This window comes from Photinus pyralis, unplaced genomic scaffold (assembly GCF_008802855.1).
Source record: "Photinus pyralis isolate 1611_PpyrPB1 unplaced genomic scaffold, Ppyr1.3 Ppyr1.4_LG1, whole genome shotgun sequence".
Classification (NCBI taxonomy): domain Eukaryota; kingdom Metazoa; phylum Arthropoda; class Insecta; order Coleoptera; family Lampyridae; genus Photinus; species Photinus pyralis.
Genome location: NW_022170249.1, coordinates 66122650 through 66192854, shown reverse-complemented (window position 1 = coordinate 66192854; position 70205 = coordinate 66122650). Strand labels below are relative to the sequence as shown.

General features: G+C 35.1%; 9 protein-coding genes and 1 long non-coding RNA gene across 15 annotated transcripts; 5 read left to right on the top strand and 5 right to left on the bottom strand.

The window, feature by feature from the left end:
* Positions 1-348: 348 nt before the first annotated feature.
* On the top strand, positions 349-809 carry LOC116166106 (general odorant-binding protein 99a-like). Its single transcript, XM_031480950.1, has 2 exons — positions 349-402; positions 456-809. The coding sequence occupies exons 1-2, from the start codon at positions 349-351 to the stop codon at positions 807-809; spliced, it is 408 nt and encodes a 135-aa protein (XP_031336810.1).
* Positions 810-2356: 1547 nt separating this feature from the next.
* LOC116159020 lies at positions 2357-3054 on the bottom strand. The gene is made up of 2 exons (XM_031471913.1): positions 2905-3054; positions 2357-2852 (listed from the first exon to the last, which is right to left on the bottom strand). The coding sequence occupies exons 1-2, from the start codon at positions 2965-2967 to the stop codon at positions 2508-2510; spliced, it is 408 nt and encodes a 135-aa protein (XP_031327773.1). The 5' UTR covers positions 2968-3054; the 3' UTR covers positions 2357-2507.
* A 1901-nt stretch (positions 3055-4955) lies between these two features.
* On the top strand, positions 4956-7989 carry LOC116159831 (ATP-dependent RNA helicase DDX24). The gene is made up of 9 exons (XM_031472914.1): positions 4956-5204; positions 5260-5554; positions 5601-5807; positions 5858-6011; positions 6057-6355; positions 6881-7103; positions 7151-7380; positions 7430-7604; positions 7650-7989. The coding sequence occupies exons 1-9, from the start codon at positions 5070-5072 to the stop codon at positions 7921-7923; spliced, it is 1992 nt and encodes a 663-aa protein (XP_031328774.1). The 5' UTR covers positions 4956-5069; the 3' UTR covers positions 7924-7989.
* A 93-nt stretch (positions 7990-8082) lies between these two features.
* LOC116159830 lies at positions 8083-13185 on the top strand. 2 transcript variants are annotated; one of them, XM_031472913.1, is made up of 4 exons: positions 8083-9143; positions 9204-9431; positions 9486-10205; positions 11558-13185. In XM_031472913.1, exons 2-4 carry the CDS (start codon positions 9245-9247, stop codon positions 13102-13104), a joined length of 2454 nt encoding a protein of 817 aa, XP_031328773.1. In that variant the 5' UTR covers positions 8083-9143; positions 9204-9244; the 3' UTR covers positions 13105-13185. The 2 variants fall into 2 exon arrangements, with proteins under 2 accessions (XP_031328773.1, XP_031328771.1); XM_031472911.1 differs by having other exon boundaries at positions 9204-10205.
* A 52-nt stretch (positions 13186-13237) lies between these two features.
* LOC116159834 (ADP-ribosylation factor-like protein 16) lies at positions 13238-14164 on the bottom strand. The gene is made up of 2 exons (XM_031472920.1): positions 13856-14164; positions 13238-13800 (listed from the first exon to the last, which is right to left on the bottom strand). Exons 1-2 carry the CDS (start codon positions 14162-14164, stop codon positions 13618-13620), a joined length of 492 nt encoding a protein of 163 aa, XP_031328780.1. The 3' UTR covers positions 13238-13617.
* Positions 14165-16951: 2787 nt separating this feature from the next.
* LOC116159837 lies at positions 16952-19154 on the top strand. Its single transcript, XR_004143068.1, has 3 exons — positions 16952-18643; positions 18699-18783; positions 18831-19154. It is a non-coding gene; the product is annotated as an uncharacterized LOC116159837 (long non-coding RNA).
* LOC116159833 (partitioning defective 6 homolog beta) lies at positions 18953-24388 on the bottom strand. The gene is made up of 4 exons (XM_031472919.1): positions 24355-24388; positions 24138-24283; positions 23765-23990; positions 18953-20189 (listed from the first exon to the last, which is right to left on the bottom strand). Exons 2-4 carry the CDS (start codon positions 24204-24206, stop codon positions 19543-19545), a joined length of 942 nt encoding a protein of 313 aa, XP_031328779.1. The 5' UTR covers positions 24207-24283; positions 24355-24388; the 3' UTR covers positions 18953-19542.
* A 260-nt stretch (positions 24389-24648) lies between these two features.
* LOC116159836 (coiled-coil-helix-coiled-coil-helix domain-containing protein 7) lies at positions 24649-27162 on the top strand. Its single transcript, XM_031472921.1, has 2 exons — positions 24649-24842; positions 27005-27162. Exons 1-2 carry the CDS (start codon positions 24705-24707, stop codon positions 27110-27112), a joined length of 246 nt encoding a protein of 81 aa, XP_031328781.1. The 5' UTR covers positions 24649-24704; the 3' UTR covers positions 27113-27162.
* Positions 27091-30086, bottom strand: LOC116159832 (ethanolaminephosphotransferase 1-like). Of its 4 annotated transcripts, XM_031472916.1 has the most exons (8): positions 29982-30069; positions 29875-29933; positions 29392-29460; positions 29153-29345; positions 28809-29104; positions 28318-28626; positions 28087-28269; positions 27091-28040 (listed from the first exon to the last, which is right to left on the bottom strand). In XM_031472916.1, exons 2-8 carry the CDS (start codon positions 29926-29928, stop codon positions 27978-27980), a joined length of 1167 nt encoding a protein of 388 aa, XP_031328776.1. In that variant the 5' UTR covers positions 29929-29933; positions 29982-30069; the 3' UTR covers positions 27091-27977. The 4 variants fall into 4 exon arrangements, with proteins under 4 accessions (XP_031328776.1, XP_031328777.1, XP_031328775.1 ...); XM_031472917.1 differs by lacking the exon at positions 29875-29933 and having other exon boundaries at positions 29982-30086; XM_031472915.1 differs by having other exon boundaries at positions 29875-30063.
* A 7334-nt stretch (positions 30087-37420) lies between these two features.
* On the bottom strand, positions 37421-63385 carry LOC116160413 (transcription factor AP-2-epsilon-like). Of its 2 annotated transcripts, none has more exons than XM_031473606.1 (4): positions 63042-63385; positions 46293-46604; positions 38745-38952; positions 37421-38374 (listed from the first exon to the last, which is right to left on the bottom strand). In XM_031473606.1, the coding sequence occupies exons 1-4, from the start codon at positions 63288-63290 to the stop codon at positions 37641-37643; spliced, it is 1503 nt and encodes a 500-aa protein (XP_031329466.1). In that variant the 5' UTR covers positions 63291-63385; the 3' UTR covers positions 37421-37640. The 2 variants fall into 2 exon arrangements, with proteins under 2 accessions (XP_031329466.1, XP_031329467.1); XM_031473607.1 differs by having other exon boundaries at positions 38757-38952.
* Between the last annotated feature and the right edge of the window lie 6820 nt (positions 63386-70205).

The window sequence follows — 70205 nt, the reverse complement described above, 5'->3', positions numbered from 1 at the left end:
CCAAGGATTAGGTAGGTACTAATTGTCTTGTAATTATTCCTTTAAGTCTAATACTTTGTATACAGAACGTACATATATATAAAGAGTGAATAGTGTAAGCAAAACACGTTTTTCTGGATAAGGACGAAATGAGAATAACTTCCAACCCGTTATAACGTGTTAACTGTTCATTGACATCGAGTTTGGGCGTAGATTCAAAGGAATGCAAAATATATCGCGAAATTTTGTACTGGTTTGCCTTAATGGTTTTATATAGGTACAGATGACTGTGACGCGTCTGCATCGGCGGATATAAAACAACGTTAGAAACTTGGAAAGTTGAGACCTCTTGACACCGTCGCTCTGAATATGAAGCTGCTTCTTGTCGTATGTGTTTGTGTTTGTTTTGCACATTCTTTAAAGGTAAGAACAGTGTAATTAACTTATCGATTAGAATGTGCAAGATTTTTGTTTAGCTTAAGCAAGAAACAATAGATAAATGGACCGAGATGAGTCACCCACATGTAGAAAATTGTGTCGAAAAATCAGGTGTGGACAAAGCTCTTGCCGACAGCGTCTACACAAACTTGGATTATCCTGATGACCAACAGTTTAAATGTTACATGGATTGCATGGCAAAGAAATTTGGAGTACTTGACTCTAATAATAAATTTGATCAAGAGAAAATTAGCGACAGTACTGCTCCTCTGGATCGGAAGATAGTCGACGACTGTGTTAAAAAAGCAGAACAATCATTAAATACTTGTGAGGTTGGATACGTATTTGGAACTTGTATTATTTTGTCTGTAGCCGAACAACAAAATTTATAACTGATGTTGCTTATCAAAAAATGTCAGTTCTTGCTGTAAAGTGTAGTCTAACAATAAAATGTGTTAATTCTGTTTACTTATAACTTTCGAAATTTCTTTTCAGTTGCTAAAGAAGCATAAGAAAAAGATCACAGGAAAATGAGAATAAAAATACATTCAGACCTGCCACAGTATTAGGGTGGGTACTAATTTTATGCAAAAAATTCAAACGATATTGGTCAATGGCGCAATGCAGTCTGCAAATTACCGCGTATTTAAAATCGCGTTTATTACATTGTTTGTGCCCTTATGTGCTCATCGAAATGAGCGATTTTCTTGATTGTATCCCACTAGACCAAGTTTCTCGGCATTTTCAGATACCTATGATAGTTTTTATTATGGATATAAGTAAGTTTGCAGAGGAGCTCTGCAAACTAATCGAATCAGTCCAAAATTTACGTAACAGTTTCTTTCTATGAGGATTTTTAACAAATTTAGAATGAGATATTTGGTACATACCTACTGATTTAATAATTACCTACCTAATTAAATAAAAATTGCTTGAGAAGAGATTTTTACAATCAGCGATAAATTTTAGCGCTCGAAGGTTTAACCGGCTTGTATAGCCATGACTGTTCATTGAACCCTGTTTCTGCATTCTGTAAACACCAGCCAGGATGAATCTATAGGGATGCAAATAAACGATAGTAACCTGGATAGCCTTCAAATTTCTTCATCTTCACGCGGGTATATATAAGTATAAACATACGTGCATACAACGTTGATGGTCAGTCGACTGCAAAAATGAAGATCTTCATTCTTCTTTCGCTATGCACTTGTGCACTCTCTTTAAAGGTCGGTATGTACGTAATAAATTAAATTAAATTATTGTACCTAATTTTATTGCAGCTTAACAAAGATACGATTGAACAATGGACGGCGATGTGTCGCCCTTACGAAGAGAAATGTATTAAGCAGAGCGGAGTGCAGAAGGAGCTTGCCGATAGTAAATATACAAATTTGGATTATCCCGGGCGATGACCCGGCATTTAAGTGTTATATGGATTGCTTGGTTCGTGCGTTAGGATTCATCGACTCCAATAATAAGTGTGCCAGGGACACGATCATGAAGACGGCGAAAGGGGTCCATTCGGATTTGCTTGACGCTTGTATTGAAAAAGCAGAAAAATCTTCTCAGCCCTGTGAGGCTGGCTACATATTGGCACATTGTGGTATATCGGGTACAGCCAAATTGCAAAATTCTTAAAAATCATGTTGCTATAGCAACGGCTGGGTTCGTTTAAATATAAGTCCTCGGATTACTGTCTGTGGTTTGTCAGAACTATGGCAATAAAGTATATAGAGCACGCCTCGTTTCATTTTTTCCCAATCGATATGCATAAAAAATAACATAGGTACGAGTATACGCGGTAGGTCCCGTAATGAACTTCTTACAGAAAATTGTCAAAGTTCATTTCAAAAATGCGTGTAAACTTGGTACCTAAACTGCTTTTGCGGTTCAAAAGTCACTCGAGGGCCAGTTCAACGGGTCAAATAACTTTTCAGCATTTAATCTGAGAATTATGTATTTTCCAAGGATCAAATAGGTATTAATGTTTTGAAAAACATGTTAGGTATGTATTGTAAACTTATGAACGAGGTATCGTATAGTATTTAACAATAAACGCGAGGAGAGTGTTTCATGCGAGCACGATTGAATTATAGCTTCGCTAGCTTTTGAGCAATACAAATTGCAAAATCGTGCGATCTCTTACAAAGTTCTGGTTCGGATTCACTGCTTTTCATGCACGACTCGGCCATCTCATCCGTTATGGCAACACCTTTCTTCACAATCACCTCCTTTTTAAATTTCCCATCCTTATCCATAACCTCCACGTTCATGAACATGCATTTTGCAAAGCACATCACCTTTGGGTCTTTCGAAACAACTCCCGTTTTCATAATTACTTCAATGTATAAAGGATCGGCGCCTGTCTCCTTTTGACATTTCTCCTTGTACGGCTCCATCTCCTTCTGGTAAGCTTGGAAAATTTTCTCCTCCATCTAGAACTCAAATATGCAAACAGGCGATAAGTATATACATATCTACACTTACGTCAGCAGATGCCGCACATGCCAGGGAGATCGCACACACACAGAAGTAGATTAATGTCTTCATTTTGGATACTGTGAACAAACACCGAAGTAGGTATCCTCTTATATATGCTATAAGGTCATTGATGATTAACACTATCGGCTTGTCTGTGTAACAATTACTTTTTAATGAAGAGAATCTTAGGAACCTAATTTTCCACTTGTAGTTAAGGATTCCAGTACTTAATGATGTTTTTATCAATTACAAGTATAAATTAATTTTATAAAAATGTACTCTATCATGTTTTCCAAATTTGGTAATCAGTTTCAAAGATATCAATGGTTGCAGCTTAGGATCATTATTATCGACATCACTAAAGCCAAAATGTCATCGGCGATCCAGATAGGTAACGCTAAGCTAATAGGTAATACCCACATTGCCCATTTTCATTATAATACATGATTCCGGTCTTTAGTTTTCAAAATATACCAAATTGCAGGTACACTTTTGTTCATTCTTGATTACAGCTTTGAATATTTACAGTTACGAATAAGTAAACATAATTAGCCCTTTAAGTACTCATAAATAAACATGTAAAGGCTGCCAATTCCTTTCCACGAGACGTTTCATTAGAATAATATGAGGGTAAAACCTGTTTTTACCCCCCCCCCCCCCGTATGCATAATTTGAGACACATTGGTTGCCGTATGTAAAAGTTACGCAAGTTTTACATCCAAAAACAGCTTTTCGGGAAACAATTTATGGGGGAGCCCGCGCTTAAGATAACAAAAGTTACAGGTCGCCTGTCACACCTTCAAGGTATAGCATACCTATTTCAAAAAATTCCAGGCCTCTAGGACAATTCTCCTAAAAGTAGTTAAAAACCGCAGGAGTGGGTCCGGATGGACGGACAGACGGACGAACAAAACGCAAACAATAGCACATTTTTTATTTCTTAAAAAATGCGCTAAAAATCGGAACGACAGCGTCTTGATGTGTCCATAAGTATATTATATGGGCCCAAACACTGGGACATGCTTCGAGGGCGGGAGAGACAAAAGGAACCTTTTTTTGTTCGTATCCCAAAAACAATTGAAAACTTGAAACAATTGTTAACTTTTAATATCTTCTATCTTGAGTACCTATATCTTCTCAGTTATTTTTATGTAGTAGTTATGCCAATCGTCTACTTGTCTTGTCAACTTGTCTAAAGCCTGTTATTACCTTTAAGAACATTTAGATGGGCCTTTTATATACAATACTTTTTGCGTACCTTTTACAGCATAGAGAGCTTTGAAAGGGACACAGAGTAGGTACTATACGACCGACAGTGCGTGTAAAGCTTTAGAAAGGGTCTAGAATATGAAAATTTAAAAGACAGAAAAGAATTCTAAAAAACGTTTGAAATGGTTACGAGGACCTGGTGTATGCGTGACATCTGGAGGTAATAGAATATGTGACTGGAAGACTTTGAAAGCCTTCAATTTTCTATAAAACGTTTAGAATTACGTTCTAGTTTACATCTCACTTACTTTACATACTTTGTCTCTTGTAAGGCCAAATGAAGCCCGGAAATGTAAGTATAAGTTCTTTACGACACGACGTGAAAAATTCTTGGAAAGGATGTAAAAAGCCCAAGGTTTCTCTAGGAAATCTCTTACGAGGGTCTGAAAGGCCGGTAGAATACTTTCGAATGGTGATAAAGCTCTGGAAAGCCCCAAGAAAGTCTAAAATTACTAGCTTTAGCCATTGTTTATGAATAAACAATGCTTTAGCCTTCATAGACTGGAAAAACGTTTAAAAGGCGGCGTAAAGGAATTCAATTGAGAGCGGGCTGATTTCAATCTTACAATAATTTAAAAAGTGTTCCCAAAAAATGTATTTTATGATTTTTAGGTGAAATCTTCTGCAAGAAACTGGAATAGCCTCCCTACAACATACTACCATTGAATTTATAACTATCTATAAATTCAATGATACTACAACCATTGTAGTCTACAACTCAATTGTTAAGGTTAATGGATTGCGGCTCTTACATATATCACCGTTGAATGGTTGAATGCTACCATTCAAAATGCGAGCAAGAACGAACATAACCCTAAAATTGAAACTTAACCTTTTTTCCTTACTTTTTTGCAACTTCTTCGGACTTTCGGAGTTTTGTATTGTATATCCATTCAGGTAAAATGGCAAAAGAAGTTAAAGGTGTTAAATGGAAGGCATTAGAATTTGAAGGTTCAATTTTGGACAAAGACTTAGATGGTTTAATAGGAATTGAAGAATGTATCAATTACAACTTGAGTAGCATATCAAAGAAGCAGGTCCTTTATTTGTAGGAGAATAACCAAAACCAACCCTTAATTATATTCCTTTCAGGTACGTAAAAGGAAGGTAGATTCTAAGCCATCGGAAGCTACACGAAAAAAAACCAAAACGACAAAACAGTTACAGAAGAAACGTTCCACTGACAGTTTTGTATTATCAAAAAATGGATCAACAAGCGATGTTACTGTGTTTAATAGTGATTCTGGTCAATCCACAGCAACCGATAATTTGATGCTAGCGTGGAATAGTTTTGGCTTACCCAATTCTATTTTGCAAGCTATCTCTGAACTCGGATTTTATAAACCTACAACAATCCAAGAATTAACCTTACCATCAGCAATTTTGGGTAAACATTCATGTGAAAAACTGTATAGTTGATAACATTTTAACAGGGCGTAGAGATATCTTGGGGGCTGCTGAAACTGGCAGTGGAAAAACGTTGGCGTTTGGACTACCAATTTTAACTGGCATTTTAAAAACGAAGCAGTTACACTGTGATCAAGTCGACTCTAAGCCCTTGTACTCATTAATTTTAACACCAACAAGAGAATTGGCCGTTCAAATTAAAAATCATTTAACAGCAGCTGCTAAGTACACAGGTGGGATCCCTCACTTTTGAGTATTTCATGTTGACTGTATTAATCTGTAGGAATTCAGGTTGCCGTAATATTAGGCGGAATGGCTGCAGTAAAACAAGAACGTATCTTAAGTAAGCACCCTGAAATTGTAGTGGCAACACCCGGTCGATTATGGGAGTTGATTCAGGAGGGAAATTCGCATCTCTCAAACATAGAGAATATTAGGTGCGTTTCTTACATTGCCATGGCACTCTAATTGAGTATCTTTAGGTTTCTAGCGATTGACGAAACCGACAGAATGTTAGAGAAAGGTCATTTTAAAGAGTTGCACGATTTATTGGAGAGATTAAACTTGGACGCATCGAAGTGTAAAGAAAGGCAAAACTTTGTCTTTTCTGCCACACTTACACTTACCCACGAATTACCAAAACACTTGGCTATAAAGAAAAAGATGAAGTCCATGAAAGGGAAGAAAATCTTGGAAATGACACCTAAACAAAAATTGCAAAAGGTTATTGATGTGTTGGGCATTACAAATCCGAAAGTTGTGGATATTACGCAAAAGACTGGTAAGTTTGACCTTGTAAAGAATAGAATCGTGAGACGATCATAGACTGAAAAGTATACATTTGGATTATTTAGTAGGTTGGTAGCATAAAAATTCATATTTAGGAATTGTACCAGACTTTTTTTTTATTGCCTTTATTTTATAGTGGGCGGAGTTTTAGAAATTTGCTACTCTTCCCACTCAACCCACTATACAATCACAAACAAAACAGCCATGCCTTACCTGAGATTCGAACCCACGACCCTTGTAGCCAAAGTTAGAGCTACTAACGTAAGCTCATCTGAGGACTTTAATCAGAATTCAAAAAATTGTCTCAAAGAAATGGTCCTTTCCACACTAGAAATTGAAAAAATTTAATGTTTAGTCTATTTTCAAAAATTGGCTAATAGCTATAAATGCTTTATTGCGATGTGTAACATCTACCTCTTAAATTTGCTGATTCCACTTGAAGATTGTCTCACTATTCAACTCCTTGCAGTACTGTTTAGAGAGGTCAGGATCGATCTACATTGTAAGTAATTTTCAGGAACAGCCGAATCGCTGTCAGAATCAAGAATCACATGCTCAATAGACGAAAAAGACTACTACCTGTACTATTTCTTGCAACGACATCCAGGTCGCACATTGATATTTTGTAATTCGATAGGTTGTGTAAAGCGATTAACAACCCTCTTAGGTTTGCTAGACTGTCATGCCTTGGCACTCCACGCATCTATGCAACAACGACAAAGATTAAAGAACCTGGAACGGTACTATTAATTCCCCCACATTATCACTTACTTACGTACTCTTGTAGTTTCCGAGATAACGAAAATGCCATTTTAATTGCAACAGACGTGGCTTCCAGAGGATTGGACATTCCGTGTGTCGAACACGTCCTGCATTACCAAACTCCACGAACAAGTGAAAGTTACATTCACCGTTCAGGTCGTACTGCTCGAGCTTCTCGGGAAGGTCTTACAGTTTTACTGGTGGAACCAAGTGAGCTCAAGAACTACTTAAAATTATGTCGAAATTTGGGGCGATGTAAGTATATTCGAGGTGTTATTCTGGAAGCTACTCACGTCTATTTTAGCCGAAGATCTTCCATCATTTCCTGTGCAAGCCGATTTCTTCAATGCGGTCAAGCAGAGAGTAAATTTAGCTCGTGAGTTGGACAAGGTAGAATTGTCAGTGCGAAAAACCCAATCCGAAAGTGGTTGGCTTCAGAAAGCGGCAGAAGAGATGGATATTATAATTGATGATAACATGTTAGTACTGTTACCTTAATTCTCGTCTCAAATGTGTTTTTTCAGCTCAATGAAATTTGATTCGCACGATACCCAAAAACATAAAAAACTTGCTCAATTAAAACGCAAACAGTTGTCTCAGTTGTTGGCAAAGCCGATCTTCCCAAAAGGTTTTAGTGGTAAATTTCCAATTACTACAGATATACAAGGTAATGCCGTTAACATTATGTCACATACTACTGAGAATGCTATTGACGTTCTGAAAAATTCAACAAATAATACAACTAGGACCGTCCGGAAAAAGGCAAAGTGGTTGTTTCGCTCTAAAGTAAAGAAATAAAATTTTATCATTCATTGTCCTATCTATACGTTTGTTGCTTTAAATAAAAACAAAAAAAAATATTGGTGTTGGCACTATTCGTACATTAGACTAGACATTCACATACAATTAAAATCAATCCGGATATCTGTGCTGCCGGGCTTTCTCAAATGTGAGCTCTGGAGTATTTATGTCTCTCATCTTGCTTATCTACAATGATGAGCATCAAAATTAAAACTGCTAAACATGTTACTCTTACACCTCATAGAGTAATACTCAATTACATCCCAAATCAAAGTGACCAAGGTAGGAAGAGCATAAAACCCTTAGACCATATAGTACATGGATTGCTATTAGCCCTATGCTTTTTATATAAAAAAAAGGAAAACTAAGAAAATCGCGCAGCGTACATTCAGCCCCCAGTCGCCGATACTAAAAAGGCACAAACTGTGAGCATAAAAGCACATTCGAAGTATTATGCGATATCATCTTTCGGTATGATAAAGTTTAATTTTTTGAAGAGTTATGCGTTCACGTATCCCCTATTTGAATGTGGGAAATGTTTCTAAAACTGAAAAGGCACAAACCGTGACCATGTCCATAAATGCACAATAGAAGCACTCTACACAAAAAACAGGAACAGGTAGACTGATTGTCAAGGTTGAAACTAAAATACCATTCCCTATAAATAAAATATCGCAGTTTAAAGATTTTCGGGATCTGTTTGGTGATAACAATAATTTAAAGGAGAGGCACACACAGATTACGCCTGCACATGGCTGTAGGTACATACTTGAAGATATACATACATCATACAATATACAAATCCATTGTTCTAGAATCTAATATTGCGCCCGTAATACATTTAATACTTATACATAGTACATACTATTGCTATTGAGTTAAAAACATTCACTCTCACAGAATCCGCGGCAAAATTTGTTTGGCATTTATGGAAACGCTGTCTACAGTGTAGTAATGCGAAATGCGAATAAAGTTGACATATTTTCTACAAAATGCACTTTCGCGAGAACGAATTCGCAGATAAAAATTGCGATATGGCATCTATGCAAACTAGGGTTAAAGGGGTACTTTAGACACGGACGCATGTTGAATTCAAATGTTTGATGGTTAACCGACAAACTTTTTTCTGGGCCACTTTATCTTAAAGAAAAACGCCTTTTCAGCCCCAGTGAACAATTTTTGTTTGTTTGGAAAGTCACGAGTTCGTTGGTGTTTGCGTGAGTAGCTAATTATAATTTAATATTTTTCTTTTAACTCCCCTGCTTTTTATCCATCAGATAGTGCCATACTTGTCCTGTCCTGTGAAAAATGAATAAAAATGTCAAAGTATACACAAGACTTCAGTGACGAAACAGTATTAACAACACCAAAACCTCGGGCATCTTCCACAATTCAAAGGGAGTACCATATAAGAAATCCGAGATTACAAAAAATTCCACCGTTAACATTCAGTCCCAATACACCAGACGAAGTAAGAACATCCGCTGTTTCTTCAACTTCATTAGGTATCTTAAATGTAGACGATATTCGATTAAATTCTCTTATTAGTACTTCCGAAGTGACGAGCATTACACAAGTACGACAAAGATCCTCAATCAATACCTCAAAAGATTTATGTTTACCATCTCGCTATTTGAAACCTTCGGAGATATATATCAATTCTACGTGCGAAGTAACTTCTGACAGTACAGTTAACGAGAGTGACTTGATAGATAGGCCCAAGTTATCTTTCAAACCTGACGATGTTTCTACACCTCGCTCTTCGGGTGCTTTTACAAAGGTATCCATAACGAAACAAAGCACGTCGAGGAGTATAGCCGAGTTATCACATCGAGTTCGAAATTCGGATCTCAGTCTCGCCGAACTCTGCAACCAGTATTGTAGACTTTCTGATTTTAACAAAGATGTCGAATTCAACGAAGAATCCTTTGTTCCCGGTGAGTTAGCCGCTGACAAGTTTGCGGAATATGAGAATTTATGGAGGAAGGAGTTAAGTGTGCTGGGCGGTGCTAAAATTCGTGGGGATTCAATCTTGTCGCAATTCAGTGTTCAAGACCAATTGACCGTTCCGGAGTTCTTTCCTAAGGGGTCTGAGTCGCTGGATGAATCGCTTTTCAAGAGGAGCCCGGAGAAAAAAGCGATGCCAGTTCGTCTTCTTCAAACAACTTTAGAGGATACCAAATTGGAGACTGAAAGTGTGAAGTCTTCGTTTGGAGTAACGGAATTGGAAGATAATTTCTCTGCACAGGATGATACAGCAAAAATTATTGATTTGATAGGTAAGAATTGGAGAGTTTGGTTATATTCATTTCTACAAATTTTTCAGTAAATGAGAAAAATTGCTATTACTGTTACTGTGACATGCAGTCCACAGTAAAGATTCGGTTTTTTTTGCTCCACTTGTAATGATTTAGTAATAGTAATAATAATGTGGGCATTATTTAGTATTATTATGAAGGGACCTATTTAGGGTGGCTTTTTATCCGTCCACAAAATGGCACCACCGCATCAGTCTGTTAGCTTGTTTTGCCAGCTCATCCACCTTTAGTCTAAGATCCCACATAGGGTCAACCTTCGCCCATCTGTTTACAGAGTGAAATACATTCAATCTTAATATATAAACAAACACATTGTAAATGGTTGGCATCTTGTACTTGATGTTGTCTGCATATTATTTAGATAGTTGCCCTGGGTCAAATTTTGGCAGTTGTCCTAGAGTGCAAGATTTTGGCAGTTCTTGGACCCGCATTATCGGTGAGGTTCCAACCAACGATACCTGAAATACACATTACATGGACAATTTCAAGGTCATTGGTTTTATGCTAGAGGGTTATTAACTGTTTAAGTGTCATTGACCACTTTCAATGCAGAGCCAGATCCTTCTGTTAAACTGACCTGTTTCCATCGAATTTGTTTTCAGTTCAGCGATCTGGCTCCCCATTCACAGAGGTCAATGACAATAAGGATCTCATTCCTCATCCAATTTCTGTCAATTGCCTGATTACATTTCTTTATGTTATAGCGGATGGTAAATTCATATGTACTTTAATAGGTTTGAATGAGTAGTCCCTCTTTAACAGTAAGACTGGATCACTTTAATGGCAAGGATAGATAATGTAAATAAATGACTGTCCATTTTAGTTGGGATTCTTAATAAGAATGGGACGCTTTGCACGAAATAAAATGAAGTTCAGAACAGAAAACAATATTGTTTCCGTGGAAACGATGGGAGAACCTAAGCTTGCTATTTTTGACATCTAAATTAAATTCATAATTTTCAGAAGTTTTATGTACATTGATTTATATGGCTTTTTCTATAAAATAAAGTTTTGTATTATACACGACAGTAAACGGAAACTAACCATCTCCTGAAAGCTAATTCACTTGGTGGTTGAAACATTTTATGAAATTTCTTATTCTTTCTTCAGCACAAAACTGTCATCTTGACTTTAACTTGCGCTTACCATTGAGTTTGCCACTTTGATTCTTTGCACACGGTCAAAAATCCTAATGCCAACAAAATGTTTAAAATGTATCCAAACCACAAACATTTCTTATTCGATATAACCGCTTTTGTAATTGGCTCATGTCATTTATTCGAGTATTATCAGTTTACTTATTGTGTTTTTAGCAAAAATGCCCGAAAAGAGAGAGTCTAGAAGCACCCGACCAAGGAAAGAAAACGTGCGCCCGCAAAGACTTGAACCTTCACATTTCTTAGAAATTTCCAAAAATACCTTAAAAGTAATTGAACCTTTGAAGGATTCCGAAAACCTGAGTCAAGAACTGACCTATTATGATAATACAGTTTCAGTCGGCCACGCCGGTACAAGCTCAGTACGTACAGCTAGCAGTTTAGACAGTCTGCCCGGAGGAAAGCTTCCAATCGAGACAAATAGAATCGAATTGGTTTGGGGATGTGTACGTGTTGGGAAGAGGAAAATTCAAAATTTCATTTTGCGTAATAGATCTCAAAACAAATTGCGATTGCAGATGACTAGCTCGAACAGCTGCTTTCGGATTTTAAGCGACCATTCAGAGTTGGACTCTGTCTCGGAATTATCAGTATTCATGCACCCATCTGAATCGCGATCTTTTAGAGTAGTATTTATCCCTACGTCAATCGGCGCAACTGTAGGGCAGCTTAGATTTAGTCCCGCAACCAAAAAACTCGAAATGCAGTACCAAAAGAAGCAAGTACTGCATTTGTATGCGTACGGAGGCTTTACTAGCGTCGAAATACAGGACGTTCTTAAAGATACCAACATGAAAATGTGGTTATCATTGGGAAAACTGGATAATGTTTCGCAGTTGCACAAGAAATTCAATATAAAAAACGTAGGAAATGTTTCCGCATTTGCGCTTCTCAGATTCACAACAAAAGCACTATACCAATCGTCGAAGCTGCTCATCCATCCAACCGAAATAGTGCTGCATCCAAAAGAAACGGCAACAGTAAATTTAACCTACTCGCCGACGAAAGAAGATGTAAAAAGCTTATTTGAAACAAATAATCAAGTAATGGAAATCGGTAGTATACAAATGGTGACGGGCGCGGAAATTCTCAGAGGTAGAATTCGGCGGTTGTGTAACAAGCTCAAAGTAGAATACGGTAAAATCGAAAATCCGCTAATGGAACGGCTGAGTAAGAAGTTTCCCGACGAAAAAATGCCGAGCGATTTAAATCAATTCAAAGAGAGCGTGGGGTGCGTAAAAGAACTAATGCAGAATTTCGATCTTAACGAAATTACGGTTACATTAGAGAGAGATGATGAGAGAACTTTGGTAGGACAAATCGGCGGAATGGATGAAAGTTCCATGTTTCACAGTCTTTGCGAACATATGAACACGGAAGTCAATGGTAAATTACTGACGTCTGCGTGTGTTGTCGAACCGAGTAGCATAATATTGACACCACCTACAAAAACAACAGATGCTGTTCTTCTCATCAGCCACTCGAGCAGAAGCCTACAGTTTGAGACGAAAATAGAACCGGCGGGTATATTGGAGATCTTTCCAGGAGAAGGATTACTTGCTCCGGGCGAAACTAATTTCCTACAAATTACGTGTGATATCAAAAGACTGCAACAACAAAAGTATTTTAAGCTGTTTGTCTATGTTGATGATGATGTATCTGAGGTAGATATTAAAGTGTTCGTGTTAACAAGAGCTAAGTAGACTTGGCACTATACTTATGTTTGCTTATATTGTTTTGATATTATACTTTCTATTTTTTTATTTATTAAATGCATCGCAGAACTCGCTATTTTTATAAGACGATAATGTTTTTAATTTTACAAAATAGAGCATCTTCAATATTGTTTCTTAGGGTATATTCCTTCTGGTTTACTTCTTTTATCAAAACGGTTCTCTCGAGAACAATTTCTTGACATTTTCTGCTTTTTTCAAAGTATTCCCGCTTTCAACTATGCTGCCAAATCTGTTCCATTTCTTAGTCACAGCATTGTTTGAAGTTTTGAATGAATGCACCAAAAGATAGAAGATTTAAATACCTTCCTTCCATTTCCTTCATACATGCTAGCAATATCGATGCATTTAAGACTATTGGAAAGATGCTTCATATTCATTCACGCCAACATCTTCAATTATTAAAGTATTCCAGTAGTAATTTCTTTTAATTGATCTGGGATTTAATTGATACTAACCTAACCTAACCTAAATAGAAATAAGTTAAAACATTTTCATTAACCATTCGTAGATTTCATTACACCCAACTCCACTAATTGCACTAGCCTCGACAATCTGAATATTTTGTTGAACTTCATGTTGTAATTTAGAAACTTGCAGCATAAGTAAAGCCTCATTACGCATCTGTCTATAACTAACATCCATTTTGGATAGTACTAGTAGAAACTAAAATCAAGTAAACGTGCATCTCTTCTCCACCACAAACATTTAAGTGTCTTACTTTGGCATCTTTCAACAAAGGGTTTGCGAGCACTTCATAAAATAACACACCAGCGGCAGAAATTTGACATAAATTCGAAGCGTCCACAACGTACATAACTTTCAAGACCCCGTTGAAATATTGCTTCCAAAGTGGAGCAATCGTTCCGCCTAATTCTCGGATGGTCATAGTAAAATTTTGTCGTTTAATTGTACATATGTTTGTTCCTACAGTTGGAACTGACGATGATGTGCAGTCTACATTTTCGGAATGCTGTAACTTCTTTAGCAACAAAGTTTTTCCAGAGCCAACAGGGCCCAAACACAACATTTTGTCTGTTGCTAAGAGACGTTTATTATTGATTTAATTTGTAAGGAAATGAACCGAGGTAAATGTTTTCAATTCCCTTAAAAAGAATAAGAATACAAAATACACTAGGGGTTGGGTGTAAAAATATGCGCAGAATGAGGGCAAATCCGCCCTATATGTATCTATTCTCCCTGACAGTATAGTAAACTGGGAGTTTTACAAAAATGTCCATATTTCCGCCACTCCAACTCGGAACATACTACAAAAAATGTGAAGAATTTTATTTTCTTTAACTTTTATTTGAACCCTTTTTTCATAAGATCAACTGCTGCGGAGTTATTTTTTAAAAACCGAAACTTTTTTGTTTGTTAATCCGTTGCATATACTTTTGCACTTTTTGAAGTAAACAAATGCCCCATGTTGGGACACCAGAGTCACAGAAGAATGTAAAATATTATTATAATTGAAACGAAATACAATAGTAACATTATACAAACACAACTGTCATCGCCACTTATTAAACAAAAGCATGCCATTTCCTAAGCCGCTTCGACTGCCTGCGCGTCCGATTAATTGCAATGGTGAAGACGTCTGTTACGGTACACAATTCTTTTTAGATTATGTGTTCAATTCTCCTCTGCTAACGGCCGGATCTTGGAACTGTTTGAAATTATGGATTCTACAGGTCACGTTCTATAAGAAAATATTTTTTCCCGGTCGATCCCAGACAATTTTTTCTTAGGGCCAAAAAAAAAGGCAGTGTATAACCTGCCTTTTTTAACAAAATCGACTACACCAAAATTTCTCGGGAAAAAACTTTTTCTTATTAATTTTGGTGCGTAGAATCCAAAACGATTCGTACTTTTTCGATTAGACGTCTCAATCTCAAGTTATGGGCCAAAACCAATTTCGACAAAAAATTCAAAGGGTTGTAATACACCCTCTAACATGCCTTTTAGAGCCCTTAAGAGTCTTTAACAGCTTTAAATAATCTTTAAGGGTATTTAATACCTGAAACTTGAAGGGCTTTTAGAATCCTTTAAAAGTGGATTTTAGTCTTTAAGGGCCTTACAAACAGTTTCTAAGAACTTGTAATGCCTCTGCAATATATGTTAAAAATATACCAGATATTTTCTTTTTTTTATTTACCAAATCAAACCATATTTATTATATAACAAAAATAGGGGTTTGCATTTTAAGATGTACGAAGCTAAAACTAGAAAATCCAAAAAAAATTGTAATAGTATGCATGGTAACGGATATGCGTCAATTTTGAATGTCGTAATGTGGTAATTTTGGTTATTCATTTACGAAGTAAATAAATTGATTTAATAGTTACGGGCAGTGTAATAAGATTCGTGATATAAAAGTGTATGATTTAGACTAAAATGTTTGATGGTAACGAGTGTTTTTAACGCCATAATTTCTTTGTGTTGAGACTTGACATATGTCAATAATTTTAATAATTTATTTTCTGCTTAAATTTCAATTTGGAGTGAAGTGAAATATATTTTTGGACTGCTGGAGACATATACTTTGAGATTGTGTTGTGAAATTTAAACCTTGAGTGGTTTGGAACGCCACCAGGTGTTTGAAGGAAAGAAAAGAAATTTGCGTGCTAATTAAGATAAGAATTTAAATTTACGTAAAAAAATATGAATCCTAAAGACAAAACCAAAGACTTGGACTATGTGAACGGTGCAAGTGACAGTGACAATGACAATTGTGTTGAGGACATGGAAGTACAAATATCATCATGTAGTGAGGTTGAAATTTTAAATGATAAATTAAATAGAAAAAGGAAAGTTAATAGAGATAGTGGTGATGAAAATAAAGAAACGAAAAAAGAAAGAAAGGAAAGAAAGCGTAGGGAGTTATGGAAGAATTAAATAAGCATATCATGGATTTAACTTTTAATACTAATACAAAAATTAATAAAACAGAGTCTAAAAATTTGATAGAAAAAATGAACGAACTTAAAACATTAGTTAACACAGTCTTACAGAAATTATCTTATTTAGAGGGAGTAGTTCAAACACATGATAACAATAATAAAGTTTATGAGGATGTAATGTTTAAACAAATTGAAGAAATTAAAAGTATGTATTGTAATAGATAAAGAGCAAGTTAAAAGCACATATGCAGATATAGCATGATCATAATGTGAGAAATGAAGAGTGCCCAATTTATAAGGTTATGGTGTATCAATCTATAAAAAGAACAAATTATGGAAAATGGAAAAAATAATAATCAAAATTTTAAGAAACCAATTACATTTTTACAAATAAATTCACAACATTCGAAAACAGTAGCAGGAGAACTATTCAAAATTTCAAATGATAAAAAATTAGACATATTATTAATACAGGAACCTTATAATTTTAAACATAAAATAATTGCTTTTCCAAATTCTAAAATAATAACTGGAGGTAAAATTGACGAGGAAAAAATGTCAGCTATAATTGTATTAAATAATGATTTGGAAATAATCAAATTGGAACAGTTTTGTACTACACATACTGTTGTCATAAAAATGACAAATGGTTTAGGCTGGATAACGATTATAAATTCTTATGTGCAATTTTCTGAAGAAATTGAAAAATATATTGAGGAAATTGAAAATATATTAAAAATTTTAGGAAATGGTAGGGTTATAATAAGTATGGATTCAAATTCAAAATCTACAATGTGGTTTAATAATATTACGGACGGAAAAGGAAAAAAAATGGAACAATTTATTGCAGAAAATAATTTAGTAATTTCAAATAAACCAATAATAATCCATATAAATATAAATATAAATGGATTGACAAATATTGATTTAACTTTAATTACAAATAATTTGATTGATAACATTTTTAATTGGAAAGTTCATGAAAATTTAACAGTAAGTGATCATAATGTAATTACATTTAATATAAATTTTGGAAAACAAGATAAAATTATAATAGAAAATAACAAAAATAGATATTCGACGAAAAAAAATAACAAAAGAAATTAGTAAAGGTTGTCCACAAGGATCAGTATTAGGACCTACTTTTTGGAATATTATTTTTAACAATAGTTTTCAAGAGAATGTTAAGGAAATCGCATATGCAGACGATAAAATTTTTATAATTGAAGAAAACTCGAGAAAAAAATTAGAAGATACTGGAAATGAAATAATGAAAAATTTGAAAATTGGTGCACCGAAAATAAATTAACGATATCTCATGAAAAAACCGAAATGATACTGTTTAAAGGAAATTTCGATATTAAGAGACCTCCTACAATAAAAATTTATAATAAACAAATAAAAATGGTTAATAATATAAAATATTTAGGAATAACAATTCAAGAAAAATTAAAACTTAACATGCACATAGACAAAATTTCTAGTAAAATAAAACAACTCCTTCAAAAATATATTTGGACATGCAAAGATAATTGGGGATTAAATAAAAAAACTTTAATTACAATTTATAAGGGTGCATTAAAACCTGCATTTTTGTATGGATCTGTAATATGGGGAAAAAGGATTAAAAAAATACAAGGAAAAAAAATTATAAGTATTTAATCCTATATTTTAAGAAGAATTTTCAATATGTACGATAGGACAGCAACAAATTCGGTAACAGTAATATCAGGAATTATGTCCATTACATTAAAAATAGATCAAAAAATTCAAAATTATATAATCTAAGGAAAGATAAAAATATTATTTTGGGAGAAAATATTATAAATTATAATACATATATAATAAATAAAACGAAAATTGATTTTGGACATCCAGCGAAAGCCCATAAAAATTTAGAAAATGAAGAAGGAAAATTAGCAAGATTTGAAATTAAAAAACAAATTGAAAATTATTATATAAATAAATGGCAAGAGGAATGGAATCAATCTGACAAGGGAAGGAAAACATTTCAATATATTCCAAATATCAAAAATAGATTAAAATGGAAATTTTGGAGTATTAGAGGAATTATACAAATTATTACAAATAGAGGACTTTTCAATTCATATTCGTGTAAAATTAGAAAAAGTGAAACAAATATGTGCGAGTGTGAAAATGGGATAAAAAGTGCAGAACATTTGATATATGAGTGTGAAGAATTTAATATTGAAAGAGAAGACTTTAAAAATTTACTAGAATCAAAAGGAATTATCATTTGGCCTGTTAACAAAATTCAATGTTTACAAGATAAAAACATTAGAAGTATTTGCCGTTTAATAAAAATTCAGGCGGCACAAGAAAATGATTTGTCGATAATTTGCGCGCTTTAAGTGCGACATGCATCATTGTGTTCATTTATAGAAGTCATGTACAGATTATGGTAAAAACCAGCAAAAGTGAATAGAAAAGTGAAAATGCTTTCACTTACTAAAACCAAAATGATACCTTTTTACCACAATGAAAGGAGCGTTACGCTCTAGTGGTCCATAGGTAATATATAAAATCTAAACTGAACTTCAAGCAAGTTATATCTCCAGACTACATCTGCAATCATGTTGTTAAGAGTGAGTACTTAATCGTCAAATTTAGAATTCCAATTGATTTTGTCAATATTTTCAGTTCCTTTATTACCTTATCTTCGTTGTGGCTATTACAACTGCACTGCCGGCTTATGAGGATTCAGAATCGGCAGCAACCGGTGACCGTAAGTATTCAATTTCAATGCCTAGTTTAAGAGAAATATTATTTTAGATCATGGACGTGTTCAAATAAAAGTGTATAGAGGACCTTCGGAACACCACGATCATTTCGCACCATGGGGATATTGGGTGAAGCAACCTGCCGACGATGAACATCATTAAAACAAAACCAACTTAACTGGAAATATATATTTCTAATCATTTTAATAAGTACACGTGATGCGACTAACCATATTTGTATAGTATGTAAAAATGGAATGTAAATATAACAGTCGATCATCATTAAGAAATGCCTCACTTGCATAAGTACTAAAAAGGCCACAAACGGACGGATAATTTGTTATTTGAAGTCTTTCACAATCATACCAACAAAAAAGAGACACACTATTAGGTAAAACATAATAAAATATAGCCATTCTACCTCCATGCAGCTAGAATTGATATATGTACAGACTTAATATTTATCGAGATTTCAACGCATAAAAAATGGTAGGTATATAAATTGACACCTTGGTACGTTCAAAATTAATAATACAATACTGCAATTATCTATCCCGCAACTAACAAAACAACATATAAATAAACACTTTTGATCGAGTATGGAAGAGAAAATACGAAGTACTTAAATACATTAGGTATATATCTTTGAGCCAAATAAAAAGTACTCACTTTCAGTGTTTCTCAAATCGATTCGCCTATAACAATAACATATCTAGTAAGTACTGTTGGCTTGCGAAGAATAAAGTAGTCAAATTAGGGAAGGTTTACAAATGAAGCACACCATCGTCTCTCGTAATTGTTTCCTCTAATGTAACACCGGTCAAATCCACAATTTCATCTTGGTCATATTTGTCTTCAGAATCGGAAGGTGCAGTTCCGGCAGACTGTTGAGATCCACTGGATAATTGCGAATTTCTACTAAAACTGCCTCTTCGCACTGGTGCCACCGTCCGTTGATTTGCAGGCTTGACAGTAATTATGAGATTTGATGAGTTCGCCACCATCATATCGGTCACCTGATCGAGCGTCTTCCCAGAAACTTCGATACCGTTCACCTCCAATACTTCATCGTTAACCGCCAGCAGACCGGTCGATTCCGCCAACCCGCCCGGTACAAGTCGCGAGATAAATATACCCGGAATTTTCTCCAAACCGTTCTGTGTAACGCGCACGCTCGTACCATCCCTTATGTAGAAACCGAGCGGTTTATCCGAACCGTGCTTAAGGAGGCGTACTCTACGACACGTCTCCGGTACTATGTCGACGTCTATAATTGCCGAGACCTGTCGAAAATCGTGCGGATTGGAAATTGCTAAATTTTTATTCCTACCCGGCGTACCCCCAAGAATGCTCGATATGAGATTACGAGGTTTAATTGTCCCATAACCGTTTGGTCCATCGAAAATGTCTCCTGAAAATGAAAAATTGTTTAGTGATAAACTTATAATCTCATTTAAAAAAAAACAACAAAAAATGTGTAAATTCCCTTTTCACACTCCTGAGGGTTGGTAGAGCGATTTTTCTGCATATAACATGTTGTAGGCGACATTCTAAGGCTTTAAAGTTCCGATTGAGTAGGTGACTTATTCGAAATTCTATAATTGCCATGCAAATGCCATTTGAAGTTTGTGTATTAACTAAAATCACTGTTTTTCGAAAGAATATGAATTTGATTGAAAAATATAATACTATATATAATAATGGTTTGTGGCAGAAGCAGAAGAAAAGTTGGTACCTACAAAATCCAGTAAAGCCCATTGCGAAGAATATAAAAAGTAGTTGGCGGTGGATGACTAAGATGGATCTTAGGAACCAAGTCTTAAATGTATCAATAATGCTGGCATATATGAAGGAAATGTCAAATGTATTTACAGCTTCTATCCATTTGGGCATTCATTCAAAACTTGCAAACAATGCGGCGATTAAAATATGGAACAGATTTGGCGTACCCTACACGCATTTGTGGGGATAGGTACAAGCAAAAGAATGCTTTTGTATTTACAGAAAGCGACTTAAAGAGATTGTTTAGTTCGGCCATTCATCATATTTTCAAGAACATTACTTGGCAACCTTTAAGGCAGTAGGTAGTGATTTAAAGGCCCGATTTGGCATGTATTTGAGTGTTCAAAATGGAGATTGTGGTATAATAAAAACTTGTTCCTTTATTAAATCGTTTTGAGCCCTTAGCAGCTGAATCAAAAATATTTCTAAAGTGATCATTAAATCATTTGTTGAGTTGAATGTGTCATAACCAAAATTAACGTCAAGTTCCACACAATTTAATGATAGAAAATTAACAAACAATTTAAAAGACAAAAAATGTACGGGTCTAACAGGTAGGTGTCACAAAAAAATCAGAAGTTATTATATAAGCAGAAACTGGTATAATTACAACCTGTTATAGAAAAGTTGATAATTATAATATAATTATTAAGGATGTAGAATGAATTGCATCAGTGTCCCTCTCTAACAGATCTAACGGGGAAATTACAGATAAAGTTTTGTACATCAAACATCTATTTAGTGTGTAAATCCATGGATCCACCAGACATCTTTGAACTTTCTCGGAATTTCACAGCATATCCTTGGATTTCTGAGACATCTAGGGGATATCTGATAGTTTTTTGGAAAACAATTAGGATTTCCTCAAGATATCTGGTCGGTGGTTCATAACCAACGCCTCGCGCTTATACCTCGGCATAGGTAATGAACCACTTCCCAGCTCGGTATGTAATCTACTATTAATCAAGAATTATTTTACTATCCTAAACTAAATTAACCAAAGAGGATTGGTTAGTTTACATACTAACCAACGAATTGGTTATTATGCATTACTGACTAGGAATATTGACAGGGTTGCCAGATGTCAGGCATTCAGCCGGAGTCTCAGGTTTTACATCGTGCTCTCCGGCCCCCGGCAGGCGCGAATATAACTCCGGCAGAACAATAAATTTCAATTTAATACTTTTCAAATAGGTCAAACGATTCCTTTTGAAGCACCTAATAACACCTTAATTTTTAAATATGACAAAATCACAAATAGGATTTCTATGATTTTGTATTAAAAAACAAAAAAAAAACTACTAACACTTGCAAGAAAATCAGAAAAATATGTTTAACTTTCTTGTTTTGACTATTTATGTGTAAACAGCGATGTTGATGTTTATGTTTCAATTATTAAATTAAGTGCACTGTATTTACCCTTATATTACTTATATTGCAAGAATGTATAGTTTGTTTTATTTGTTTACTTATGACAATTTGAAATAAAAAAAATTCTTAAATTTGGAGTTGTAAAAGGTGTTACTGGTGGGATTAAAAACCATGGGGGGGGGGGGGGGGGTCCATGCAACAGACGCCTGCAATCTTATTGAGTTCACACTTTATCCAACTATACTGTGGATAGTTTTTGAACAAGTCAAATAGTCTGGTTAATTTCCACAATTTTCTTGTGATTTGTACTTTAGCGATAAATCTTGTATACTTTATAGACTAATTGGATGGTATACAAACTAACCAATATTCGTAGCGACTTTAGTGAAACGATAATTTCCCATTTTTTGGATAGTTTACATACTATTATTGTATATAAGTAAGGTGTATATACAATGATGATCCAGCTAGTATATAAACTAGCCAAGTAAACACTTTATCCATAACATATACACTGGATTACTGTGATTTCTCCCTCAGTCAGGTCGAATTTGATCTGCAATCTCGAGCAGCAGACAACAGCAAGGCTGAGCTGAAAAACAAGCTGCAGCCTCCCAGAACCATACTTTAATACAACCTCAGCGCAATTGGCGGATGTATTAAAAAATGGTCTGAGACTTGCTTTGAAAAGAACAAGTGGATTTACAACTTAGGGTAATTGTTTGAAGGCTATGTTGTCAACACTCTTCTCTCAGTGCTTGTTCACAATGGACATAAGCGTTACAAAAACATAACAGATACATAAAACATAATATTGACATAAGACATAATTTTACGCTGTTCACAGTGACCGTAAGATTATAATTATCTGCGTAGGCGCAAATCCAAAATTTAAACTCGGCAAAACGTCAAGAACATAGCAATATTATTTGTGGTGTATATGTGTGTGTCACTTGGATGGAAATTTCAACAGTTTTATTGCTTTTACTGTTAAGAAGACAGAGAGACAAAGTTGTTACAAAACAAAAACGGCGTTGGTGGGTCAGACCTATAAATCGAGACCGAGAGAAAAGGGGAGAATTTAAGAATTTAAGCGTGTCTAGAAATGAAGCTGCATGATGAAGAATGGTTTTTTTCATACACCAGGATTATTCGATCACCTTAATAGGTCTTTTGTCCCCTTTATTAAACAATTAGGGTTTTAATCGCACCAAACTAATCAGTAATTCGACGTCTATATGTTTTCCATGCCGTGTTGAATATAATCAAAGAACAACACACGAAGGACCAAACAACACCAAACTATGAAATAATGCGCCAAAAACTATGTACCAATTTAAAAATAACCAGATTATGTTGGCAGAAGAGATGTCATCGACGTTAGACGTAGTAACTGAATGTCAAACCAACAGCGCAGTGCTGCATCTTTGTACCCAACAGAAATACACCTAATTCCACTAGATTTTTCATAAAACCTACGTAAAGTTGAAACCGACCCAACTTTATGTATTTTTTATGTACCCTTTCGGTAGGACATAAAACATACGCAAACATTTACAAAAAAATAAAAATTATGTAATCATTGTGAACACCTACGTTGGTTTGCTACTATTCAACATTATGAATTATGCATCTGTTATGTTTTTGTTACGCTTATGTCCATTGTGAACAAGCACTCATAACTAAAGAGTCAACGAAGCACACTTACAATAACTAACCTTCACCTAATAAAATTTCCTACACCGAAAATTATCTTGACAGCACTGCTCAAAAACATTACATTAGCTTAGGTACATAATAAATCAAAGACAAATAATTATTTCGTAATCTTACCTTTCCTTTGAATAATAACCCTCAGCAACGGTTTGGCAGTAATTAGCGCTCTTCGCAGGTTGTCGTCATTATTAATAGGTAATAAATCTTGATCGCTCGGATCAATGTACGACACCAGAAATGAAATATCTTTAATTTTAAACAGTCGTTCGAGTAGCCCCTTAAAATCTTCGAACTTCACCTGTTGATGTCTCTCAATTGAAAATCTTCGAAATTCTGCATCAAACTGATAAAGAAATTCATTAAAAATCTAATGATTCATGCTCTCTTTCCCAAAAGAAGGCATAACCATAAGTGACTAGCTAAGGTAAATGAACTCCTGCCTTATTTTCTGATAGGGTTGAAATTGAGTGTAACAAACACAAGTACTTACTTTGCTCTTTACTTCGATTATGTTACTGTCTATCACAGCACCTCTTATTACAATTTTATTTTTAGACATTTTCCCCTTACATTAAAAAATAATGATAAAAATCTTTTTGCACGTACACTTTCAACATTAATTATACTGTTTTCGTACTTCTTGAACAAAGAAAAATAAATTAAAAAACACCATAAAGGAAGAAATTCCAATTTATTTACGTTTGTACCTCATTCTTTCTACGATAGTCACCAACCGACACATATGAGTGTTGCTGTTGAAGTTGGTATGAGTAAATGAATGTCAGTGGTTCCAAACCAACTCAACTGAAAACTTCAATTAACGATTCAATATTGCGATAACTGGATGCGCAGCTAATTAAGTTGAGTAGGGATTTGGAATAGATTGACATTTTAAAAAAATCAGTCTCGAGGTTTTTGAAGTGCTAGCTGAAATTGTCACCTTTTAAGGACTGCTGAACAATCGGTAAAGTAGCTACCGCCTTCAAAGTGTGTAAGTGTGACTGTCTGTTATGTTCTAATAATTTTTTAATTATTTCGTTATTTTAATTACAGTATAATGAACTATGATCAAGAGAAACACAATCCATGCTTGAAGGAACAGCTTATAACATACAAATGTTTAGACCAATTTCAATATAATAAGGAGAAATGCGAATTGGAAATGTACAATTATAAAGAATGTAAATCATTTTGGGTAGGTTTCCTTTGAATACAGTCTTTCGGCGTTTACCATCTCCTTTGAAGAACTTTTCAATACTTTTTCATCAGGTCTTTTGAAGAAATATGTACTGTTGCTGACAGAATTAATATCCCTCGGATACCTCATTCCATCAGGATAACTTGTTTTCATTCAGGTAAGGAAGGGATACAATTGAATCGATTATTTCTTAACGGCCTAAGTGATATTTGCTAATTTGGAGATAAACTGCAAAACATGTTTTTTGTTGAGAAATCTGGGCATTTCTTATATTATATTCTCCATTATATTATAGTAAACCATACTATAAATAAACAATATAAAATGTAAAAAATGTCCAGGTTTCTCAACAAAAAACATGTTTGGTTTATCACAAAACTAGCAAATATCACTTAGGCCCTTTAACTAATAATCAATTCAACTAGATTAATGTTATTTGTAAAAAACTTAATCTGACTTTTCGTATGGTGATGGTTTTAAAGTGCCACAGAATTACTTGAAGGGTGCTGCCACATTGCGCGAGACATTGCGTTAAATTATGGTACTATTCTATTCAAATATTCAATTTGTTTATAATGGTGCCTTTAGACTAGCGAGAAAGTTCGCGCGATTTGCTGTCGGACACTACTGTCGCAAGTGTAAATAGCTATTGCGAGTTCATTTGACAGAACTCGCGACACTTTTTTTGCCAGTCTAAACAGGCGAAAATCCAGCTCACCATGTGCTTCCTCAAGGTCTACCCATAGACATATGAGTATTCGATGACATACGAATAAAATTGTTTAGTTGTTGTGGTTGATTCTCCGAATCTCAGCTCATCAATAATTTATGGTAGGCCCCATACTTTTCTCTTCTTGAGATATATTCTCTCACACAACACTTCTTTTGTGTTTCACATTATTGCGTTAAAACTACTACAGCCGCGGCAACACAACGATGTCCTATTGGCGCCAAAACGACGCATTTGCGGAACTTAAAAGAGCTGCTAGTGAGAAATTGTATCCAAGATAAGAATAAACAGCATAGGGAAATTGGAAACCATAAGAAATACCTACACAGTTGGTTAAATTAGAAAAAAAGTTGCATATTCCCATTCTGGACCCCCGCTATTTAACATCAACACTTACATTTGTTTAAGGTTGATAAAATGTCAAACTAATTCATTGATGGTTTCGTTTAAATGACATACCTAATAAAGAATCATATTGTACCATGCATCGTTGTATTCGTAATAACAAATGCTACTCAATGCAGTATGTATGTACTTTTCTCTGGTTCATATAAAAATATGAAGTTGATCATGGTTGATTACTTGTGGCATATAGGTCAACTGTGCAAAGTTTGAACCAAATCGGTCCAAGCGTTTGACAGTCATCGTGTTCACGGACAGAAGGACACCATCGACTCCCCTATAAAGCTTTCATCTTTTTTCTCTGCTGCTTAATAATGTATGTATATGGTGTTCCATTAAAAAAAATGCAATATTGATGTGCTATACCTGTATTGACCAGCCCTGCATAACTAAAATTGTTATTGCCTAATAGACATTGAAGAACCCCAAAACTTTTTTGATATCTTGCATATTTTCCCGATAATCGACAGTTCCCAGGCTTATCAGCGATCCTGTATATGCCCTTTCAGAATGTCTTTCATTTTCCTAACTCCTAATTTTTGAATTTAAGTATTACCTAATCAAGTAATTTTTGCAACGACCTAAAAGAAAGCCTTTATAAAAATGACCCTGCTTAGATCCATCTTAAGTCAACAAAAAAAAGAGTTAGAGTTGTTTAAGGTCAAAAGTAATAATATAAACATCATAAACGTATCATAAAGGTACAGAGTCAACATCAATGTATAGAATTACTTGGAAATTGCACAATAATTTGTAATTACTTAGACTGAGCCAACACATATCCCAGAATAACAATGGTCGAGGTATTCAAGGGAGATTAATTCCCTCGGTGACTACACAGTGGAAAGGGAAAGAAAAAAAATTGAGTGTCTTGTTCCTTTTGCCAAAAATCATTTTACACTGTCAATATACTAATTAGTATCCAGTTCTGTTGTGCACCACAATTTTAATTGCAAAACAGAATCCCCTCCCGGCTCCTTGGGTATGCCAGTCAAACTTTTAGATTGACTAATATTTATTGTATTAGGGTAGGGTGAGAGCAGACAGGAGAAGAAAAGACATAAAACCATATCTACCAGAAGTAAAGGATCGCGAAAAAATTAAATTACAATATATGGGTTCAAAACCAACTTAATAAATATGTTTAATTGTAGTGGTATCAGAATTGAATGTACATAAAATATACAATAAATACTTTTTAAGTAGCCTTATTATAATTTGTACATTGAATTTTATTCTTAAATGCATTGTTGACTTAGTATTCCACAAACTCAAATTTGGATAAACTAACTAAAGATTACATTATGTAATTAATGTTGGTACATAGTACATACAACTTTATCTTAAGATACAATTTAAACAAATTAGTCGACCTGTGCTTAACAACAACTGGTGTAGGTACCCGGCACTTGCTAAACCTACAGCGGTAGCAGAGTTGGCGAAATTCTGTGATAAAATCATAATACATTATATGCCTAATGTAAATGTGATAACTTTCTACCTGTAAAGAGTGCCCGAATGCTTATGTGAAAGTGTATTCTCGCAATTGCGTTAAGCAAGATTTTAAAGGTGGGTTTATGCAAAAGGAACTTCAATCGTGTGGGGGTAAAAAGACATTATTTGTATAATTGAAATTCATGTCAATTATCAGATCTCTCAAAAGATTGTTAATACAAATGCAAGTCGGGTTAAAATGATTCGATGTCAGGAAAATGTTTGCATAAACGCACCTCTAATTTAGAGAGCGAGGTTAAAAATAGTCACATCATTGACACAAAACGTTTCCCTCAGTATCGGCAATAACATAACTTAATTTTAATTCGCACAAAACAAAACCTAATCTAATTATAACCTACCAACAACAATAACAACATTGTCCTAAAGAAGAATAATCAAATACAATAAAAGTAAATGCAACTAATCTTTTAAAGAACAAAAAAAAGAAAACAAATGCCCGAGGGACAACGCTTGATACCACATCATGCGTTGTCTGCAAGTAGTCAATCTGCATGCGGTTTCAAACTGAAACAGTTTATTCTGAAATGTCTGCACATTTGCCGCACCTATAAATTTCAATAAGAAAGATCAGTTGTCAAGTGAAAAACATACCACACAGCATCCGTAGTGTACATGTGCTAAAGCCACAAAAACGCATAAGCTATAAGCTAATCCAAATTCTAGCCGAGCGGATCTCGTTATCACACTTAAAAAAGTTACAAGAGCTGTAGGTATTAGCAACATATTGAAAGCTTCGCTTCTCGAACTACTCATTTGGGCTACTATTAAACGACACTAAAACAAAACAGTCAAGAACAATCGCCATGAAAAATCAACACTTACGCATATGTTTGAAAAAATAGTTCCGGTTATAAAAAAAATTGGCCTAGGATCCGTATCTAAAATTTGACCGGGAGAATTTAAAACCCATCCCATACAGATGAGAAAGAATATGACAACAGAAGAGAAAGGTCGTAGTGCTTCAAGCAATGATCTTCCATACCCTGTGCGATCTTTATACGAGAGGTACACGTTCCATAAAACTGTTGGAAGGTTTGACAACAATGCGGTTCCATAAATTATTATTTCCAAAAGTTTTCCAAGAGTAATACCTCCTGGAAGTACAAACTGCCACATTTGGTAACCCCAAATCTGAAATAATATCAATAAGAGACTGAGGGGTGATCATTTCATATTTAAATTAGTACATGCTTTTGTAATTACAACACAAGTAAGAAAATATTCCAACCTCCTGAATTACTCACTTTAAAATTAACTAGTACTGGAACTGTGACTACAAGGTTTGTTATGTAGGTAGAGCTCAATGTACTTACTCCAGTGATTATAAACATTATGACTGTGATACACATTGTGATGTCATATCCCCACGGCAAGAATAAAACGCCAGTATTATACTTTTCCCAATGGCATAAATGGAAATTGATCAGAATATTCCACAATAAGAAATACATATGGTAAGAATTGAGGCTGAATTTTTCACCACGACCAAAAACAGAAAAGACAGTAATCGGTATCAGCGATGCCGTGTAGGAATCGATACCATGATCAAACAGTTCACCTAACGGTGAGCTACTTCCAGTCCGTCTCGCCTGTTTGCCATCAATTCCATCTAAAAATTAAGTTACTCAAAAGACACACAAATCTGTTTCGTACCTACCCAATGTATACGCTACAAACATAAAAATTGCGGCAACAATAAATGTCCATTTGGGTAAAGGTGAAACGTCAGGATAATCATCATCAGACGCTAATATATAATAATCCATGATGGTGAACAAGAGAAATATCCCGACCGCAAATAGGAAACCAATAAACGTCAATAAGTTGGGAGCAACCCACTTGGGGCAATACTAAAACAATAGTGGGTAGATTTTAAAATGACGGATGTATACAAACCTCCACCACGCAATTCCAATACGGGTGCATGACATATTTGCTCAACGGGCTCGTATCCTTGCAGCTGTACTGTAAACATAAATCTTTACTAAAAAACTGGATTAACGACATTGTAAAAATAATGTAATACGGCAATTAAAACGATGTAATTGGTTTTAAATGAGCACTTAAAATTTAATAAACTTCCTAACCGTTTAGTTGAAACAAATGGCAAACTTTTCTTATCAGGATACCTGGTGAAGTCTTAAAATAGTTGAATAAATTGACAATTGATGATCATTTGTTTCACATGGCCATCTATCCACCACCAAAAAGTTGACAAGGTAATATGATCAATGTTTACAATTCAAAACGTGGGAAAAACCTTATGAATCATAATTAATTTGAATTTACAGCTTGGCACAAATGCATTAAAACAAAAATTACTCAGCATTTGGTAGGAGGGGTGTTAGGGACAAAATCAAAGAGAAGGGTTGTTCTAACCTTATAATTTTCGAAACCGACTAATTGTTCCGTAGTTAAATAGTGTTTATCCATGGTAACTATAAATTAAAGTAAAACACTTCTACACCTAAATTGTTCACAATTACCTAACTAATTTTTCTAAATATTTGAGTTGTAAATTTAAAATCTCAACTACATAGTTAGAACTGGGACTTTGCACTCGCCATTAACGCTATCGACTGAAATGCGCTTGCGCAGTGAGTATATTGGCTACTACCAGACGTGAAGGCGCCATCTACCATATAATTACTGCGAATTCTGTACACTATGAATTTATACTTTTTTGGTGTTTAGGAATGCTTTTGGTAGATGGCGTACTCGTATTTTCGTAGACATATTATCTCTATGTTCCATCTTATCCAGGGCCGTCCTGGCGTACACGATAGGGTGTGGACGTCTGGACAAGATATATACCATATGCGTTAGGTCAAATTTATTATAACGCTTTTTGATCTTAAATAACTTGTATAATTTGTTCGGATTTTGATGAAAAATTTGAAACTTAAAGCATGAGGAAAATGAAAGACATACCTACTGAAAGGGCGTATATATTATTTTTATTTTTTAATTCAAAAGAATACATTTTTTTTAATTTAAGAAAATCTAAATTTAATCAATTAAATTTATTATGAATCAAAGGGATTAAACTCAAAGCTAATTGAGGGCTCCGATAAAATTCTGAAACGTATTCTTGCAAATAGTTTGAGACTGTGCGCTATTTTGTTGGAAGATGAATAAGCGACCTGTCACAGCAATTTCCTTTTTAGATAGGTTACAGTTAAGATATAAACGTATATCATACGTCTGTTGAAGAGTCCAATCTATGTTTATGTAATTTTTCAAATTTTGACAACACAACAAACATAAGTTTATTTATTTATTATTAATAAACGTGCGCCATAAACTTTAAAATGACATTGGAGAAAATAGGGTCATCGACAGACGTTTTTCGTTGTCTATTCGCTTGATGGTTTTTCTCCGATATAGTACCTACACGAAAGAAAGTTGAAATAAAAATATTAATAACTAAAAGCTATACCTATGGAGAAACTAATTTTGATATTTTCGGTTTCCGGAAGTTATTTCTGGAGTCAACTTTGTAATTTTAAGGGCGATCAAGTGGGGTATCGTTAGAAAGGTATTTTTAAAAGAAACAACTTTTGGCTTCAGGCCTTCAGACACCAACCCCAAATTATTAATGCGAAAATTTAACCCCAATCCGTATTAAAATGATGTCATTTATAATACCTAAACTGCTTTCAAAGCCAATTATACCCTTCTAGGGGCAATATTTCCATTTGCCAATTAATGTGTGTAATTCACGTTGTAAATTCATTTTTATGAATAAGAGCTCATGCTTATTTTACTATGAATAAACTATACCATTCCAAAAATCAGACTTAGGTACCTACTTACATCATTTAGTCCTGAGCTCCTGAGCCATTATTGAAAACGTTGAAAATGTTGATTTTGTAAGCTCACAGCGCCAGAATCTTGCAAATCGTTACTTGATGAATTTCTTGTAAGTTTAAAAACATTCCATTTATTTGAATTGGCCTTCTCTGTTACTTATTAATGCAGTATCCAAAAATACGGAATTATTATTATTTTTCAAAGTTGAACACGAAAATACATAAACTCTTCGAAACAGGTTAGGCATTAAAAATCGACATTTAAAAGGTAATTTAAATTTACAAAATCGACTCATAAAGTTATAAGAAGTGGTGGATGAGAATACCCCACACTTTCCTACACGGTGGAGGTTCAGATATGTAACCTTTACCCTCGCCTTTACCTATAGGCCACCGAGGGCATGGTTTCTTGGGATAGGATGGAACCCAAAGGGATTACACCTCCAGAATACAGAAATTCCCGTACGAGTTACTTTTTTTCTACGTTTGGATTTACAGTATTTGTTCCTTTTTGATCATCAAAAACCTAAACTAAATGCTGCAAATTTTCTCCCCACCCTTCTTTATAAGAATTATTGTCCCGGTATTGCATATATGATTATACAATAAAATGCTTCTATAATAAGAAATTCTCAAAATTATATGTCTCTTTAGTGTTGGTCTATATTGGCCATTTTGTATCCGTGTCGAGATTGGGTAATTGAAATGCTGGAAAATTAGGTATAGTTGTCACGGGTATCATTTTTTATAAGCGTTCAAAGATGTTAAAAATGGGGAACGAATGTTCTACCAAATTATGACGATAACAATATGTAAACTCATAAAATGCAATTGATGGCCACAGGTTTAAATTTGTACAAAATAAAGGAAACTAGTTTCGAGTTAATGGCATTAAATTTTAATTCGGAGCGTCTTTTGCGCACGTGTTTTGAAGCGTATCTGCCCTACATGTGTTGATGTAGATAACGTATACTGTTTGAATTGGCATCAGTTGTGATTTGTGTTTTGTGAAGTGCAAAGGGACCAACAAAGACTGCAATCAAGAAAGTAAAAAGGTATGGAAACTTGCTAGTCCATCAAATTAAAGTCTTTTCAATCATGTACCTACTACTGCAATGAATAGATGTAGATAAGTCACTAATCCCAATGATTCTGTGCAGAAATGGAAGTGTACACTGTACAGCTTCTGGATTTGTGAGTTTCTTTGCCATTCCAAACAATTTCTTCACTTTTACTGACTGCATAGAATAAATCATCTTGCTGAGAAATGCAACTTTTATAAATGATTTGCCCCCAGTTTTTATAAAAATGGTGCAACGAAGTAGTCATATCGTTTCGTCGTGCATCCAAACTTGTTTGAATACGTCATTATCGATTTGTTTAAAAATCTCGAATGTATCCAACAAATACTTTCGCTAGCATAATTACCTACATCAAAATAAATTTTGGAAATGGGTTCTTTTGGTTTCAATATTTTTGTGTTCAACAATCTAACAATCTTGAATTTAACCCCAATCCACGTATTTTCCGTTGTTTTCATTACGAATTGTAAATTAACCATATCTATTCCGTATTTTGTAAACTGCGTGGATTGCTGAATCAAAATGATGTGTTTCTTTAGTTTTGACTTACTCGTGTAGTGGTCATTTCGTATGAGTGCCCGAATGATCAGTTTGGAAAGTAGACTTTGCCTTGCAAATCCAATATTATCGACATTGGGTAATTGAGATGCTGAAGAGTTTGGAAAATTCATTGTTCAAAAATGAGGAACGAATGTTCCACTAAATTATAACGATAACATTATGTGAGTCATAGAATAAAATTGACGGTCTCGGGTTAAATTTGTACAAAATAAAGGAAACTAGTTTCGAGTTATGACATTAAATTTTAATTCTGAGCGTCTTTTGCGCACGTGTTTTGAAGTGTACCTGCCTCACATGTGGTGATGTAGATAACGTACCGCTTGAATTAGCAGTTGTGTTTATGATTTGTGTAGTGCAAGAGGGTCCGTCCAAAACCACAATTAAGAAAGTGGAAAAGGTATGGAAATTTTGAAAATTTGTTCATCACATTTTCGTTTTGATCGCTATAGACTTTTTTTATACTAATGCGCAAATGAAAACTACACTTTTGCCGCTAATTTAAATGATTTCTTTCTGCAATTGCAAGTGGATTTTTTAAATTCATTCCATTGATAGGGTACTTCAATCAATTCGTAATGATTGGCACAGGCTGAGAAATTATTTTGAGGCCGTTTTTGTAATTAATTACTTCGTCATGAAACCAAATTTGTTTGAATACGCCAGAGCCAGTTTCGGCCCCTGTATTATTACCCTAAAGCTAAACGAAGGATTGGAAAAGGATTCTTTCCACAAGTGAGCTCGAGGAAATTAAATTTTTCAGCCTCAAAAAGTGATTTAATCTACATCAAGGTCGCGACTTTTATTCTGACCTGTAGTAGAGAAGACAAGACAAGATACAAAATATTGTAAATGCGCACAATGAAAACAGGTGTTCGTGTTTTGATAAGATTATTCCAAATCCACGCGGTAGAAAGGTTGGTAATCAACTTAAACTCGATGAGAGCCAATCTTGTTAGACTGAAATATTTTCATTTCTTTGTGTGCATAAGTTTTATGTTATTTGGCCATATGTAAACCAGTTGCGTTAACTAACTTTTTGTTTCAGAAAACTTCCGTTTGGAGATCCGTTTATGGTTCGGAGCGGGAGGAACCGTTGCAAGGTAAGTGGATGTTTTTTATACCTACGTTTTGTGTTGTATCATTTTTTGATGTTTAATTAAGACCGATCGGTCAAATTATTGAAGTCTCTTATTTGAGTCGGTACTTACATTATTTTCCATGAATATATGTATCTGCTAGTTCGATTAGTTTAAATGAAAAAAAAATGTTCGGATTCATTTAATTATGTTGATGTTGATGTTTTATGCTTGTGGAGAACTGGTGTAAATAGAAAACTGAAAATTTCCACTGAAATATTTTCAACAATGTAGCACTTTCAAATTTACCAGAGATTGGCCACTAGTTTAGCTTAGTTCACAGTTTTTCTTTTGGAAAACTTAAGTAGCTGAGAAAAACCGAGAAGTAGTCTGCAATTTTGATATCTACCACATGGTGTTGCACTTTGCCCAATATACATTAAGTCGAGCATTAAGTTATGTCCAAAAAGGGCGAACCTGAACCTGAAAAATGTCTAGCCTATATTATTATATACTCGTATTATTGCTGTGGACCTGGACATTTCTGTAAATTTAATATATAAAAATCTCGTGTCACGGTGTACGTATGAGAGTAGGTCGTAAAGTATATTTTATAACGCTAATAATAACATTGGGCGAGGTGAGGTGGAGCAGCTGCCGAAACCGAGTTTATGTTCCATCGGGGAGCAGAACATTTGGGTGATGTGAAGTGGTGCAGTTTCTGGTTTTCACTATTAATTACTAGGTTTTCCCCATCTTTAAATTTCTTTCCTGTCCTCTTTGTTTTCTTTTCGATTATACGATTATTTGCATGAATTTTACCGTCTCTTAGGTTTTGAAATTTTTCCACCTAGTACAGCTCTACATCCTGTTTTTCCCAAAGTCATTTCCACAAGTCTAATGATTTTCCTGGGCGCATTTAGTTTATTTATAGCTTTCAGTTTTTTCTGTTTTATAGTGTCGTAGGCTTGTTTAAAATCAATATAAAGTATGTACAACGGTAGGCTAAATTTTTCTGCGTTATTAATTATCTGCTGTAGGGTGAAGATCTGGCCACTAACGGACCTATATGACCTGAAACCACATTGGTAATCTCCTATAAGCGATTCAGCATACTCTATTAGTCTTTCCTTGATCATAGTCCTTTTTAAAAATCGAACAGAGGAGTGCCATTCCCAATTGTTTTTTTCCTCTTGCCATATCTTCTTTATCTTGAATATTATATCATCCTCCTTTAAGAAACTCTGCCACTATTCCATTTTCTCCTGCGCTCTTATAATTTCTTATAATCTCATTATTCTCTTCTTTATTTCTTCGTCACTTTGTATGGTTTCATACCTAGTGTTTCCATCTTGCCTACTCAAATTCTTGTACACTACCTTTTTTCTAATATTATCTACTTCACCGATTTATCATTTCTTCAAAATATTTCGCCCATTCTTCTAATTTATCGCTATTTTCTCTTAGCAAATGTCTGGCCTTTACAGAAAAGTGTTTCCTTCTTTACTTCTTAGTCAAAATTTCGAATTGATTACCTTTTCCTTTGACCACTTGGAGATATTCCAAGTACCCTTATGAATGTCTCTTTGTGTTAAAAGCGCGTGGGTATAATTCTCATTTCATACAGAACATAATACATTTTTTTTCACTTTCATTACTCTCCTGGTGTTTACTATTACCTCCCGTAATTTGTAAATATCCTCTCTCCCAATTTTTGTGTTAATATTGCCAATAATAAGCTATATGTTTTAGCTCTTCATCTTTCTCTTCCGTCGACAGATGCGCATTAATGATAGTTGTCTTCCGGTAATGTCCTCTTAATCTGATCTACCCGATATTGATCCAAATTTGATTACTGATGGCCAATTGCACCGTCAAAATTAAGTATCACTTAAATGCCATAGAAACCATTGTATTAATAATCGTTGCCATGGATTTTAAGTTCGACTTAACTTTAAGCAAGGCTTAATTTTGGTGGGGCAAATGGGAATGAATGATTTTTTTATTGTAAAACCTACGCTGAAGATTCTTTTTTCTTCTGCGCTGTTCAAGCACACATATTCTCCTACTTCAGTTGTAAAAACGCCTTTCTGTTTTGTTTCTTGTAGCGCCGCTATATCGATGTTATAGTGAATAGTCCTTTAATAGGTACTTTTATTAAATTCCTTACTTCCTTTGTTTCATATGCCTCTTTCACATTCCATGTCGCGATCATTAACATTGCTCGTTACCGCTTCATTCTGCTTTAGTGTTTTATTTGCTAGTTTTGGAAGATTTTTATGTTTCTTGATTTGTGCAAATGTGAACTATAGATGGTTGCGCATCTACAAAAATTAGTTTTTAATTTACAGTACAGGGTGTTTCATTTTTACGGTGTCAAGAAATAACTGACTTTTTAAATAGAACACGCTGTATATTTGTACTTATTTGGATGTCATTTGTTAACCTCTTTTTGTTTTTTTGTCAACGTTGCCATGTTATTAATTTTGTTCTGCATAATTCCCCATAAGCAAGCCTCACGTTGATGAATCGTAGCTATCTTGATTTTCAGATGCAACTTTTCCCCCATTTAAGTTATACTGTATCTGTCACCGTTACTGAGATCCCAATGGTGATCCACGAATTTGAACCACCATGTACAGGACGATTTATAAATGTGGTTTAAAATTTAAATGGAAGACTATTTTATTGCAATAATGGATTGTTTTGTATACTTTAGTTAAGCATTATGTATTTAAAAACCATTTTTAAAAAAATTAATATATCATTAATTTAAATTGTTATAAGCTGAATCTCCTGTAGAGGGCTTGGTGCAATTTATCCTTACCTACTTCGAAAATTGAACAATATTGTGTACAAAACCAGAAACTTGACACAACTCACTTTCTTTGACCAAGACGCTTCTTTTCTAATCTTAAATTTCACTAATCCGTTTTAAAATACATGTCCGTACCTAAATGTAATGTTTATTGTGTGTCTTGTACTTCTTTAAGAGCGCGTTTCAAAACGTACTCCAAATTTAATCTTGTCTTTCTATCTGTAGGAGTAGGTGTCAATACATCATGACACAAAACTTCTAAATAATATAATTCATCTAGTTAGTATATGGAAAAGGAAGCGCACTTCGCACGCGCTACTTATACTTTCAATGTCAGTAATATATTAAAATACTACATTGACACTAAATTCAAAGTTGGAAGTTCTGAAAAGAAACGTCGATTACCTGTGATTACTTGTAGATGAATTAGTACTTCTAGGGTTCCCAAAGTACGGGTAAAATTGGCTCTAAAACACTTAGATTATTTTTGGCATGTTAACAATGTTGTGGTGTAAATATAAAAATTCAAAGTTTTTACAGGTGCTGTATTAATTACTATTATGGTACATGATTGGCACTGTTTGAAAAAAATATATTTCAATATTAATAATGATAAATTACAATAAAAAAACAAGTAAGATAATACTTATATAACAAAGTCTTGAACAATAAAATAATGTCACAAACATACATGTTTCGTCACAAGCGCGTCATCCTCAGTATAAGATCAGATCACAACACATAAGTACAAAAAAGTTATCATCGACACAATAACTTTTTTGGTAAAGAAATTGTGTCACTTTTTGTCCTCTAATTTTGCTTTATCTAGTGAAGAAGTCACTAACATAGATTGTCCTTGACTATTTTGATTCGGATAAATTTTATCCAAATATTTAAGGGATTCACTTAAAACGTTTTGTATCGCCGTTAACGCCGCCACTATCGCCGGGCTGCCAAATCCGTGACTGATTAGGGAAAAATGAGTTAAGTGCCGCTGTATTGAGGGGTCGAGTATTATTTGGGGCCGTGTATTGCACAATGGAGATCTATCTTGATTTAACAAATCCATCAGTTCTTTCGTCACTTGTTTCGTCGCCTGTAACAACTCTTTACGTCGCAACGATTCTCCGTGTTGTCGGCTGAGGTATTCCGCCACCTGTCGCGCGGGAAACTCCGTTTCGCAAACGTAACCGAAGTCCCTCGCCAAATGAATGGCTTCACCTTCAACTAACGACGTTAAAAGTGTCACGTTCGCCGCTTTTCGGCGACCCGCCGGAAGGTTTAAACCGATTTTTTCCAATTTCTCGCGCAATATCCGTCCGCCATTTTTACTTTTTGCCCGCCGCAAAACGCCGCCTAACAATGACGCGTTTAAACACTCGGGTGGCGATAAACGTCTTTGTACTTCCCCAACGGTTACTTTGTACTTTGATGTGGACGAAAGGAGAGATAATCGTCCAGGAACTGAACAGAACACATCACTAGGCGAAACGATCGTGTTACCACCGTGATCCTTTCCACCCTTTATACCTGCAAGAAGATACAAAGATGTCAGAATACAAAATCCGGGTATACTTCAATTCAAACTAAGTTGTGTATGACTCATCGCCGGGACCAAAGTGTCTTGGTCTCCTGTTTGTAATTATTGATCATGACCTTACAATGTGAGTTTCATGGATCAGACACAACTTGAACTGTATAAAGCGGTAATCGTACAAAAGTAGGAATGGGGGAGCAAAGCAAATTACAAATAAACAAAATTATAAACGATATAGTAAAGCATAAAGAGCCGCGTTATTACAGTTAATATATTTGTAGGCGTTTTCCAGCCATCTGTCGCGATAGAATAACGCAAGGGCTCTTTATACCGTTTGCATTACGTTATGAATAGATTTGTTACCTATAAACGCACTTTTTATCAGTGGCAAATCGGAGATGAAGCCGGTGTTATCGTCCAAGCCACCCTGCGCATCATCCACCGCTTGTCCCAACGCTTGATGTAGCGCTAGGGCGTCGTCGTGGGTTCGCTGAGGCGCCGATAGTGAATAATCGGGCCTTCCGCCACCGGCCGCCCCGTAAGGAAATCCCGCACTGTGACTTAATTGGCCCTGTAAACAAAAGAAAATAATGCCATATTATCGACAAACTAGTGAAATAAAAGCGTACCCAAAGGATCGACGAGGGGGAATTAAAATTAAGGGAAGAGAGCCAACGGGGGGTTGCTTTGGATAATTCGCATTCTCGGGCAAGTATTCTCTGCTGCAACTATGTCAAGACATCACAAATATGCGAGGATCGTCGCTGTTCATCTTATCAGCTTATGTATAATAACAAATAATGTAAATAAAAGACATCAATCAAATGATATTTGAATCGTGGCTAATAATGTGCGACGTTATTTAATTTAATCGACTCTTTTTTGTTTCATTTATAAAGCAACTCGTTACAATTTAAATTTTTATTTCGTTAATTTTAGATGCTTTAAGTACACCGTGCATAAACGATGTCAGGATTGTATATATCTTAATATGAACTTAACATAGCTGGCCCATTTCGCAGATTCTGGAGAAATTAATTTTTCCTTAGTATTATGAAACTTTCGTAGTAGATAAGGGGTTGTTTTTTCGTTACTATAATTCTTGAACGTTTAATTTGTATAAAGATTTAAAGCTTCTCAAAATGATGACAAATATTTTTTTATTTTGCAAAGTATGATACATAGTATACATCATAAATTATTGAATATGTCATATTATTATAATGTAAGATCAGATATACCTATCTGAGTTTTTTGCGCGCAACTTGTTTTCAAAAATGTTTTTAAATTATTTGAATGAGATTATTCTTCTTTGTTTAACTTATAAAAATTAGGATACGTTTAATTACAGAAAACTTGGGAAAAAATATTAAATTCTCCGAAAACCAGCACGTTAGCGCGCGGTTAATATTTATGATAAGTGATTGCTTGAGAAGTTCGTTTGTTGCTTTCTGGTTTTCTGTCAAGAATTTGGCATCTGGTATTAAAATGTCTATCAATATGCCTGTTACATTTCACTGAAGATCTACCAAATTCTTTTCAAGTTCTCCCCAAATTATTTCACGTTCAAATCTTCATTTCTTTTTCGACTTTTCCTTTAGCCAAGTTTATCTCAGCTCCCATAAGACTCTTTTTCTCGTCACGTCTTTCGAACGGTTTTAGTTCATCTCAAGTTTCTATCCCTTTTAAGTTCATGTCAAGTTCCTTTAGGTTCGTTCAAGAATCTCTCAAGATTTCAAACTCCCGTTAAGTATTTTTCAAGTTTTCTCTCAATGCCCGTCGCTTCTGCAATGGGCAATATTTTGGAAAATTAAACTAGAGGCTATTTGATGACAAAAAAGCTATCAACCGTTTTGAAGATATAGCCAACAATTGCCATTTTATTTTAACTACCTAGTTTTAATAAGGCGGCTATAAAGCATTGTCTCTTACTAACTACAGTCAGCTTGGGGTACCAATTTAGTATAAATAAACAGCGCATTGTGGACCATTCGATAGCCTTTTCTCTAAAATTTTCATGCACGTGCTAACGCTAAACATGTTTGAATGGGAATGTTGTACCGGGGTGTCTGGGAGCTGTCCCATTTTCTATAATCTTCACTATAATGAAATAATTCGTTTACCGCCATACGAATAAAAACCCCGTATTCGCGTATGGGTATACGAATTATTTCATTATACTAATGATTGTAGAAAAAGGGACAACTAATATTCATTTACTGGGGGTTACTCCATACGCCCCAGACTCCCCGGGTTTTACTTAAAACTAATCCCTCAGGAGGACTTTCGTGATAGTTTCAAAAGGGCGAAGTGTATTAACGTACTGATACTGGGTGGAATTTTTGAGCGTTTGATACATTGATTCAAAACAACTCGATTGTTACCCCCAGCTGACTGTAGTGGGCTAGAGACATTTGATTTATAACCGCCTAATTAAAAAAAAGGTGAATAGGTGATATTCATCTACAGAAAGAATATTGTGTAAATATACATGGAAATTGATTGTTGAGTTATCCGTCCTCCTTCCCATATAAAACAAGTGTAAATTGTGCACCATTTTTGTGCATATAAAGCGGATTTTAATAAAAAAAAAAAAAAGGGTTGTAAAGTAGTAGCATACTATATTTATCTATGTTTACTCTCTTGGTAGATGATTAATGGGGAGGGGGCTATATTTCTTTCAAACGTCCCAATCTTCCTTTGTGAGTATTCTCCGCCAATCTGGTCTTGAGATATAAGGAATTGTATGCCATCACGATAGGGGTTTGAGGCGGTTGATAGAACATGTGTATAGGCTGAATTTTAAAAGACCAAAAGGTTTACCGTTTTGAATGTTTGAAGTATTCTCATGGAAAAAAAACATGGGTCAAAGTATACGCTGCATGTCAAATGACAGTGTGGCATAACATCTCTTAAATACATGATTCTACATATTTCAGTCGCGAATCCTATTCGATAATAACCTTCATTACATTCGTGAATAGTGCCTATAACCACTTATACCTACCATTTATAGTACACTAATCCTAGTTATTTTCTTTTTTGATCAAAATTGAAAAGTAACGTTAATACTTAAATGTTTAAATTCATATGCATTGCTAATGTTATGATATCCAAATCATTACTATCGCATGGAATGTTTTATAGAAGATGCAGATAATTTGCAATAACGGTAACTATTTGCATCGGATTTCAATTTAGTGAGTAGCGAAAGCAACATGAGGTATATTACATGTTGTTTTTAGTTATTGTGCGGCGCAAATCTTGCTCCACTTCAATATATGCAATATCTAAACTTATTTTTTTCAGTTTATTAAAAATAAACAATAAATATGCTTTAAAATTGATATGTTAATAAGTGTTCTTATACTTCCCAGGCTAATTAGTGGCCCTATTCTATTTATTTTTTAATTGTTAACTTTTAAATACACGCGCTATCCGTCACTTTAATAATCGCTCCAAATATGGCATCAAACACCATTAAACTTGGCTTGCATTTCGCAATGTCTTGTTAGAGCGTTTATATAGGAAGAAGATTAGTTACGTTTAGTTCGACTATTTGAACACACCTCATTTACAGTTAACCAATTCGTAAAAAAAATCATTTATAGCAAAAAAATATGATTAATTATTCTCGTTTTAGACTTGTTGTTATCTCATTTGTGTCTCCGTCGCCTCGTAATTGTTGTAATGTTGTGACAAGTTAATTAATTTTTGCTAAATTATACCTCCCGATGTTAGAGTCCTTTTTTGTCGTTTTTTTTTCCTCTTCATAAATTTTTATTGCAATATAAATCTAAGTTTTCTCATTAACCTGCTTATATAGTTACTGTTAATTTAATTACAAAGGTTGACATTGCTTATGCATCTTCTCCGCATTTTTGATACCTATACCACTAAACGTGTTGTTTATACATATACTTTTGCTGTATTTATTTATTTCTGATTTATTCATTTGTAATTAGGTGATCACAGGGGAGGGGGAAAATCAGTTGAAATGTAAACGGCTGTCAAAACAAAACAAATGATCCCCCCATATGTTTGATAGGTACCTCACAAAATAGCGCTCTAGCTAGACCGGACACCCACGTACAATTATAATAGATAAAAAATGCGCAGTGGACGAAGTTCATAAAAAATGTTACACTTACCGTGCTCTTCCACCTAACCCTGTGGGACGAGCGATTATATAGAACAGACAATGTTTTACAATATTTTGGAAGGACTAAAAATATCCGATTGGAGATTTGGCCTATTTTATCTTTTTAAAAACTTTCTCATCAAAATTATATAATGACACTCAAAGGGTTCGTCTGTATTTAAAATTAGTAAGGTATAATTTAGATAGTATACGATTACTAATTGAAAGTACTAATTTAAAAAATATAAAATCGTGACAATCATCAGTCTGACATCCTAGACCTTCCGTAGGTACTAGTTTTCAAGTTTATTCAGCTTTCTGATAAAAAAAACCCTCTTTTATTGTTGTTAGACCCCCTGAGTATATTTAGAGAATAAATTAAGTTAATTTTGTTTGTGTACGTAAAACATTAAAAAATCTCATCTGTCATTGTTAACAACTCTTGAGACAAAAGCTTGACAAGCACAGAACCAACTTTTTGTGAAACCTAAATTTTCTCCGATGTTCAGACAGGACGCTATTGCACGATGGGCGATGTGATACTTTCCGATGCGCTGCGATTAATCTCAAGCAAATTTCCTTGGATTGTTAGAACATTGTAGGAAATTTATAAGGCGTCAAAACTCACTGTATTTTATAGGCGGGCCCAAATGAATCCATTTCATTAGTAAATAAAGTGTGCATTTTGGGGACCATCGTGTCTGTTTGCGCGGCGATTCCGTTGTCCGCCTGCCTGCTTTTTTATAATCTTAGAAATGCGGACGAAAGTTTCAGGTGTCTAAAATTGTGGAGGCGGTGTTTTCTTGAGCATAGAAGTGGAAGAGAACTGTATATATTTTAAGGGCGAATTTTCTTAAAGGGTTTTTTTCGTTCGAGTTTAGCTCAAGCAAATACCTAGTGTCGTTCTGTTGAGAAAATTTTGCTTTAAGACGAATCCGTTTTCTTGAGTAGTAATTTTCGGAGGATTTTGTGGTGAAGAACGTATCCGGGGGAGGCAGTGCCGGATTAACCGTGTCAGTTCAGTGTTCAGTGTCCTAAAACGATGTCCCTTGAGGTAATTTTTCAACCTCGGAAAGAGGAAAAAGTCACAAGAACGACTGAAGTCGGGCGAATAAGGAGGCTGAGAAGCAACAGGAATGTTCTTACTGGTCAAGAAACGGGTCACTGAAATTGCTGTGGGACAACGCGGATTGCCATGAATTATGATGCACCAACACTCAGTTGTTTTTGATGTTGGGTTTCGCACGGATAACTCCTTTTCTGAAGTCTTTAAAGAACCTCTCAGTAAAAGTGTTGTTTAACCGTTTGGCCTTGAGGCTCAATCCCTTTGTGCACGGTGCCTTGATATGGCTATCGAAAAAGCAAATCAGCATTCCTTTGATCTGGGATTTGCTCATTCTTTTTTTGGCAACACATTCACTTGTTTCTTGAGTGCGACCGCCATCTTGAATTTTTTAATGGCAACATAGGTCATCTTATACGTCATTAGAAAGCTTATTTTGTTTCTCTTTCTTAATATACCTTAATGATGTATATATTAATTTAGAGAGTACTGCAGAAAAATTAGACAAACGTTTTAATTTTTTTTCTTGGTGGGTGCACTGGATCTCTAGTCGACGTGGGGTCCCTAGACAGTTGCCTACTCTGCCTAATGGTTAATCCGGCACTGGGGGGAGGGGCGAATTTACTTGGAGGAGAGTTTTCTGGGCGAGCTTACTGCAGAGAGAGTTTCTTTAGATGCACACTCTCTGAGATCAATTTTGTTACCGTTATTTCACAGGCGAGTTTTCTTTAGAATAATTCAGAGCCATCTCCCAATAGAAAATTGTATTTTTTCTTTTGTAAGGCATCAAACCCCACTGTACAGCGCCTTCTGGCGTATTAATCGCCCCTTGGGGAGTGAGAAGACACCCTCAAATTGAGTTATGTTTTTTTGAGCATAGAGGTAGAGGGGAGCTCTAATATTGGATATAGCAGCTATTCCGACAGCGAGTTTACTTAAAGACAATTCTTCGGGAGCTTTTCTCGAATGTGCGCGAATCAAATACTTCGTGAGCGAGCATTCCCTTGTAGTTTATCGGCGATAAGCCTTGTGAGGGCGTGTTTACCTGGAAGTGATTTTTTTGGGAACGTATTACGAAAATAACTTCCGAAATCAACGACGGATGGGGCGACTGTAAGATTGATTTTGCCAAATGAACAGAAGGAAGTAGAGACATTATTCCAAGGGTTTGTCTTAACCAGGGTCTTAACTAAATTAAACTAAAATTTTTAAAATGGTCCAGTAGGCCCTGGCTTTATTACGAAACTCTCTTGTTTTTTATTGATTTTGACAGTTCGCATTTGGAAAATTTGCGTATGTTTATAAAATAAAGGTTTACTATTGCACCCTGTAGATCGGTAGCGAAAATTTGGCGGACCTACGTTTATATGAACTTTTATAGTCATAAAATGAGTCCCTTTTGTATGTACATAATATTTATGAGCACCCTGTATATGTTTCGTATTGCAGGTCAATATCTGTTTCTAATTTACATTAGTATAAAGAATGCATAAAAGAAAACATCAACAGGGGTGGAGTAGCCCGGGAGGGCGGGTGGCGATTTCCACCTGGCCTGTACGTCATAATGGCCCGTTGGAAATTTATAAGTATGTGCTGTATTTAGTTTCTTGCACTATTAATAAATTATTAACACGTTTCTCTAATTGGGGTTGATGTTAGGTTGTTAAAAAATTCTGTTTTAATTGTAGTGTTTTACAATGAATTTATCATTTTTTGTCGTAGCATGAAAGTGCTGAAATACAATGATGGGCGACGCGCCTCGTTTGGGTTGTATATTTTGGTACTTTTAATTATCAGCTGCAATTAAAAAAAAACTGTATTGTAATTGATTTCCGAAAAAGGAGTACTAAAATGAAGCAAAAAAATGTTTTTGTGGTGCACCGCAGAGCACCCCCTCCCCTCCGCACCCTTCATTACTACACTGATACTTTAATGGCCCGTAACCTATGCAATTCCAACTGGCCCGTAAGTACCCAGTCCGCCCATGAACATCAATCGTAGCGTGTCTAAGGGTCGAGAAGGATTAAAAAGACTACTCCAAGTAAATAGTCTGTAAATGAGAATGCAATGTTTTCCAACTTTTTTATCGAAATTATCGCAAAAATGGGGTCTTTTGAAAAAATTAAAGACAAACAGATTTTAAATTTAAAAGGGCAATCATCGCTGTTGTTATTGGGAGTCAGTAAAAATGTTTGACGTTAGTATTTGTGCAAATGCACATCCTTAAACAATACAACACTCTGGAGAAGTGCATAACTGCATTTGGATAAAATATTTTACTAATTTATCACCCTATTTAGTATTTTCGCAATAAGTATCTATAGGGTGGTCAAAAACACATTATCGAAAAGGACAAGCATTTTACAATTACCATTACCGAAAATAACAAAGAGGCAAAGTGTGCATACATTTCTAATAATTATTGTAAAAGTTACTGCTAAATTGAAGTCTAAAATTTTCTGATCAATCGAAAAATAATCTTTAAAATTCCACGGTTCCACAGTTTTATGCTAGATATTGATCTTAGATTTAACTACCTATAAAAACGTACATAACTGCACTTATGTATAACTAATGAATTCATTGTAGTTTAAATTTTTCCATTTAGCAATAGTCTAATCGTTTAATAAATGACGGAAAGATTTTAGAATTATAAACTTGATGATCTAAGGAGTATATAAATAATGAATGATAAAAATTAACTTACCACATGTGCGTGATTAGGATCGCCGTCTCTAGGCCTAAGACCAAGCTGGTTATAATGGTGTAAACCAGAAAGGCCGCCGTAAGGATCCGTGAGATATTCTAAGTGCTGCTGGGGAGGTGGACTCGGTGGATGATGGAACGGTGGTGGAAAGTATGGGGGTTGGAAATCGGGCTGAGGTAATTGATGTTGCATTGCTGAACTGTGGTGGAGGCCTCCGGAGCCACGGTGTGGAGCTCCGGAGCCACCAGCCCCGTATCCTGGAGAATTCCCGCTTAACGTTAATGATCCGTGACCGCCAGTTGTTAAACGTTCCTAAAACAAAAGAAAACTGTGTAAATTAAACAATGTACGCACATAAAAATTAATTACTTTCATCGCTGCCGAAAACTTACAATGAATCGCAAAAATTAAATCCAAAGCGCACTAAAATCAAATTAAACACGCGAAAGTTACCGCCACCACTTGCGATCGAAAACTCTTCTTAGTGTCGTATGAAATAAGCCGATCAACGGTTCACCACCTTCACTAACAGTAGTAGTAAAGCAATGAAGTATCTTTGGGGGTTGCCTAGGGCCAAAACACGTGGAATCGAATCTTACCGACCATACTCGACTAAAGCTTTGACAAGAAGGGATTAATCTGGGCATTCCTGAACGTATAAATATTTCAATATACAAATTCAAAACTTTCTATGGGGAACATTACTCATTAAGTAATTATTAGAAAGGGAAACTAAGTATTACATCTAAATAATTAACATTTTTTGAATTTTCTTATATAAGTAGGTAGGTACATAAAGTCTAATTGTATGTAATTAAAAAAATTACTTATGGCGCGAATCACGTTCCACGTGATTATAATTGAAAAATGGCGAGTTACTGCATTATAGGTAGTTAATGGTGGAGCTAAGAAGACGCCGGTTACAAAATTGTCCGATGGAAAGTTGTAAGATTTGCGACAAATAACTGAATGTACTCGATCGATCAGGAATTTGAATACCTATTCTTCCCGTCTTCAACCACTCAGGTTTCCACAAGTGAATGTAGGTATTACATTACATAACGAAACAACCCCAAACATTGCCAAAAAGACACCGAAAATAGTGAGACAAATTTGAATTATAGCATCAGTCGCTGGTTTTCAAAATTAACCGAATCAAGTCGGGAAATTCTTATACATAAAATTTGATGCAAACGTACAATAATTGTGGGAAGTTTGGCCCAATACTCTCAACTGTAAAGAATAAAGTGAGAAAATATTTTATTCTTTTAAGAGGCATATTAATTACAACAAACATTGTATTTCAGCGGTTAAAAACGAAAAATAGCTACGTTGTTATACACTCTACAACATTGACAGAATATTCTAATATGATTAAGATTATTTTGTATAAAAGAGGTAACAAGAAATGTCATGATAGATATCTGAAATCATCAACTTTCCATTTATTAGCACGCTTCAAACGACTCCTTTATTCAAATTTCAAACGATTATTGCATTTTCTAGCAAACAGTAGCTGTACGGGCAGACAAATCCTCCTATTAGCATCTTTTCCACATTAAATGTTTGTTCAGTTAAAGTGAATTTAGCAACATTTTACTAAATATTTAAACATGCCTCAGAATTAAAAAAAATTGATCAGTTACTTGTGCGAATTATTCGCATAAATTGTGAAAGAATTTGTCGCGAATAAAACAGGGTTCCCGGAAAGTCTACCTTCGGAAAACTCGCCTTCGAAGCATTCTCCTCGGGAATATTCATCCCCAGAAAAAGTTTCAATCGAAAATTCATTGGCTACTAAAAAAGTTCGTCAATTCCCTCGAATTTAAAATTAATTGGTGCCCACAATATTAGAATTCATCTACATGTTAGTGTACCTATTTTCAAAGTGGGGGTGCTAGCTTGTCTTGATCCATGAAATTAATAGTTTGAATTAAAATCTAATTTGTACGTTCGTTTCGTTATTGGTAACCTGCATACTTATTAATAATTTATTCTTCCTTACTAACGTGCGGGTGGAAAAAAACAAGATACGCAAAATCCCATACGATTTTCAGTAGGGGAATTTTTTTGTCACTCAACTCGCATTCGGAAACACGACTTTTAATCCGGCTCATATTCAATGGCGCTAATCCTTGAACTTGGAGAACGGTTTCGAATTTTCCAATTATGTTTCCAGTAATAGGTAGAAATGGTCAAGGAACTAACTGATTAAATTTTGGTCAATACTCGTGAACCGGAAGTGACCTTGTCGCTCGTTTTCTATATTGGTGCAGTTTATTTCGCAATTATAAATACATACATTGCGCCTAAACGCCTACATTTCTGTAGGGATTTTGATGCTCTTTAATTTTGCATAGAACAATTTTTTTCCTAAAAGCAATTCTGACTTAGTTACGAGCCAAAAACCATTAATTTCCGGGTTGTCACTTCCGGTTAAAGCATTTCCCGGCCTCAAACATTGGTAAACTTTATTCCATCGTATTCAGCACATTTTTTTCATCCAGAAACATTACATTTGAATCTTAGGGCCACTTTTATTAACAATCTGTGTAGGTATTCGGTAGTTTGTTTGACATTTTTTGAAAGAAATATTTTTACTTTTTCATTAGGTGTGGTAGGCTTTGAAAACAATCGTTTCTTTTGAAATGTCATTTGAATTAAATTTTTGGGATCAGTTTTGACATTTACTGATTGTTAATTTTAAAAAATCCCAGTAGCCGTAGGAACTTTTTCAATACTTTCAGCGGTCACTCAAAAAATTCCGTAGACTTTTGAGATTCGATTATAAAAAAGAGCACTTACTTATCTTGAACGATAAGAGATTTTTGAATGGACACTTGCACATCCAAATTTTTAGATGTCAAAAACTTAGACAGATACGTACGCAAAAGTTAAAGGCGTTTAATTCAGAATAAAGTGGTGAATTTTAAAAAAATAGACAATGGTATGGCATTTACGGAAACGGTGCTATCTTAATATTATTTTATTTAAATTGACTATGGTTCTGAATCACATTTCTATTTCAACTGCAAGTTTAAAAACTTCTAACAATCGGGCTACGTGAATCGCCCTGTATAGGTTGCGGGTACAAATTGTAAATGTATTGACGGACGTATAGCAAAAATTGGCTTGGCTAATTTCGCGAAATTGTTGACAATTTTATGCAGGTATCAAGCGTCAAGTATGAGTAGTAAATTCTGCATCCCAATAGTAAAAGAAGTGCAGCGAATTTTTCTTCGACCCACTTAAATACGAAAATTTCTTTAACGTCACTTGGCCCAATCGTCTGGATGCATTTGATATTAATAATCTGTAAGATGACTTGTTTATTGATATGAGCTGATTTTTAAGTGAAATCGTTCATCTCTGCCATGCTTCCTTTCGTGGTATAAAAGTTGTAATTATCACCAGTCTTGTATAGCGATGAATTCCAGACATTTTGGCATGTAACGCACCAAAATATGCTGAAAAATATGCATTTTATGGTCTAGAATGAAGGCTGTAACAGAGTCTTCTCCATTAAATTCGTAATCTCCTAAGCTGGATTTCTGTTCTTGAATTAACGGTAAGTAGTTGCTTTGTCTGCAAGAGAGGTTTCTTTACCGAAAGCAAAATATAAATCAACATAACCACCCGGGCCACCCTCCATTCTTTCACTTTAAACAAATTGTTATGCTTGTGTGTAAACTGTGCTTTGAAAACTTGCTATATAACGTCGAAGAAGAAACCATTTTTTTCATGAAGAAAGGAATTTACGCCACCATCGCGATTTTGTTAACATAATTTGCATTCTGTGCACGTACCAGATGCAAGCACATGAAGAATATATTTCATCGAAAGTTACCAGTAGGAATTGCTATTCATTTTATTTACGCACTTGATTTTTCCGCTAAACTTTTCATTGGGCCGGGCTTACCAACTCCTTCCCAAACAGTCCTTCCACACACTATCTGCATGTTGATGTACAGGGTTGTCCAAATTAGGCAGTATCTTGTGGAGACACTTTCTATTTTAAGAGAAAAATGGACCTAGGAACTCAATTAAAAATCAGTGGTGCTATCTCTAATCGTTAAATATAAACTTGAAACCTTCCCCATACTACAGTTTAATATTTGAATTCAATACACTGTGACAAACTGTCATGTTGCCAGATTTAAAAATCTAAGTGTTAATATCTCCCCGAAGGAGTATTCTACGGGAAAATTGTTATTAGACTTTTTTACTCAGAAAATAATGCGAAATCCCGTCGTGAAATGTTTTACCTATCCAAAGAATAGTCCTGTATAGGGTGGTCCGTATGAAAAAATGTAGCGTAGAGCCTGTATACAAACTGTGTGTACTGTGTACTCTAACCAAGATTTTGCCAAAATTAATTAGGTTTAATAATAAGAAAGTTATGGGGCATTAAAAAATCGATTAAATTCGAGAAACGCCCCTTAGCAGCCAAACGATTAGAGATGGTGTCAGTGATGTCCTCTTTAAATTTGAGCTTGACACATAGGTCCATTCTTCTCTTAAATTAAAAGGTTTTAACGAAAGAAGCTGTCCAATTTGGACAATCCTATACACAGTAAAGCTCACAGCTCAACAGTGCCCTATAATGGCACCTTATGAAGGGAATACTTTTTTCCAATCTAGAGAACTCTTTCTAAATATATTTATTGATTACTGTTGGACCCGAAATTAAACCTAAACTTTCAAATAGGTACACCACAAAAGTGTTTCGTAAATCGGAAACAAATTTAATGGGGGTGTTTACATTACCATCTATCTACCAGAAGCCAAAAGCTTATTCAAACTATAATCATAACGTATATGGAATCCTCGTAAATTTGCTTTAACAAGTCATAATTTACATTGTATCAATTCGCGTGTGGTCCTAAAGTAACGGTAATCGTTTATGTTTTCACACCATAACTTCAACTAATAAATATTTAAACAAAAATGCAAATGAAATGGCGTTTATAAAGTTTAAAGAGCTCGCGTGTTCCCTTCATTTAAATCTGTAGAAGTGCGTGTAATGGGTTATTTCCTGTACACGTTCCCATTGGCCAAACACTAATCTTTTTCCGGTTAATTAGAGGATAGTTAAGGGAAAGAGGGTGAAGCGATTGCATCGGGATTTTTTAGTTGACAAAACGCGATTTAAACCTGTCGTCATTTTCAATTACCTACCCGGTGTTACATAAGGCGCGTTTACAGGTTATATTTTTTTTGCACTTTGTGGATCTTAATACGTCGCCATCTAATTGAATGTATTCACCGAAATGGTTTCTAATTCGTCAAGGTGCGGTGCGTACATCTAAAAGAAATCCTTGTTACAGCGCTGATGGCTTTTCTACAAGTCAGTCAACGAGAATCTTGTGCTATTATAGGCGAATTAATAGAATACACCTATACCTACATCAGTATGAGAACAGAACATTTAAAAGTTGCATTGTAAACTTTATTATTATTATATATTCAAACACCACCTTAGTAGAGCGCTCTACATTTTCAATTCTTTGAGGGCACCAAAGGTATCACCGGCTGAATTCCTGTGCACAATCCTGACATTACATCTTAAGGGTTGCCCAGTCCAAAGGAGTTTGTGGCAAATTTTGGTTATACCTAATTAATCCGGTATTAAAAACGATTCAGCAGCATCAGTTACTCTGAAACTGATAAACTGGTGTGTCATGTTACATCTCTTTTGGATTAAACAGAAACATTATATTTACATTTAGTTTTACGATACAGGGTGTCGTGGGGCTGTTTTCGGGTAGATAGATCAATTTTAGAAAACCACTCAAACCTTAGCACGTGGACTAGGTACATCTCCTACCATTTTAAATGGCCTGTTATGGCATATTTGCAAGATATCTCACTTGCACAATAGTATACAACAACAAAACGACAAAATTGTTTTTTCGAACGAAACTATCAATTTTCAAAATTCAGCGGAGACAGGGGTATCCAGCAATGTGCCACTTGCCCTAGAATGTCGATTAAAATGTTTGGGTGTTATGAGCACAGCGGTAAGAGTTATATTGTACAACCTCGAACCTAAAGTCACTGACGTTTTCATTTTTCATTTACCGAAAATATCTAGTCCGTTCTCAATGCGCCACCCTGTATATAACTTGATAGTTTCTATGCAAAGAATGAGTGTATATTATGGGGTCATGGGTCAATAACTTATATGAATGGTATTATAAAATAAATACGACAATCACAATCACCTGCTTGTACAAAGATACATTGTTGGTCGTACTATCAAACGATAGTAAAATCTTGTGGTCTTGCTTAACCATGAGAAGGAAATACACATTATTGTATAGTCTAATGTTAAAATATTAATGGAAAGATTTTAATCGTGCTATATTTACGTTATTGTTGCACACCTTGAAGTGGGAAACTGGCTTTCCGAAATAGATCACTGCATCGAAATTAAATAATTTCTTTCTTACACGTAGTTTTACACAAGGATCAAAACAAGATGGTAGGTAACCTATGAGGCGCCGTTTGTGTCATAATTAAAACCGGAAATAATGTAGACAGATTAACAAATACATTAGAGAAATTAACAAATATATAAACTTTTACTCAGAATAATATATATTTTCGTAAATAATATATAAGTATATCACATCAAAAGTGAATATTTAATATTTTGAAACTATTATATATTTTTGACCAAACTTTATATATTTTTTCGTTCACTGTGGTAAAAATTTATAGAAAGAGTGGTTCCACCGGTTCACAGTAGAGGGCGCCACAGTCGTTAGTTTTCCACCAAATAAAATCTGCAATGAATACTTCGTTGTGGTGTGAACTTGTTTTTTTGGTGCACAGACCGGCGACCTCTACACCCCAAAAAAACAAGTTCACACCACAACGAAGCATTCATTGTAGATTCTATTTGGAGGAAAACGACTGCCAGTGGCGCCCTCTACTGCGAACCGGTGGAACCACTCTTTCTATATATTTTTACCGCAGTGAACGAAAAATATATAGTTTGGTCAAAAATATATAAAGTTTTCATATTACAAAATATTCACTTTTGATGTGATATACTTATATATTATTTAGGAAAATATATTTCTGAGTAAAAGTTTATATATTTGTTAATTTGTCTACATTATTTCCGGTTTTAATTATGACACAAACGGCGCCTCATAGTAACCGGAGGTTAACCACAAAAATCTATAACTATTCAGCATCTGGGCAGTTATATTATCATAACCTTAGTATTGTATACCTCAAAACTTTGTTAGAAAGATACATCGGCCAATGTTAATGCACCATGGTGCGGATAGATTGTAAAGCATATTTCAATATCCAATTATTATCCGAGACACGATATCAAAAAATGGATGACAAAATGCTATCAACAATATTAGGTCACATCCACGACTTTTTCATAATTTTTCAGTTTCCATCAGAGATTTTATACAAGATAGCTCATTAAACGCTAAACGTGGATCTTATTTTTTCTATTCACTAACATTTTTAGCGTAACACAACGAAGTTGAGGTAACGTTTATGTGCACGATTTTCGGTTGTCTGTCTGTTCCATCAAGATCTCGGCCCCTGGCCACCTAGAGGCCTAGAGGCTGTTAAGGTCTATATTTGCCCGTTTTGAAACATTTTTTATATATTGGATTGATATAGTGTTTCTCAGGCCAAGACTTCTTTCTCGGAAGTTTTACCTTTCTTATTTCTGGACTTTTCAGCAAGATCAGGACGTATTTCTAGTCGAACAGAGCAGGATCTCAATTTTTCACGGGCGTTCTACCTAAGTTTGTAGAGTATACAGTGCACTCCAGTTAAAACAAGTCACCCTGAATAAGTCATTTTATATTGACATTCTCGTGAAACACGCCAACTTGTTTTCAGGGGGTACATTTTTACATAAAAATTACCTCCTTATCAGCCGCCCCAGAACCAGGCGCGTGTTTACCTAGTGGTTATATTTTTTACGGTTGAGAACCCCCAGATCCACTTTCTACTTGGTACCCCCTGGAATACAATATCTACCTGCCCATCACTGTACTACAATTAATTGCCCTCTCCAAGATTATCCTGGATCCGCCACTGCCTAGAACCACTCTGATATCCAAAATTTCAAATGAAAGTAATTGTTTAGTGATACCTTATTTGAAAAGATTTTCAATTATCTTTCCAACCCTGTAAAATTTATACAACCTTAAGCAATGTGAGAAAAAATAAAATGCTTTATTAAGGTTTTATTTTATGCAATTTCAAACAGTCATTGCAAATTGCAAATTTGTGTCATGTGGGTTGTTATGGAGAGGAAGTCGCTTACAAAGTGTTGATTTTTACGTAAAAATGTGTCCCCTGAAAATTAAAGTTGACGTGTTTCACGATTTCCTTACAGACTCAATTTAAAATAACTCGTTTTAACAATTCTAACTTAGGCTGTAATGTAAATGTAAGAGAATAATAAAAATCTGAATCTGTTATCAGAATTTCCATAGCACGCTAGATTTACAAACTACAGGCTACAACTTTCTTATTTCTTATGGGCGCCATCTTGGATTTTTTCGGAATGAGATGGAGGATAAAAAAAAGAAATTCATTTGAATGTATCGCCCTCATAGTCATCTTGATTCGGCAAGATCTAGTTGCCCATGTTTTGTTGAGCAATGATTTTGAATTTTTTGTGAATTTATATAAAAGTGTGGGGTGCGACATGTCGTTATTTTTGTTTTTTGCCCGCCACCTATAATAATAATAATAATAATAACCAGGAGCATTATATGCATTATCTACGTCAGCAGATCGCAAAAGATCTCCGAGACCTGCCTATGAAATTATCCCCTACGAAAACAAGGTTACATCTAATTTTCTACACTTATTACGTACTTTACGAACTAGTGAAAAAGTGCGAGTATCACATCACCTCATTCTCAAATAATTTGTCTTTCAACTAACATCACCGCCTTTATTAGGGTTGAATTCGTTGGGTTAAATGGTAAACATTTAGGTTATGTATTTATGTGGACATGGACCTACAAGGTGCGGATAAAATAGCCGGCTGTTTGCCAGAACCCGTGAGCGCTCTCAATTGTTCTTTGCTCTTACTAGCAGATATTCTTATTTGTAGACTTCATATCATACACCTCGAACAATCGATTTCAATTTTGTACAACAAATTGTATGTACGTATTACCTCCCTTCAGAATAAACGACCTTGCCGCCATTTTGTGTAATTTATTATTAGCTGTCATAACAATTGGAACGGCTTACTCTGCCTGATCAGCAGGGTGAAGTGCTTGGTAGATCTGGCGCCCTAAGCAAATAAGCAAGAAGTAGCATTCAGCAAGTTAAGTACCCTTAGGCAGCTTACACTCATGGTGTAGCTGGGTAGCTGGTGTATGGACATCTCCATTTTAATATGATTTACCACAATGACAAGTAGTAAACGGTACAATCCCTTAAGGGTTTTGGAACATGATGAATTGAGCTAAAATATTTTCAAGATGGCGCCACTTCCGGAAATACCGGAAGTAGCCATCAACTTTGTTATTTTAAATAGGGACCCCCCTATTTTTTCTACATTTTCGGTTTGTACGTCGAATTTGGAGTACAACTATACCCCATAGTTGATCCTTTGCTTCAAGGGATTCGTCGATATTCAAGTTTTTATGTCAAAAATTGAATTTGCAGGGGAATTTTAAAAATTGATTATTCGAAAACGGCAAAACAGTTTTCACTGCTTTATTAAGGAAAGATCGAATTTTTTATGGTATGCGTAACCGTCTATAAAAGTGAGACTACGTTACTTTTTCAAAGCTCTCAACTTTCAAAATTTTAAATATCCGTAACTACATTTTTTTTAATGACCATCCACCCATTTTTTCTTCACTGTTGTTTTCCTTTTTCCGACACCTTTAACTTGATACAAAATGTCAAAAGCTCCTTCAAACGGTTTCCGAGATCTTCCATGTTTTAGTTGATAAAAACTTCTTTCAACAAAATTGGTACATATTATATCAATCGAATTCGATTATACGGAAAAGGACACAAAAATTCGCTCCCGAAAATTCATATCTGGAAGACTCGTTACCGGAAGATTTGTCTCCAAAAGAATCATTTTTATTAGCGCATGTTTTAAGAATTATAAAAATTTGTATACGGCGAACCCGGGGCGATTACTCCAAGAGAGAATTTTCGGGGACGAATCTTCCCACAATTTTATAATCTATTAATAGGTACCTAATAAATGCAACATTGATGGATTTGCACTACAGCATAGAATCAAAGTAACAAGTATAGTAAAAGTAACCCAGCACTGTATACAACTGACTTATTTGGAACCGTTCCAAATATTTCCGTCCATTTCCAATAAACATGTACCTATCCGCGGCCTCTGCCCTAAACAGTGTTTCAAGAACGCAGGTGACGTTGGAGGACTCTTTCGTTTCTAAAACATTCACTTTTTGGAATAAAACCGACGTGCTTTTGTGGCTTTGCCTTCTAATTATGCTATTTTGTATACAAGAATAAGAGGTCATAAGGTGCAGCCCTTCGTTCAGTCCTCTAGTTAGCATATGGAATAAAGATAATTGCTGCTAATTTTACTTTCCTTGTCGTGGCCCAATGAAAGAGCTAACTCGCGGGTCTCATCTCAAAATTGTAGTAATTATCTTTAACTAAATGAATTAGAAGAGTATGTATAAGAAGAGTGGGCGTTCAGCGTCTTCGCTTAAAAAGGGCATCTAATGAGAGTCGATTTGGAGCGTGCAAATGCACGATGTAAATCTACTTGACGAACTAATAACAGGTGTCGGTCAAGGTAGAACACGTGAGGCCGCAACACGTGTGGGCCACAGGTTACAGAGAGGTCCGCAATCTCTTTTTTAACATTTGTATATGAAGATCATTTATATGGGATCAAGAGCAGTTATACACAAAACGAGTCTTAAATTCAGGCAAATTCGCTAATGGTACTGCGTATAATGTAGACATCGCGAGTGGGGACGGATGCTGCGAGAAGAAGATGAGGGGACTTAAGGCGTGAGCACTTGCCTGACGGCATTCCTTCGCTGGAGGCTACCTGCCTCAAGTTATTCTCTTCAATTTGCCCTTCAACTCTAATCCGAAATGTTAAATAGTGAATAATGCTATTAGAACAAATGTTTCGCAAAGCATAAATCTGCAAGAGATGACCATCTTTTTACTACCGGCTAGTTTGTAAAAATATTGCAAGGGTATACTCTCGCTAACCGGAAGAGAGTATAAGCGGGGCACACGAGGCACGTATTGCCTTTGGGCAAATGCCTGGCGGCGGCACCGGCCGTGTTTATCGGGAGCACGAGAACTGCTACCGGCAGCGGCACCACGACCCTTTATGCCCAACGGCTACTTTAGAAGATATTGCATTACCTAATTACCTATACTTTATATACCAACAAGCAGAAGCAATTTCGTTTCGTTACAACAAACAGGCGTATTCACACTATTTACTGTTAGCCGTTTATTTTTATTTGATTAACGAAATTAGACTTTTAATCAATGAAGCACAAAAATTAATGACACGCCGCAAATGGGTAATTTCCAAATTTATTATTAATTCCGCTATAGTAATTTCATTTAAATTAATAATACTTGCTCGCAAATCTGATTTGATTTTAATGATTTTGAGTCTATTAAGAAATTAGTTTTCACATAACAATCGAGTTGCAACGTAATTAAACAAATTTATTTTAAATTACACTCTAGAATGCCTATAATTGAGTTTAAGTTTCAGCAAAAAAGCCTCACTATGCGAATTTTGTGCGGAGCACTTTCTCAAACGATCAATTATTATTGATACTTTTTGTTGTGTTAACCACCCATGATCCAAAAAAGTACCGCATTTTGTTGCTTTTCTAATATAAGTTTTTGTTGAACAAAGGCGATAATGTATAGTTGCTGTCCAACCAAAGTTGGTGCTTAGGCCCTTTGCGTTTTTAAAGTTCAGAACTTTCGAGTTATGAAATGTAAGTCAGAATTAGGGTTGCATCACGCATGTATATAATCTGTGCAATGTCTAACAGCTATATAAATAATCTGACACACAACTTGTCTTCGTGCGGATGGTGGAAACTTTTTTGATAACAAATTTTTAATTTGGCTTTTATGTTTTTTATGTCTTACTAACCTATCATAGCACATTTTATATCTGTGATACGCGAGCATAAAGTACCACTTTATGCCCTAGGGCATTAAGTATCACCATAGTAACTAATTTATACTTAATGACAAAACAAACAAATATTTGCAGGTCATTGAAAATTAGAAACGTCAATTATTAATTGTCAATACTACTAAATCACAAGATTGGCCTTATTTCGAATAGTTTCTGGAACTTCTTCCTCATTAATGATGAATTGAATTATTTAAAATTACGTTTGACGTTTGAATGGTTTCAATCATATTAACAAATTCGAACCACGCATACTTGATCAAACATAATGAATTATTTTGTAAACGAATATTTACTTTGACGAAGAAAACTATTTGTAAGGCATAAAATTTTGTATGTACCACGGGCATAAACTGATGTTTATATTCTCGGGCGACTAAAAAGCTCTCGGGCCATAGGCCCTCGAGCTTTTTAACTCGTCGCCCTCGAGAATATAAACATCACTATTATGCCCTTAATCATGGGCGTACGCAGCTTTTGGTCTAGGGCGGGGCAAAAAATAAAATTGGCGGAAAAAAAATGTTTAATGAAACACATAATGTACATTTTTATTTTTAGTAGGTAATAGTTACTAAAAACGTCTTCAAAAATTATTATATCTCAAAATATTAGTTATTACCGCTTTTGTATCAATTAATTTTGTATTAAATATGCAAAAAAAACACGAGGCGAAAATAGATAGGTAGATATAAAGGTCATTTCGGTATATCGGTAGTATTTTAGGCAAATCGGTAGAGCTACCGAAAAATCGGTAGACGGAACATCACTGGCTGACCACTGCACAGTTGTATGTGTTAACGCGCGATTAGTGAACGATAATTTCGCTCAGCCCTCTTTTATTGCTTAAATCTCAAAGGAAAAGGTTTTGAATTAGAAGCCAACAAAGACAATTCTTACAGATATTTTTTATAAAACGTAACCTGTGGCAGGCCAGAGGGGGGCAGCTGCCCCCCCTTGCCCCTCCCTGCGTACGCCCATGCCCTTAATACATAAATAACTATTATGTACTAAACTGAAAACCATATAATTTATTTCTAAGGAAATTTGCACTTAAGAACATAGCAATATTCAATTGCAGGGGTTGTAATTTTTACAAGAAATACCCCAATCGCCATCTAAAATTAAAATCTCTTCCCGCTTTACAAATTCGTGATCTTTATTCGCCCTTTTATGCCTATTATGTTTAAAGGACCTACAAGTGACCATCCAATAACCTAACCGCGTAATCATTTAAAATACTGGTACCTTATCGTCACACAAATACATTTCACTACCCTATCTCTCGAACTGCGATCTTGTTTAGTTCACTTATTATTACAATTTGCTATTACAGTAGTTTACCTGCATATTTTACAATGACATTTTCGTACTTTTCTCTCTTGTTTTGTAATATTTTTATCTCGATTTTTATAATAACTAAGTAAGTGTATACTTTATATTTAATTTATTCTTTGTGAATCGCTATTCAGTTCCATTGTACATTTTTCTCAGTCTTTTTGATCTTTTACAATATACTTTTATTTTTCTTATGTTTTAGGCAAATGTACACTGCCTTTATTTAGTACACGAGTACATTTCCCTGTTATTAGAATACCTATAACTGTTGGACAATTAATTATTTTTTAAAATTTAATCAGGTGCTAAGGGTAACACCACCTACACTTACAGTTTAAAGCAATGGACTTGGTATTTAAAGATTTATTATTAAAAATATCTTGTTACAAAGTGTAATGTATCTTACTTTGTGGAGGTGATCACATTCAGTATTTACTGTGACAAGCAGGCTCATATAAAAAATTTGGCAATAGGAAGTCTATTCGTTTTATTTTTTAATAAAATCCGCATTGGCCCATACTTGCGTACCCACAGACATTATAGGTACTTTTTACGCACGCACTCCCTATCACATCAAAAAAATGACTCAAAGACAATTAAACGAATCGTTAGAAGACTATACCGAATTTTAGCGTTATGGAATAAGTGGACGGGTGGTATTGTAATGTGTGCAATTTGTATGCATACAATTTCCGGTATAGGCGGGTGTTATTAAGATTATCACATTTTACGAAAACCCTCTCATCATCACAAATAGTTTCATCTGATTTTTGATGGGCTCGGCTCCGTTCACACAGACACATACAATTTTCAGTAGGGGAATGTTTTGAGACTCAGTTCGCATTCAGAAACACGACTTTTAATCCGGCTCATGTTCAAAAGCACTAATCCTTGAACTACGATTGCGGAAGGTTCGACATCGCTGATAATAAAAATTGTTTGTTCTTATTCGCAGATGTCTAATGTGCAATGTCAGTGGAAGAATGGTGCAGCCAGTGGCGCCGCCAGGGGGTGGGCTGGGTGTTGCTCGACATACTCTTGAAAAAATGATAATGACGCTTTCATGAGCAGATTACGAATTGCGCCGTGAATGCGGGCCGAGGATCGTTTCACTTCTTACCCTTTTCTCCAAATTTTCAATTAAAGTTTTGTTTCATTTTCATTATGAAGATCTCGTAAACTCCCTGCCATTCTCCCTACGACTCTACTTGAAAGTGACATATATCATACAATTATGTTGAAGTGAAAATTGGTAATTTAGCTAACTGAAAACAAAACGCGCAAGTGTGATTTGCTTTTTCATAAGATCTACCAAGAAAGCAAATCGAATTTTCCGTTTTTCTTTCAACCTATGGTCGAAATATTCAATGTTTGGCAGTACCTTGTCAAATCAACATTTATTTATAAATCGAAAAACCCTGCTGAAAAAAATCTGATGGTTACCGACCCAGTCAAAACAGTAACGTCTCCAAACGACAAGTAATTCTTTGCTAAGGTAATTATAAGAGTAGTTCCTTAAAGAGAAATTAAATCTACTTCGTATCTTTGGATAGTTTTTGTAGTTGGGGTCAGTGGAAACATCCCACAATAGCTACACATACATATCTAAAATTAAATACTCCGCATTTATACACAGGGCACTGATTTCGTAGGTCGTCTGCTATATGCTGTATGCAGGTGGGGACCATTACTGCACTTAAGCGTCATGGAGGAAATGTTCAAGGGAAGAGAACATGGACGACTAAAAATGAATTAGTCTGGTTCAAAAATGTCCAGAACTGCCCTAGAAAATTAATTTATTCACAACATTTTTCAAATGACGTGCTGAAATATTGAAAACAATTCCGTTCGACCTTCTTTAGGCATCATTGATAAAGTTCTCCTAGATTGTCTCGCATGAAAGTAATTGGATGACCCGCACCATTCGCCTGTCTCTTCCAATTTCTTCCAATACGCCATTAGAATAACTTCTTTCTCATAACGACTGTCCTCCATGGTATTGAGAATTAAACTAAACACGAAGTCATTGCCAAATCTGACGGAGCCGGATTGACAAGTGTGCGTTAGCCTCAACAGTCGCCGGCCGTCGGCGTGACGGAACGGATAAGTGTGCGACAACCTTAAGCTGTTTATATTGAAAAAAATGTTTTTTGCTAGTGGATGAATTCGTTTTAAAATTACTTGTAAAAAAGCAATTTAAAACGACGCAAGCACAAAAACCACAACAAACAATAGTCTACATATTTACTCCATACACATTTGGAAACCTTTCTACGTATGCTGAAAACTTCGAGTATATGTTCGAACCCCAAGGGTCGTGATACGAGCATTTAAGCTTGAAATTTGAATAGTCAACTGTCATGTTTCTATATCTTCCAGCCAAACTGAATAAATCACTCGTGCACTGATCCTTTTAGATTCAGGGCTTAAATGTGTCAAAAAATGAGCGTCAGATTTCAAATTTGAGCTGTCAACCAAAGTGTTATATTTGAACATGGAAACTTAAAGGTTAATTTATAAACTTCATAGTTAAATAATAGAAAATCGGATCCCTCAAAAAGTATAGGTATTTTGGATAATTAGGACTCATTTTGTAACTTGGCTTTGCATAGACAACGCTTCTATGCCAAACGTTTATGGTAGTCAATGTTGCTAGAGGAAAATGAAAAAAATCCATTCAGGGCGCATCTTATTTTTACATTATGCAAACACGAAGGCCGAACCTTCAAACTTAATCCATGCCAAAATAAGATCAATTGAAATGGCAAAAGGCATCGTACTTGGAGTCGATTTGTGAGAAGTTTCCGTCACATTAATCCACAATCGTCTAAAATTATTTAAGTGCTAAACGTATAAAAATCGTCTGGAAAGAGAAAGAAAAATGGATTTGGTTAAGGTCGTAAAAACACGGTTGTAAAGTAAAAATCGCCATAAACAATTTCTAAGATATAATAAAACTGTATAGCCGCCAAAGCAAACAGAAGAACGAACAAATAAAAAGTCCATTCGTGTCTCGTGATTCAATGGTCGCGGCGAGGGCAGCAACAGGAATTCGAAGAGCAGGTAGATTTGCCCCAGGTTAACTAGGAAACCCTCCCGCAGGGTACACGAGTTTACTGTACTTTCAACGTGGTACCACGACCCGGTTAATATTTATTTACCATTCCTTAAGTTTTTTTTCTTGCTATATGTTAATAAACGAATTTGAAAAGTCATACCTCGGCGTCATCGTCGGTGCCGTTTTCGGGATTTTGGTCCTCATCCATCAACACGAAAGTTACATCGTTGTTGTTATTGGGTTTAATATCAACAGAGGTGCCATGACCATCGCTACGTTCAACATCATCGGTAATAATATCGTTTGGATCACTCAAAACGAGACGGCGTCGCTTTGTGCGCGAATTTAGAAGGTCCACGGTCAATTGATCGCTGGAAATCGAATCTGGCGAATCTGGATTGTTGTCCATCGTAAAAATATGACACTTAAATTAACAAAGGCACATTCTTATGGCTAGAACTTGACTAGTAAGAAAGCTCGAGGCAAACTGTCGACTATGCCGCAAGCAGTTGACCATTGGCGGGGCAGAAAACAACTTCGAATGTATCTCCACCTCCCCTTCTCCTCGCCGACCAACTCACCTGTTTAACACCGACCACCTTGTTACATAACCTACAGGTTTTATTCAAAATCTTGTACGCTTCGAATCAGATCATTTGAAATTTTTTTGTCATCGACCCATTCGTATTTAAATCAAACCGCGCGCCATGTCAAATGTCAAAATTACCAGGGGTTTCGCCTACCTACGTTTGGAATGTTACGTATTCCGATCACGCTTGTAATTTTTACGTTTTATTTCATTTTTATACCGGTAGTCCTTTCAAAATGTACCCTATTTGCATAATTAGAGGTTGTCTCTTCTACATACTTTATTACAAAATTTTTGGACCGCGTATAGCCAATTATTGGAAAAGAATTTTGGTCTCAAAATTACGGTTTAATTAGTGTCGCAATTCGCAATAAACGTCGTTCGTTGTAAATTGCCGACTGTCATAAATTAGTAGAACCAAATTTGAACATTTTCAAAAATACACTTTCATAATAAGTATTAAAACAAATGTTCACTTTTCCGGACCAGTCACCCTCTAATAAACGTTTTTATTATAAAACCGGTTAGAGCAACGATTTAGTGTAATTTTAATACACGTTTTTTTAGGGTATTAGACACTGTTCATGAATTTGTTAATTGGGTCCACCTGAGATGGGCAAATTCAGTAATCCCTAGCATTACGAGTTTCTTCCAAATGATACTTACACAATGTAATATTTTTCATCATCATTACAATGCCAGTGTACCCATAATCATAAATTAGAACCTAATACAATTTGTCTTTATTCTGTGTGGTAATTTTTTTATTTAAAAATTCATTTAGTATAATCAAGGGTTTAAAGTTTAATGTATGATCAGACCATTAATTTTACAGGAATCTCCAGGCGAATTAGATTGTAATGTTGTATGAATAATGTGTTATTAAAGTTGGTTTTGCTTTACGGTCGTTTATCAAATGCAAACGAAATATCTGATTAGGAGGAAGTGCATTTTCAGAATCAAATGAATACAAAAAATAGACGAAACGTTCATTGGGTGAATGCTGATCAAGATACGTTTGTAGTGTGCAAGGTGTCCATTTAAGATTGAGATCTCGAGACTTTAAGAGCTACTTGCCAACTGTTAAAACAAACGATTATTTTTTCTAGCTCTTAATTTTCAGAATAATTGAATAGAATTCTAATTTTTCATTTTACGAAAAACTAGTAGAAATTGCCGGTAACCGACTTATGATTATTATTCGAACGCTATTTGAGTATGAGACTTAAATTTTACTTTCAACTTTAGTGCGGAATACCAAATTACTTTCTTCTTATGGAAGTTAATTTGCAGCCGTTTGTATTTTTCAATATAGAATTAGCGTCCTAGGGTAGTAATTTAAAAACTGCACAATTTGGTATTTTAGTCAAAAGGTAATAGAATACCAAAGTGTCGTATATTTTAATCAGATAAAGATTTTTATTGAAGTATTCGTAACAGCCATAAGGTGTTCAAAACTAAAGGCGTTAGCCCAAAAATTCGGCTTGAAATTTAGTAACAGTTTAACCACCATCGTAGCTTTTTAGATAAATGAGACCCAATGGAAACTATCTATGTGGTATAATTGATTTTAAATTAAAGTGCAAGTTTGGTACATGGTGTGACTTTTAGACGTAAAGATAATAATTTTCGGATTTTAATACTTAATAGCTAATGCGAGACATTCCATTGATTCTAACACCTACTCATTTGATGCATAAATTTCTAGTAATTACATTTTGCTAATGAGTAACGTTCATCGCGTTAATGAAATTTATAATTTACCGACATTGTTAGAGTAATAGCAGTTTGATGGAGGCGACATTTTTCAAATATCGTATTTAACTTCAAAACAATTTTTCACTGATTTTTTCAAGAAATCTGAAAGTGAGGAAAAGGAACGCAAAAATCTTGCTTTATCGTGCCATTAGGGGCAGCGAAAACGCTATCTTTCTTTATTTTTTTAGGAAGCCTTATGTGATAGTTTTGTCCGTCCGTCCGTCTATCTGTCTGTCTGCCGTGTTTCCGAATACGATCTGAGTTAAAAAAAATCCCCTACTGCACATCGTATGCGATTCTTCGTATCTTTTAATAAATTTTCTTTGATTGGGCAGTGCGTAAAATATTATTATTATTATTATACCTAAATAAAAGAAAAATTAGAAAAACAATTAAGGCTTCACCATCCAATGGGGTGCAGTTCAAATAGGGCATATGGCCACGCATCTGCTCTTCCTTCTAAAATTTCTAAACAAAGTGGAATGAACTAACTATACCAGATCGGCCTTTTGTGTGTCAAATTACTACCATAGAAGTTAGAAACATTAGATTAGTAAAATTGAAGATTGTAGGAAGATTCTCCCTCGAACACTCGCCCCGGAATATTCTCCTCTAAGAAAACTAGCCCTGAGGAAAATCACCGCGGAATGTTCGCCCTTAAAAATTCACCTTCAAAGGATTGGCCCCCTGAATTTTTACCTTGAACACAAAAGTGGTCAAGCCGCCAAAAATGTTTGTGATGAATTGATGATTCTTTGCTAATAATATTATATTGTTTACAAAGGACGAGAAAGTGAGTTTTCGCTGACAACTCAGAAGTTTTACGTACAAGGCGTTAGCTAAATGAACCTAAAATTTTTAAAATGGTACAGTAGCCCTGGCTTTATTTGGATAATCTCTTGTTTTTAGTAGTTTGACAGTTGGCATTTGAATTTGTATCTTGTGTTTTCCGGAGATAATGAAAATTATGAAATGATAACAGCCTGTAGATCGGTAACGAAACGATCACGGACCTATGTTTATATAAACTTTTAGCCATAAAATAAGCCAAAAATTATTCCCTTCCATATGTACATCATATTTAGGAACACCCTGTATAATATGCTACTAAAACAACGAAACGTTCAACTGCCTAGTCATTGTTTAGATCTGAAGATGCATTAAACCATCAAAAGAGTTTACTTCTAGTCTCCATGAATAATTCGGTATATTCCCCTAAAATATGATTTACGCTGCTCTGGAAAGGTTCACCTCCTGATGATGCTCATCTCCAAGAAAAATCTTCCTCGTCATAATATTCGTCTCCTAGGAAACCTACTCTAAGAAACATTCACGTTTGTGTAATGTTAAACAGATCTAAAAGGAAGGACATTTATTCACTACGACCCAGAAACAGAGTCAAACTTAATGCCAAAGAAAAAGAACTGTACTAATTACATTCTCTCCATGGGACGAATCTTCCTTGAAAGCATGTTCCTCAAGGAACGCATTTTTTTGTGACGATGTACTTTTTATAGATTTGATCGTTAACTTTCCGAAATATTCCACGCTGAGAAAAAAATGTTTTAAAACCCACTCGTGGGTGTTGCCGCGTAACACAACTGTAAATGCTGAGTAACCATAGCCGATATCAATTAGCGAAAACCCGAAGTCTCTAAGTGGCCCAGGAGCAGACATCTCGATGGAACAGACAGACAAACAGATAGACGACGGAAAATCGAGCACAATGGAAAGAGTGAATTTTGATCTTTAGGCCAGGCTATTTTGGAAACTACACCGCGCTAAAAGATAACGAAATTAAAGAAAAATTCCCTCATTAAACCTAAAATTGACGCGCTGAACATTTTTCGAAAATTACTCATCAAAAGCAACTGTTTTTAAACGTCTTTAATGCACCACCCCGGATTTTTATTCGCGGTCAGATTGTATTTTTATCGAGGAAGCTCTAGAATAGTTTCATTAACGATCCTCAAGATCGTTTATAATTTTGTATTGGCGTCTGTCTGTCCGTGTGCACGATAACTTGGTTTAGATCACTTTGAAAATTGATAGGTACCTACACATGTTCTTTAAAAGGGAATACTTCATTTCGTTTTGTCGCCTTAAAAGTTCGATTCATAAGGTAATCTGTCACGGAAAAATATCTCTGAACATTTGACACAGGAAAATTTTGCTACAGAGAATTGACGCTGAAAATTTTGACACCAGAAAATACTGCATCTTAGTAAAGTAATCGCGTTTCAATACACTGAGGAAATAGAACGGTGTCATTAATTCTATCGCTGAAATGGACCATCATAGTCCTAGCACGCTTTTTTGCGACCTATACTTTTTGAATGGGGCCGTTATGTAAAATAGTCACAATTTTCACTAGGGCAATGATAATCGGCACCTTTTAAAAGGAATTTGGAAAAAGTTATAGGACCTTTCTTTAGAATAATTGAGACGAGTATCATTAATGAGCTGGTAGAATCATGTATTACGCATGTGGAGTTGCCCTTGAAAAATTTTTAGGGGTGATAGTATGGAGATTGTTTTCATAACCTCCCCTCGAGCATTTCTTGATACTATTCTTCGGATGTCCCTACTGCTCACTTTTAAATAAAAGTGAGATGAAAACCGATAGTGAATGAGTTGGCGAAAATGCTACCGTCGCTACCGAGAATTGAATTATTCTGGCCCAAAAAAAGCTGTTTATCTTGCTTTTGAATTTAAAGACTTAGAAGGAATTTTTGTAAATGGAAATTGACTTTCTGTAAAATTTTAAAAAATCGTTTGTCATTTATAACATTGAATTCTAAGTTTAAAGACAACTTTCATATAATGTCATCTAATGTCTAATTCACAGCTCAACTTTCGAACCATAACCTACAAAAGATTAGACAAATGATTTCCAAAATTCCGACCTCATAGTTAGCCCACTTGTAAATAGGGGTGGAAAAGAAGTCTGATTTCCAACGAATTTGGTATTTGAACTACTTGAAGAATATTCCATTTTACTGTTTAAGCACTCGAGGAAAAAATGATTTTAATTGTTATTACAGACAGTAATTATAAAGGGGAAGTGAACACCACACAAAGTGCTAGGATTCGAGGTAAGGGGGTGGATAGATCACAAAGAAGGTATTTTAGCCCATTTTCCAACGAAGTTGGTTGCGCTATTCCGTAACTTTCTCTGTCCGCCCGCGACTTGAACTACTACAGTTTTCAATATATTTAGTTTGTTCTTTTTGTATTCGCTAACTTGTAGCTCTGGCATCTAAGCCAATAAAAATCTTATCAATTAATGTGAGCATCAACTTTCTTATTTATAGATATATTTTGTTTTAACCACGGATGCAGAAGCAAACACATCGCAAATACTAAAAATCAGTTGCGCGCAATGCCATTTTTATGTACAAAGTTATTTTTTGAAATTTTAACCACAGATGCTTCTACTAAAGGCAATCATAACGTATATAGCATAAATCAATTAATCGCAATTGTTTAACCATATAAATGCTTGTGTCTCCCGCTTCGACCGGAGGAAGAAGCTGACATACCATGTGCCTTCACCAAGATCTATATGTTTCAAATACATTTTCTTCCTCTTTTCAATCAATATATTGTGCTTTTGTTACATACAAGGTGGTTGATTCATACATTGCAATCGTTGAGACTTTCAGTTTTCTCAGGTCATATTTCTCAATCGCCCCTATTTTGAATAAATTTATATCAAATCGTCAATAGGAAAAATAGCTTGCAGGATTTTTGACCAACGGCTATAAATTCAAAAGTGACAAAATTGAGCTTAGGCTTTGGGGCAAAATATTGGGGGTGCTCTAAAGAATGGGATGCATGTTTTTCGGAATGAGTTTTGAAACTGCCACCGTGTATTTATTATTGATGCATCCATTAAAATCCACAACGAAACATTTTTTAACCCCGCAAATTAGGTATCTTTTTTGCGCTTCGTGCAACAAAGTGATTAAGCAAAAGAAAAAGGCTCGAGAGCGGAAATTTCTAGATCGCAAATAGGAAAAAAACCGTAGTAAATTAAGCGAAAGTTTTTTATAAGTTTCATGAGCACTTGTTTTTGGAATTTACACCACTAAAAACGTAACGTCAAAATCTCACACGAATTATTATTTTAAAGCCGATTTGCACCTGCAATTTCTTCAGGTAGCTATAGAATTAGCCTTGAAATACCTCTCGTAATAATGCTCTCTGTTTCTCCTATATTTATCTCTGTCAAGTCAATTATTAGTAACGGTAAAATTTTTGCTTTGCAAAAATCGGTGGTAGCTTGTCTCCGTTTCTTCTATCCCCGAAATTTGCGTCACGTTGTTTCTAAGTTCGGGAAATATACCTACTGCAAGTGCGGATTTTTAGTTTCATTTAATTGATTCGGCATACAATTGAATTTACCCAATCGGTCTCGGCGCAATTGTAGGCCGACCAATATCACTTTTGGTATGATTCTCAAACATCATCCGGTGTGTTCCACATACCGCGCTTACATATCCAGAAATCTTTCTCTCTCGTGCCGCATATCGACGGAATGCGTTTGTACAGGTTGGGTCCAGCGGTACTGTTAGGCTCGCTGCAAAAACTTCTGGATGTGGGTCACCTGAAGACACCTCCGCGGTCCGAAGCAACGATTTGGCCGGTTGTTGACCGCCTGTCACCCCGCATTACTAGAATATAATATGGGTGTTCGATAGGAATCGACCAAGGAAATGCTCCACCTTTATTTTTTTCGATATAGAAGCCATTCTATTATCAAATTACACTAAAATAATTGGCGGTGTAACTTTGAGAAAAAACACGAGATTTTTAAACGTGTTATTATGGTGGACGCACATTTGGGAAATTTTCTTTGTCGCTAATTGATCATATAGGTAATATACAAATTTACTATAACGGTCCGTAGCTTTGGAATCCAGCCTCTTAAATCTCACGTACGGTGTCCCATACTCAACAGTATGTTCTGCCTAC

Coding starts and splice junctions, on each gene's coding strand:
- LOC116166106 (XM_031480950.1), top strand. CDS start 349: ATGAAGCTGCTTCTTGTCGTATGTGTTTGTGTTTGTTTTGCACATTCT. Junction 403..455: donor GTTTTGCACATTCTTTAAAG/GTAAGAACAGTG, acceptor ATTTTTGTTTAG/CTTAAGCAAGAAACAATAGA.
- LOC116159020 (XM_031471913.1), bottom strand. CDS start 2,967: ATGAAGACATTAATCTACTTCTGTGTGTGTGCGATCTCCCTGGCATGT. Junction 2,853..2,904: donor CATGTGCGGCATCTGCTGAC/GTAAGTGTAGAT, acceptor TTTGAGTTCTAG/ATGGAGGAGAAAATTTTCCA.
- LOC116159831 (XM_031472914.1), top strand. CDS start 5,070: ATGGCAAAAGAAGTTAAAGGTGTTAAATGGAAGGCATTAGAATTTGAA. Junction 5,555..5,600: donor CTTACCATCAGCAATTTTGG/GTAAACATTCAT, acceptor ACATTTTAACAG/GGCGTAGAGATATCTTGGGG. Junction 7,104..7,150: donor AGATTAAAGAACCTGGAACG/GTACTATTAATT, acceptor GTACTCTTGTAG/TTTCCGAGATAACGAAAATG.
- LOC116159830 (XM_031472911.1), top strand. CDS start 9,245: ATGTCAAAGTATACACAAGACTTCAGTGACGAAACAGTATTAACAACA. Junction 10,206..11,557: donor AAAAATTATTGATTTGATAG/GTAAGAATTGGA, acceptor TTGTGTTTTTAG/CAAAAATGCCCGAAAAGAGA.
- LOC116159834 (XM_031472920.1), bottom strand. CDS start 14,164: ATGTTGTGTTTGGGCCCTGTTGGCTCTGGAAAAACTTTGTTGCTAAAG. Junction 13,801..13,855: donor CTTTGTTGAAAGATGCCAAA/GTAAGACACTTA, acceptor ACTTGATTTTAG/TTTCTACTAGTACTATCCAA.
- LOC116159833 (XM_031472919.1), bottom strand. CDS start 24,206: ATGTCTAAAAATAAAATTGTAATAAGAGGTGCTGTGATAGACAGTAAC. Junction 23,991..24,137: donor TAATCGAAGTAAAGAGCAAA/GTAAGTACTTGT, acceptor TTTCTTTATCAG/TTTGATGCAGAATTTCGAAG. Junction 20,190..23,764: donor GGTTATTATTCAAAGGAAAG/GTAAGATTACGA, acceptor TTTCATTTTCAG/GAGACATTTTCGATGGACCA.
- LOC116159836 (XM_031472921.1), top strand. CDS start 24,705: ATGAACTATGATCAAGAGAAACACAATCCATGCTTGAAGGAACAGCTT. Junction 24,843..27,004: donor AAGAATGTAAATCATTTTGG/GTAGGTTTCCTT, acceptor TTATTGTATTAG/GGTAGGGTGAGAGCAGACAG.
- LOC116159832 (XM_031472916.1), bottom strand. CDS start 29,928: ATGGATAAACACTATTTAACTACGGAACAATTAGTCGGTTTCGAAAAT. Junction 29,346..29,391: donor ATTGGAATTGCGTGGTGGAG/GTTTGTATACAT, acceptor CTATTGTTTTAG/TATTGCCCCAAGTGGGTTGC. Junction 28,041..28,086: donor TACACTACGGATGCTGTGTG/GTATGTTTTTCA, acceptor TGAAATTTATAG/GTGCGGCAAATGTGCAGACA.
- LOC116160413 (XM_031473606.1), bottom strand. CDS start 63,290: ATGGACAACAATCCAGATTCGCCAGATTCGATTTCCAGCGATCAATTG. Junction 38,953..46,292: donor ATCCTAATCACGCACATGTG/GTAAGTTAATTT, acceptor TTTTGTTTACAG/GGCCAATTAAGTCACAGTGC. Junction 38,375..38,744: donor GATAAAAAGTGCGTTTATAG/GTAACAAATCTA, acceptor ATCTTCTTGCAG/GTATAAAGGGTGGAAAGGAT.